The sequence below is a fragment of the Saccostrea cucullata genome, unplaced genomic scaffold (assembly GCF_032062105.1).
Source record: "Saccostrea cucullata isolate Sc308-1 unplaced genomic scaffold, CSIRO_AGI_Scuc_v1 ctg766, whole genome shotgun sequence".
Taxonomy (NCBI): Eukaryota; Metazoa; Mollusca; class Bivalvia; order Ostreida; family Ostreidae; genus Saccostrea; species Saccostrea cuccullata.
In genome coordinates, this window is record NW_026923526.1 from 75,323 (window position 1) to 147,411 (window position 72,089).

Sequence of the window (72,089 nt, forward strand, 5' to 3'; positions counted from 1 at the left end):
ACGTCGCTTCGTTTGATGTTGTATGCAGTGAGCATGTAAGTTATGTCTGATACTTTTTATCATTTTGAAATCGAGTATGTCTTTATATTTCTACACAAGGCCTACTTCGCATGCACATAAAAATGTTTTAATACTGTACCATCGTCTGCTTATTCCCGCGATCAGTCAAGACTGTTTTGGAGGCGACGTACTGTATTTTTTCAGTGTATATACCTAATACAAGTCAGCAACGATCAGTTTGTGGATACTACTGATATAAACTATGAATAATACAAGGACTGGAGGGCAGGACGTAGAGTCATTGAATTAGGAGTGCTGGCAGATGGACTGTCCGGGTGTAAAAAGTGTGGTCTACCCCTCCAATTGTCTCATTGCACAGGAATTATAACCTTTGGTCTTGCAGCTATGCTCAAGATACCATGCATGAATACCCAATGCCAATATATGTTAACAATGTGCCTACTGGAAAGAGGCACAATAGAGTCTGGGATGCTAACAGCAAGCTAGCTGCAGGTGATTTGTTATAACACTGACAAATATTCTAGGTTTGTGAATTCCTGTTGACCTATATCTATTTCTACGCATTTATTTGAAATTCCCCTGCAGCTGTCCAACATACTGGTATTGGTTATGAACAGATCAGTGGAATACTTGCTGAATTTAATGTCCCACCTGTCAGTCGAACATTACTGAGTCGCAGGCAGGAAGAGGTTGGATCTGCCACAGAGTCAGTTGCAACAGAAACAATTCAGGAAGCTCTGAAACAGGAAGTCCTGACAACATCTATATGTAAGTACATGTACTAATCAAGTAAATTTTGGTAAAAAATGCAGTGCAGTGAAAAACATTACATGTATTTGGATTAATTAAACATGTATTAAATGAATAGTGTTCTTCTAATGGATGTCAGATTGACATTTATTTATAGCCTATGTATTGACAAATATTCTAGTGAGTTTTTCTGATCATGAATTCATTCTTAAACCTTGCTTATTTTCAATTCCTTCTTAAGAACCACTAGCTAAGCCATGAAGTTTCAACAAAACTTGCCACAATTAAAGCATCCTTGGTGAAAGGGGTTTCAGTTTGCTCATATAAAGGCTGCTTTATGCATTGGATACTTTTTTTCAGTGGAAAAAATTAAACAATTATATGATACTGTAAATTAAATGGCATCTTTAAAAAAATCTTCTTTTCAGGACCCACATACCAGAAATGATGAAACTTGAGTAAAAATTTGACATAACATACATATTAAGTGAAGATTCATGATTTATTCAAATGTTGACCCTCAGGGTGGGGTCAGGGGCCACAACAGTGTATCAAAGCTTGTTAAAATCATGCACTGAGCTGGGGGTCAAATTGGGACTCATATACTGTAGATCACTTAATTTTGGCGACACCTTATTTTAGCAAGATCGTCATTGACTCTTTGTAAGCAAGACATAATTTTCACGAATCGTGGTTATTCCTCTATATAATCGTATGGAATACTTTTATACGCGAGAATTTAATTTTCGCGAACGAATTGTAATTACGCGGGAATAAAGTTCTCGCGAATAAAAAGTGATTTACAGTACTTTAAGTCATATGAATTCTTAATGGTGTTAAAATTTGAATCACAATATGTTAAAAAATACCAATCTCCAATGGTTTTAATTTCACGCTGCAAGAACTTCAATAATTTTAATTTTGTACATGTATATGCATTCAAATGTTTTTAAAAACCAATGATAGCATTCACTATGGTTTTAATTTCTGATTTTTTCTTGCTTGTAAGTACTCTTGTGAACCATAGCCTATGAGCCTACCTCTTGTCTAAAAGATATTCATTAATTAATAATTATTTAATTTTTAAGGAGCAATCAATCTTCCTCCATTACTGTGAGTGTAGATGGGGCATGGCAAAAGCGAGGAAGTGGAAGGTCATATGACAGCCTTACTGGTAAATTTATTTTTATACCTATAGATGTAGAGTGTAGAGAGAGTTACTGAGGGGGGGGGGGGCAAAAAGAGAGTAAGAAAAAGCACCATCTTTATAGCATAATAATTAATAGTATAGATGTATTTTTTTAAAGTGAAAAATATTTGATTTACATCATTAAACATAATTTTATTCTCAAGGTTGTGTCACAAAGATCTTTTATATGCTTGATTACTAGCTATATTCTCTCATGTTTTTTTTATGTTTTGTTACAGGACACTGCTCAGTGATAGTGTAACAGACTTGTGACTTGTAATGGTGTGTCAAATAACAACAAGGCTGTTGGTTCGATTGTTTGACAAGACGATAAACTCTTTATTCAATGGATCAATAATCATCAATCAAAACCCTATAATGCAATAACAAATTATAAATTCTAAGCATAAAAACTATAAAGCTATTAATCAATATACATGTACAAATCAATATATCATATAGCTTTATCCGAATCAAGGGAGATAATCCAATTACATGAAAATTACATAATAAAATCTCCCATTACTTTAATCAATGAATATTTATAATAAAATCTTTACAATAATTATCATTCCAATGTATTTACCCGGGTATACATTATCAATTATTGCTTAGCATAAAAACGATTAACATGATCATGCATACCATTCAATGGGAATGAGTCATATCTTGTACAACAGCACATAAGCTGCATACACAAGACAGCAAAGGATAATTACTCAATATCTACAAATCAACAATAAACAACTTTGTAGATATCTACACTAATCATTAAATAAAGTTTACTTTAAAAATATGAAAAAGTGAGACAGCAGTGTATTTACTATTTACATGTAACTCTATATCAAAGGTCTCACTCTCACTAAACATTTACTACAGAAAAAGTGATTCAAGAACTAAGTGCAAAAATTACAGATTTCACATTTAATAAAATTAGAATCTTATTACTCATTAGAATGAAAAAATTACTTACCATGCAAGAGGAAATGTATGTCTCAATGTCAAATGTCTGATAAGAAAACTGACCAAACTACACTTCCATCACCTTCCAAGACCAAGCAAAAAATTAACCAAAAACACAAAGAAAACTTTGAGGGAAACACAAAAACCAATAGAAAACCATAAGACAACACTAAAAAACCAATGAAACTAAAAGATACAAAATGACCATGGCCAGAATATAATTAGCACCCTAAGGCTAACTCTGGACCTCTCTGGAATAGAATACTTTAAAAATCAATACACTTAACTACAGGTTAAATGAATAATTATGTAATGCAGCTGTAGAAGTGTGCTGCAAGTAAAAACATATGTATAATAAAATTAATGAGTAGATGCACATGCAATGTTATGCACATGTGCATAATATATAAAAACATGAGTCTCTCACATAATCAATGGGGGTCTTCCTTAGGCCACAAGAAGTTGTTATGTAAAATTTCATTGCAAAAGCTCAACAGTTTCTCGAGGTATCGTGTGGAAACGAAAGCGTTACAGACAGACAGAAAGACGGACGGACGGACGGATGGACAGACGGACGAACGGACAAACCCAAATTAATATCCCTCACTTTTCAAGCGGGGGACAAAAAATGTACTGCTACAAAGATCGTAAAAGTTCAATGATATACGGATAATTGTTCACTTTTACGAAATCAATTGTGTTACTGTATACAGGGTTATTTTCGCCCCGTGTTATTTTCGCCCTTTTGTACTTGCAAACAATTTCGCCCCGTTTTAAATTCGCCCAGTCATAGTTCTGTTTAAGAAATGATACTGTGTGATTTGAATTTGCGCTGTTTTAAATTCGCCCAATCAACAAAAGGGTGAAAGGGGCGAAAATAAAACGGGGGCGAAAATTTCCCTACACATAGTATTCATGTTATTTAAGATTATTTAAGACTAATTCATTAACCCGATAAGGAGCAACTTCCCCATGCCCGGGAATTTTATAAAATTTAACTGTCTTTTGAGAAACTTCGTACATTTACATAATACGTATTGAAATTATCTAAAATTACGGAAAAAAGCAACGGCGCACAGTTTGCTACCAGCACTTTTCAAAATCGACAATAGCTATATGTGTACGTCTTGAAAATCATAATTTCAATTTAAGCGGATATCGTTGAACTTTTGAGATTTTCGATTGGGATTGAAGTAAGTTTAAGTATGTACTTTACTTCAGTTTTACATCCTAGATATCACTATTTTGGTCCAACTTTGGTTTTTGGTTGGATAGTTGGTAGAGTGTTGGCGTTGTAGAACAATTGTAGGCCCAACGTTGGTCCAACGTTAATCTACCTTGGCATGAAAGGTACATGTAATCCAACGGTGTTGGTTATGCGATGTTGGCCCATAATTGGCCAATTGTAGTAACGTTTTGACAAGGAAAATGGCGACTATGTGTTGGACATTAAAATGTTGGCCGAACATAATTATTCGTATGAGAGTTAGGGAACCGTATTTTGTTTAATTGACAAATTCTATTGCAGCTTTACTAATGATAAATGTTCACGTCTGTTCTGTTTTGTTCTCTACTATCCATGGACGTCATTTTTTCTTCGCGGGCAAGCTGCACGAACTATCATACTTATAGTAAATAAGAAGCTGACTACGCTTAAATTTATTTACATCTCTAGTGAAGCTACAAAGCAGGCTGCACATGCGTTCCTTGGAACACTCTAGTTTGTTATTGTTGTCACTTGGCACTATTTGTTTTTGCTCAAGAATATTTATTACCTAGTCAATAAGATATATTACTAGCTCTAAAACAAATGATAGTGCATTATTCTCCAGTACAGTGTGTTAGATTCTTGATTTAGTAAGTAAGTAATACATTAATCTTACAAAATTACTTAATTAATCTTACTAAAATTCGTAAATAAATACAGTAGTTATTAGGAATAAGAAATTGTTTAAATAATAATAATTTATGGCATGCCATGAATTGTCTGGAAAAGGCAACATTTTTGTTAGTTTCAAGCTGCTAAATCTAAGTACATGAGAGAGAGAGAGAGAGAGAGAGAGAGAGAGAGAGAGAGAGAGAGAGAGAGAGAGAGAGAGAGAGAGAGAGAGAGAGAGAGAGATCTGCATAATTCATTTTAGCGCACAACTTTAACAAAGAATAGCAAGGGTATAAATGTTCAATCTCCTGATAATACATATTCATGTACATTTTTCACAATTTGATTAATATTCAAAATTTACATATTTATGTTTTGTTCCGTCGGTTTTTCAGTTAAAAGGTACGCTACAACAGGACACTTATTAAGATTTTAGATCACTTGTGTTCAAATTTCCTGCTACATTTGTACAATCTAGATTTTACAAGGAAGTGAATATGTTTAGAAGAGATCAACTGAAATTTCGTTTTTTTTAATTGCTGTGACTGATTACAACATTGTTGGCAAGTATTTTTTTTTCAAAATTTTATTCATGATCGATTCAAGATTTTTTTTTACTGATAATAACGTATATTTGAGCGTTGAAAAGTGGTACTTTGGCATATAAAACGATGTTACAAACTGAACATTTTTCAATTAGTCCCCTACCGGTGAAATCCGTTCGGACTATAAGTTTGATTTTTATATATCAAGTATATCACAGGTATATAGATGCAGAATCCTGCTGATCGATACGTATCGATATCTCTAAGATCTTTTCTGATCTTTTACTTTAAAGCATTACCAAAGTTTTTGCTCTGTCAACACACACTACAATAGTTAAATCGGGGCACTTCTCAATATTTATTTTAACATTAAAATTACCTGCTGCAAAATCTTAACAAACTTTTTAGAATAAGGAAATAAGCATACCTAGCAGAAAAAATTGTAATTACAGAATTAAGGTAACTGATAGCCACATTACAAATTTATTGTTGAGTATTCCTATTCCCCAATTCTATTCACATAATATTGATATACTAATATTTAGGTATTTTTGTAGGATTACGTCCATATCAAATCAGTATTTCTCTGTTAACCCTCTATACTATTGATATGTATTGATAAATAATTCATTTCACGCCAAAATTAAACTTGACATCATAAATCATGAGATCAAGGAATATATATGCCTAGAAAAAAAGATGTCCCTATACTTCCATTGTCAAATCCTACTTATTATGTTTGTACAACACGCAAATGAAAAACAATTACATGTATTCATTATTTGATATTCAACTCATTTGCTGTTGTTGGAAATTTGCTGTCATATGCTTGGTATATCTTTGAATCTTGTTTAATCAAGCAATGTGACAATGAAAAAATATTGTAAAACCTTATGATGACTCTTAACATGATCAAATACAGGTAAAATAATATCTTTCAATTATATTACTTAATGTCAATTATTATTTTTTTGTGTGTACTACAAAAAGAACCTGCATAAGTTTAGTTTTTTAACAATTGTTTTTAACAATTTATGAGAAGGACTAAACGAACAAATGTACAAAATTATTTCTTAAATTCATAAAAGACTGTGGTTTTGTATAATAAAATTTATTTTCCTGGTCTTTATCTCTCATAAAATAGTTGTTAATACTCAATTTTTGAGTTGACCAATATGTTTCCGTGATTGACAATAGTAAAGAAATTAATAATACAATATACAGCATGCAATGTTTGAAAACATAACATCAGGCTTACTTGCGTACGGAAATCAGAGGCATTTTAAAGGTCTCGAATGTGACGTCACATGACCTCGTTCAAGTATATTAGTTACACTGCTACAACAGAGTCTCTCTTTTTGTATACAAACAGGGTGTTTCAACAAACAACAAACATGTCCGGACTATTAATGTCTATAAATTTGTACAGTAATAAAATGTTTTAAAATTATAATTATATCTGTACTTTAAAACCCATCTTCCTGCAATTCTACTGTGATTTTAACAATATAAGATAAAGTGATTTAATTTTTCTCATTGAAGTTTTGATAACATTTTCAAAAATTAATTTATGAGGGTTTTTCTTTATAAATGGATATATGGATGTCTAAAAATTTAACATTGCAAACAGAAATGCCGGTCTTAAAAAATAATTGATTTAAAATGTCTTCAACTTTCATATTGATAAAATTATTTGGTGATGTAGTTTTCATTTTTGCAAAAAATTCTTTCGTTAATACTGTTTAACTCTCTATTGAAACCACAAAATCGGGACATGTTTGCTGAGACACCCAGTCCATATTAGTGTGTGTGTCTATCCAGGTCCAAATTTACAGTCATCTATAAATTCTCAAGTTAGCATTTTTCTTCGTAGATCAATGTTATATTTTCAGGTCAATATATAAGCATTTTATCTTAATTAGAACGCATCTTTTTATAATAGCACCGATAGAAATCTAAGACAAAGATAACAATAAAAAAAGATACAGATCACAAAGCAAACTTTCTTTGACAATCCTAATTACTCTAAAAATTAAAGAGGGAGTTTTTCCAAAGTGTACCAAAATAATTTATTTGTATTTTCTAGCTTTAATAATACTTCAATAAGGATAAACAGTCCAGTCCAATACGAAAATTCGTAATATTACAAGTTATCGTAATATAAAACTTATATTACAATTTTTCGTAATGTAGTTAAATTACGAATACGCGTAATATTTATAGCAGTTTGTAAGAGACTATATTACGAGTTTTCGTAATCCAATACAATCCAAGCATTGCAAGAAATTGAGTGGAGGGTAGCAAAGTATGACGTCAGTAATATATCAGATTCCACGGCTACTGATAGCACGGGGTCAGTTTATTCAGTTACGCCTATCAGAAAGCATGGAAATTCAAGAAGAAAGTACCGCTAGCGATGGGTGCGTGAACAATTTCTTTCATTATTCTTTTATAGGAATTTTCCCAAGGATAAGACCAATTTTCCAGTAAATTTCAATATTCGCTTAAGCATGTCGCATTGGTCTATATCACCCGAACTCCCTACTTTTCTTCCGAAGTCTACCCTAAAAATCACACCCTCGTTTCATAATTCAACTGTTCGTGCAATTCTTATTTGAAATACACAGAATTCAAATCTCAGTAAGAGTCGTACAAGCTATCGCCCGTGACATCTCATATTAAACGTCATACTTTGCTACCCACCACTCAATTTCTTGCAATGCTTGAATTTGTCTTGGATAATACGAAAACTCGTAATATAGACTCTTACATCTGCTATTTTACGAGTATTCGTAATTAAACTACATTACGAAAAATTGTAATATAAGTTTTATATTACGATAACTTGTAATATTACGCTTTCTCGTAATCTTACGTTTTTTAGTAATATTACGAATTTTCGTATTGGACTGGACTGATAAAAGAAAAGAAAAACCTAACAAACCTCCTCTTATTTCAGGATGTTGCTCAATGACCATTTTTACACGGACAGAGCTACATTGGTAATTTTTAAAATGCGCAGGACTTCTGGTGGGTTTTAATTGACATCTGTAAAATCTAAGACAGTATTTACTCCATCATTGGCTTATTATACTTACGAATATGTAAATAAAAGTTATATATTTATCTTCTCTATATGAATCCTTTAACAGTATTGATACAAAAGTATAATGCTATCTTAATTTCACATGTTACATGACAGAATTTAACACTTTTATTAGCGTCTATAGATAAGCAATATTGTATAAAATTCAGATCATATTTGCTTAAAGATCACGTACTTAGATTCATACGTGTGCCTTTATCTTCAATGATGCCGAACCTACTATAAATATATCTTTTATTCAATCGTGAATCAACAAAACACTGTTGTGATTTTAAATTATTAGTTTTTGGAATGATTCTATAAGAGATGTAAGATATAATATATTATAGATTTATTCAAACCTATCTACTTTTTAAAACTATAAAGTTAATGTTTGAAAAAATGCTAGAAATAATATAAAAGGAAATATTTTCTTCCGCATATCACGGAAGTGGCTGAAAAGATACGTGGCTTCAGATTCATAGGCTTGTCTAAGGATATAATCTTGATTAAAATTGATCAAGAAGAATTGATATGAAATATTTTGGGGAGAAATCATTGAGGAAGGATCTACATATGATTTTGTTAAAACATTCTTATTCAAGTAAAAGTACTTCGAAGTTGATCTCAAAAGAATGTTTCTCATCTATGTAATCTTTGAAGATCTTCTGATAATCTGTTGGAATTCGCATTCGTTGATACAATTTGTGCATCATTATCATGATACATGTTTTTAAATTTTTACAAAGCAGATATTATTCAAATACGTCCTCATATCAAAAGAAATATTATGCTTTAGATATATGGAAGATGTTTGACCAGTTAACAATATTCATTTCCAGGCATACGTTGATTTAATATATCCTACTTTACTTAAAATTAAAGACGCTATAGAGTATGAACACCTTTTCCCTATTTGGTTATTTTCTGGAATAAACATTAATGACAAACTGACACCTTAACTTTGATTTCAACTTTCTATCGTCAAATTCCCTTATTTCTATAGCAATAAATGTTGGGTTTTATCTCACCCAAACGATTCGATCTGCATGAGGATGTTCTAAGTTTGATCAATTTCATAAACGAGGTATCATACTGTAACAAAAATATATCGTAAAGTCGAATGTTGACAAACGTCTTTCATGCAAATGGTAAGATGTGACAATCGACAGTGGATGTTCATTCTTCCATAGCACCTGAACCCTCCTCTGTTCTCAGAGATCAGTAATTGGTCTGCTCATAAAATATATCGATTAATTGGTCTTTGAGCATGTTTACTATTATTTCTCTTCATATTTCATATAATATTTAGAGAACAACCTTGTCATACATTTTCTTTTCAAGAATAGCAATACACGTCGACAGTAAATCACCTATAATTTAAGCAAACGTGTGTTAAAGCTAATCAAAACCGTGAAAACGGATATACATATATGTAATTTTTTGCAAGAAAAAAAAATAATAACTTGAAAGTATATTTAGTACCTTAGTTAATTGATCCTGTTTATGCTGTAGAATAAAACGGACATTACTTTGCAATATACCCATGGTCCCCTGTAAAATATTATGTATTTAATTGTCTCATGAAATACTTTTAATACTCACCTTCAATAGAAAGGCAACACCTTTAATTTAGGGTGAAAATTATGTACAGGATATAACTATGTACCAAAAAAGTTAAGACATCTTTAACTTTGCCTAATCAGTTTTTTGACAGGTGAATGATTATCATTCCATTACCCGAAGTTGATTTTTAGCCTTCTTAACAGAAATCAAACATTAGCAATTTTGATAAAATATTTGACAATATTTTGGTTTTTAAAGTTTGTACCTTTTTATCATAAGTATTGTACTAAAATGCCGGAAAAAATATTTCTTTCTTTTCCGGATGTGATTTCCTGTATTACCTCAAAATTACCGAAAGCACGGATTTCATTGCTAATGCTTGAAATTCTCAAAATAAAGAAAACGTAGAGCTACAGATACAAATATACGCTACATAACGTCTGTTTCAAAAGCATGAATGACAGTTCATTGACCGGAAGTCTAAGGGTTACTACACTGCGCCTAGTTAGAGAAAATTCGACTTCAGTTTCTGAACAACAGGCAATTCAAAATGTGCAAGAATATTTATTTTGCTCAGATAAAGACATTGATAAACCTAATGCAAGGTAAAAATAGGCATGCCTACACTGTATGTTGTACATGGCGGACCAGCATATTTTGATTAAATGGTCGGAAGGGGTTGTTTTTTTTTATATGTTATCTGTTAAGAGAGCTACAAAATCAACTTTTGGTAATGGAATGAAAACCATTCAACCATTAAATAACTGATTTGGCAAAGTAAAAGATGTCATAACTTGTTTGGTACATAGTTATATCCCGTATATACTTTTTTACCTTAAAATTAGAATGTTGCGTTTTCATTGACGGGGAGTATATATTCATTATTTTTACATTGATCATTGTTATCTTCTAGATGTATAAAGTTCATGTGACATTCAAAGGGTTGAACCATGGCATCTGCAAACAGTCCCTACAGTTCTGAAGGCACAACAAATGTTAACAGGGTTTGTCGTCTTCTTCTTGGACCCTGCACCGATCAATTGCGAGATGTTCTTCGCAATCAGGTTCCGCCACCAACATTTGCTACTGTAGCTATGAAACAGAGGCAAAATCTTACAAGATTAACTCCCCAACAAAGGGATCTTATTTTGCCTCACAATGCGTACTACACTGGAAATTATGACGACTTCGACATTTCCTTGTTGTATTCTCTTTTAAGGAACATATGTAATATTACACCGCACAAAAATGGTTGGGGTAATGACCCGGATTTATTTGATCGAAGTCTTTCTGCAAATATTGAAAGAATACGAATAGCCCGAAACTCGACTGCTCACTCTGCAAGATTATCTCTTACAAACCTTGAATTTATGGATATTTGGAATTCTGTTCGAGGTGCAGTAGTGGAAATGGATGCAATCCTTTCGAATGGAAATCATTTTCAGAAGGAAGTTGATGTTTTGAGATATATAACAATGGATCCTGTCCAAGACAAGTATTACAGACAACAACTAGCCAAACAATATGCCGAGGATCAAGATACCAAAAACTTCATTCGGATACTTGAGAGTATATTTCTTTACGTACATTACATTACATAATGTGTTTTATTAATTCATCAAGATAAAAGTGCAATATATTTTACAAAAAACCTTAGCAGGTATACATAAATTATATGTTTGGGAATCATGAACATAAAAAAAGATATCTGAAATCAAATTTTATACGTATATGTCCCATCTTTAATGTATTATGAGCCTCAAAGAATGTATCAAAAATTCCAAATTACGTATTTTGATTCGCTGTAATGATTCAATAAACAAAAAAATGAGGCAATTTCCCTTTGGGAGGTTATTATGTTCTTAGATTTTCATTTTTTTTTATTTATTTTCAAAAATAAGCTTTGCAACAAAAAGTTTTTTTTTTTATTTAGAAAACATGGAATGTAATCAAAGAGAGACAGCCAGCAAGATAAATCATCTCTCAGGTTAGTTTGTCTTTATAGAGCCATTCTCTGTAATGTCTTGGCATTTAATATAGGACCTGTAGAATGTATCGTCTCAGAAATTCTCCGAACTCTCTATGATGAAAGTTTTTATACCATAAAGTCAAATCAGGCACAAAATGTATTGCTATGTTTCGTGGTCTCCATGGCGATATGCCCTAAAGTTTGAAATAAATGACATTTTTAATATGTTCTTAGCTAACACTTTCAGCAAAGTAAACAAATGCCAACTGCTGTTTCTAAAAGTTGAAGGCCAGGATGTCCTAAATGCAAAAAATAATTTTGGGGATTCAGATATAAGATACCTTACTTTTGAACAAAGTAAAAAAAATATCTGAAATCAAATTTTATACATTATATGTCCCATCTTTAATGTATTATGAGCCTCAAAGAATGTATCAAAAATTCCAAATTACGTGTTTTGATTTCCTGTAATGATTCACTTAACAAAAAATGAGGCAATTTCCCTTTGGGAGGTTATTATGTTCTTAGATTTTCATTTTTTTTTATTTATTTACAAAATAAGCTTTGCAACAAAACGTTTTTTTTAATTTAGAAAACATGGAATGTAATCAAAGAGAGACAGCCAGCAAGATAAATCACCTCTCAGGTTAGTTTGTCTTTATAGAGCCATTCTTTGTAATGACTTGGCATTTTATATAGGAGCTATAGCATGCATCGTCTCAGAAATTCTCCGAACTCTCTATGATGAAATTTTTTTTATACCATAAAGTCAAATCAGGCACAAAATGTATTGCTATGTTTCGTGGTCTCCATGGCAACATGCCCAAAAGTTTGAAATAAATGACATTTTTAATATGTTCTTAGCTAACACTTGCAGCAAAGTAATCATATGCCAACTGCTGTTTCTAAAAGCTGAAGGCCAGGATCTCCTAAATGCAAAAAATATTTTTGGGGACTCAGATATAAGATACCTTACTTTTGAACAAAGTATTAGAAGCAGCAAGTTAATTCATTCAGTTTTTGTAAAGTTATACATAAACAATAAAAGCTGTTCAACCAAATACAGTATATAGAATACTTGTTACAGATACTTAGAAAGGAATGTGATATTTCTTATTGACTTGTAATGCTTGCCATGATTTAAGTACCTTAAATGTATTCCAAATTTACCTTCTGCATGATTTAATCTGATCCTTTCATTTTTTAAAAAATACATTTCTTAATAACTGGTGATCCAGTGATTAAAAGAATGACATGGGAAAATGTGCAAATTCCCTATTTTGTGAGGTTACTGTACTTTTAGATTTTCATTTTTCTCATCAATGACTACACATATAAGCTTTACAACTGAAAATCTATTATTTTATTTTATTTTAGAAAACATGGAATGTAATCAGAGAAACACAGCCAGCAAGATAAATCATCTCTCAGGTTAGTTGGGCGTTTTGAGAGCCATTCTCTGTAATGATTTCACATTTCATAAAAGAGCTATTGGAAAGCATAGTCTAAGATTTTCTCCGAACTCACCATGTTATAAGTCTTTTATACTGTTAATTTAAATCAGGCAAAAATTGGTTGCTATTTCTTATGGTCGCCATGGCAACATGCCCTTAAGTTTGAAAAAAAATCATTTGTTTACCATGTGTAGAGTCCCATAGTAAGCGTTTGCAGCAATGTAAATGAATAGCAATGGCTGTTTCTAAAAGTTGAAAGCCAGGATGTCCTAAATGCCAAATAGATATATTTGTGGATTCAGATATTAGATACGTTACTATGGTAACCATATATTCAAAGCAGCAATTTTAGTCATTCATTTTTGTAAAGTCATAAACCAAAAATAAAAGCTATGCAACCAAATATATAGAATACTTGTGACAGATACCAAGAACGAAATGTAATATGTCTCGATGGGACATTATGGTTGCCATGGTTGTAATTCCAAATATGAATTACAAATTTTCTCTCTGTATAATTTAATCTGATACTATCATTTAAAGAAAGATTTCTATATAACTGGTGATCCATTCTTAGAGAATTTGTCGTGGAAAAATGTGCTAATATCCTCTTTTGTGAGGTTACTATATTTTTAGATTTTCATTTTTCTGATCAATGAATACAAATAAAAGCTTGACAACAAAATGTCTTTTATTCTTATTCTAGAAAACATGGAATGTAATAAGAGAGACACAGCCAGCAAAATAAGCCACCTCTCAGGTTAGTTAGGCATTTTGAGAGCCATTCTCTGTTTAGACTTTTAATTTCATATAGGAGCTGTGAATTAATTTTATATATAATCTAGAAAAATAAGATAAGGACAAAGAGAAGTGTTAATTTTTTTTTAAAGTTCATAAATACTTTAATGGTTCAACATTTTAAAACAACTTCTCTTGTTAGGAATTCAAACAATTATTGTTAAACGAACACAAGCGCACCGGTTTCTTGGATCTGTGACAAACATTGATTACGATATGCCCCTAATTTGTTATCCATTAATTATGAGATACTCTATGTATGGAAAACGTATCCAAAGTTCTTCATTCCTTAATCTTCACCATGGTGCGGGAGTCGTTTTTATCCCTCACATAAAAAATATTAAAATCTTTTTTTCAATTTCAAAAGTTTTATTGAAATTGTATGCAATGATGCGATTTACCATTATAGGTCAAATCAGAGACTTTACCTAAAATCACATAGGAAAACCTATGTACTGAATTGTGTACAAGGTGACTTCGTATTTGTGTACGAGTTGACTTTTTGTGTTCGACTTGGTTCGTGTTCGACTCGGTTTGTGTACGACTTGACTGTAAATCTGGCACAAATCGTCTAAGAATTTCTCCGAACTCAACATGATGAAATTCTTATATAACGTTAATTTAAATCAGACAAAAATTGTTTTCTATGTTTCATGGTCTAAATAGCAACATGCCCTTAAGTTCGAAAAAAAGACATTTGTTTACCATGTTCAGAATCCCATAGTACGCGTTTGCAGCAATGTAAATGAATAGCAATGGCTGTTTCTAAAAGTTGAAAGTCAGGATATCCTAAATGTAAAATAAATATTTTTCGGGATTCAGCTATTAGATACGTTTCTATGGAAACCATATATTCAAAAGCAGCAATTTTAGTCATTCATTTTTGTAAAGTCATAAACCAAAAATAAAAGCTATGCAATCAAATTTATAGAATACTTGTTACAGATACCAAGATACCAGATACGAAATGTAATATGTCTTGATGGCTCATTATGGTTACAATGGTTGTAATACCAAAAATAAATTTCAAATTTTCTCTCTGTATAATTCAATCTAATCATATCATTCAAAAAAATCACTTCTATATAACTGGTGATCAATTTAAAGAGAAATTGAAGTGCTAAGTGAGATTACTATACTTTAAGATTTTCATTTTTCTTATTAATTAATAAAAATTAAAACTTGGCAATTAAATTTAATTTATTTTAGAAAACATGGAATGTAATCAGAAAGACACAGCCAGCAAGATAAATCACCTCTCAGGTTAGTTGGACCTTTTGAGAGCCATTCTCTGTTTAGACTTAAAATTTCATATAGGAGCTGTAGCACGCATCGTTTCAGAATTTCACCGAACTTAAGATGATGAAGTCTTTTATACCGTTAATTTAAAGCAGCAAAAATTTGGTCTATGTTTCATGGTCGCCATGGCAACATGCCCTAAATTTTGAAATTAAGACATTTTACCATGTTCAGATTACCATTGTTAATGTTTACAGGTAAGCAAACAAATGACAATAACTGTTTCTGAAAGTTGAAAGCCAGAATGTCGTAAATGCAAAATAGATATATTTGGGGACTCAGCTATTTGATAGGTTACTATAAAAACATAATATTCCAAAGCAACAATTTTAGTCGTTCATTTTTGTAAAGTGAAACATTAAAAATAAAAGCAATGCAACCAAATTTAAAGAATACTTGTTCCAGACACTTTCAACAAAATGAGAGATTGCTTATCGACTCGTAATCGTTGCCATGGTTTTATTACAGAAAAGGGATCTCAAATATTTTCTCAGCGTATGAATTAATCTGATCTTATCATTTAAACAAATCATTTCTAAAATATGTTTTACGGTGTGACCTTTGGGGCGAGCGCAGTTATGTACTATGATATACTTACACATGTACCGCCTATCATTCAAGAAAAAGAAAGAAAAAAGAAAACAAAATAATTAAAAAAAACACATCCCAAGCATCGGGATCGACATTCAGAACTTCTCGGAAGTTTCCGACAAAATCGGAAATACCCGAACCGTTAAAGTGACGAAAGTATGACATCAGATAAAAAGTCCTGTTGACTTAATTAGGAGGCAAACCATGCAAACGATAGTTTTATGGTATGGAGATTGCATTAGATCGTTGTTTGTAATTTATTTCAAGTAAGTTGTTGCTATGTTTTAGCCACCATGTTGCTATGCACCGCAAAGGATTATTGGAAGATTGGAATTTTTTCACGTGGACTCATAAAAATTTCTTGGAATAATGTGCAGATTTCAACCTGAATTTCCTCTGTTCGTACACGTTAGTCTATTGAGCTCGCTACGCGAGCGGCGCTTCGCGCCGCCTTGCAGCGCTCGCTATAACTGTTGATCAATTGTAAGAGACATTGATGTGGAAAACTGTGATAATACCCTCTTTTGTGAGGTTACTGTACTTTTAAATGTTTAATTTTCTTATCAATAAATACAAATAAAAGTTTGATAACCAAATGTCTTTTATTTCATTTTAGAAAACATGGAATGTATTCAGAGAGACACAGCCAGCAAGATAAGTCACCTCTCAGGTTAGTTGGGCATTTTGAGAGCCATTGTCTGTTTAGACTTGACATTTCATATAGGAGCTGTAGCACGCATCGTCTCAAAATGTCTCTGAACTCTCTATGATGAATGTCTTTTATACCGTTAATTTAAATCAGGCAAAAATTGGTTGCAATGTTTCATGGTCTCCATGGTAATATGCCCTAAAATTTGGGAAAAAAGGACATTTTTTTTATATGTTCAGATTAACATTGTAAACGATTGCAGCAAAGCAAAAATGACAATGGCTGTTTCTAAAAATTGAAAGCCAGGATGTCCTAAATGCAAAATAAACATATTTGGGGATTCAGCTATTAGATACGTTACTTTTGAAACAAAATATTCAAATAATATTTCTTATTGGTTCATAATGGTTACCATGGTTTTAATACCGAAAAGTGATCTCAGATTTACTCTCTGTAATATTAAATCTGATCATTTTAAAATGTTCATTTCTTTATACCTGGTGATCAAGTAAAAGATACATTGATTTGGTCCCAATTCTTACATCTTTAAAAATTCAAACTGAATTCTTTGAATAGAGCGTTGCTATGAATTTTAACGGTAAAAAATCATGCTAAAAAGATGACAATTATTTCGTTTTCTTTCTGTACGCAACCTGTATGATTTATAATTATTAACAACTACGCAGCATTGTTAAGGCTTACTATGAAGAAATCAACAGAACAAAAACCAATGTATGCCATTGCGAAAAGGCGATTTAACTATGCACTTCGATGTTAAATATGCCAAACCTGTATACAAAAGCACGGTAAAATTAATTAAATACATTCTCTTGATTATTTTTGAATAATCGCACTAAACAATGGTTTATTTGGTATTAACAGACTATCTTAAATTTGTAAGTAATATTCTGTTTATTAATAAAAGGCATTATTCACTGTAAAAAAAATATTTTAACTGCATCTCAATGCACATAAAATACGTCATTTTTACCAAAATTACTTTATGTCGACAAGCTCTTTGCGATCAGTTGTTTGTTTATAACCTGCCGTGCGGGATTTAATAAGCCACTTTTTTTAATGCATTGATAAGTTTTGTTGTTGTCTATTATGCTAATACGCTTTAACATGTTTAAGTACGCAAATTATTTCACTTTCTGGTATTATGGGAAAAACTATTATGTGTGATGTCACAGTAGAAGTTTCCCGTATAAATTAGGTCCCGCCCGCTTATTTCAAGTTTAACAGTGCTGTGTAACAAGAATTTCAATTTTGACCAACACACAATCTCTTGCATGATGTAAGAAGCTTCCACATAGGATTTGATATTGCTATTAAGTTAACAGAATCCAACATCTTCCATTCTTGGTAACCATCGCAGTAGTGTTATTTTTTAACAAACTTTATCAATATATGATATTCACCTTAACTTCTATGAGAAAAGTTCTATTCGAGGTAAATCAATTAATTTGTTTCTTGATTAAAAGATAACCAGATCCCTAAAGCAGCAAAACTGTTATTTTACACCACTGGAACGTTGTTTCCATAATTACACTGCAAAGAAGCAATTAATCCCATTTTGTCAAATTTATATGTGCTACAAGGTCCACACAATGTATAATTGGCAGTCTTGAATTTCTATGTTCTCTCAAGGTAGAAGTATTAACTAAAGCTTAGCAATTAATTTTATATAACTTCACTGTGTTTCTATGACATTCAATAACACTTATTTTAGAATAATGTTTACTAGTCTCTAATTAATTATGGTCAAACATTTAATTGTTTTTCTTAAAGTTGTTCATTGACTTTTATCATGTAAAACCTATCATTAGTGAAGATTAAACGTTTTTCGGCATTTTTTAGCATTTAAAATATATTCCAAATGTTCCTATGTTAACATTTACTTAGAGATATAATATACTGAAACGCAAAAGAAACGCAACAATCAATAATCAACAAATATTTTATTTTTTATCTTAAGATTTTCAAATTTTAATACAGTAAGGTGATACTCGATTTATAAACATCAGAGATTTGATTAAAATGTTAAATGAATATCTTTTAACTTTAGAATATATTGATTGATTGTATACTGTTTAACGTCCCTCTCCAGAATATTTCACTGATATGGAGACGTCACCATTGCCGGTGAAGGGCTGCAAATTTAGGCCTATGCTCGGCACTTACGGCCTTTGAGCAGGGAGGGATCTTTATCGTGCCACACCTGCTGTGACACGGGGCCTCGGTTTATACGGTTTCATCCGAAGGACCGCCCCATTTAGTCGCCTTTTACGACAAGCAAGGGGGTACTGAGGACTTATTCTAACCCGGATCCCCACGGGGCAACTTTAGAATATAACATAGCCGTTAAATATCCCCTCTTCCGGCAATTCAATTACAGCGTGGAAGACTGCCATGCACGATTAATGCAGTTTGATTTCTACATTACGGCATTACGTTCATCAATCCCGAGATCTTAGTAAATAAAATATTCTTTGACATTTTTCAATGCCTGTTTTTTCAGATGACGAGGTCGAATTTCCTCTAACCTAAAGCAGTGTATTAACTCCTGGACTTCCGGTCCACCGACTACATGTCATTTATAATAATAATACGTATCAGCCTGTTGATGTAATGTAGTGCACATTTGCATTTTGCAATTCTCGACCACCTTTATTATGAGATTTTCCAGCCAGAGCAATGGAAATGCTTAAGTCATTTTAAAGAAGCATTAACATCGTTTCAGGAAAAGAAATTAGAAGTAATTTTTCGGAATATTACTTCATTAGATACAAACCTTTAAAACCCCATACTAGTGCCAAATGTTTTGTTAGACATGAAATTTCTGGTTTCTGTAATGCGGACTCAAGCATAACTTGCGGTAATGGTGTGACAATCATTCAACCGTTAGATTACCGATATTAGCAGAGTTGAAGATATCCTTACTTTATAGATACAAGATTATATCCCTATATTTAACATTTCCCCCTACGATAGGATAATGCGTTTCTTTTTCGTTTCAGTATAGTTGACAAAAGATTTGTTTGTTTTTCTTAATCTTTCTTAAGGTAAGTCACTCCTGAAATTTGTTATATCAAGGATTTTTTTAGAAGTATATTTTGGATAAGTACTCATAAAGTGTAACTCAAAATCGCAAAGAAAATAGGGGGTCAGTGAGCATCCTACTGATCTACGGTACATTTAAGTTGACCTTTTTGCACTTAAATTTCATCTCTTTGGTTAATTACTTTAACCCTTATCATATTTGATTAGATGTAAGCATGGCAATAAATTTAATCTAATTTTACGTAAAATAGTTTGAATAATATTTATCATTACACAAATCTTGCAAATTAATGCGCGTAAATTATTGTGTGACCTTTTTGCACTAAAAAATAACATATTTAGGGTATTAAAAAACTTAATAGGCAATAAAAAAATTTCTTATATCAAACTTTTTACGACTTGAGTGCTGATCGGTCACAAGTATCGAGTAGTTTAAAATAATGAAAGAAAAAGGTGGGGTCAGTGATGTTAATTTTGAAATATTTGTCAAAATATGTGATTTTCAGGCAAAAAATGGTGTAAATTTGACCTTGACTTCTTTCATATATTTTCATTTTTTGGAAAAGTTTGTTGAGGGAAGGTGTAAAACTTAGCTTAAAAACATAAATTAAGACCTATATTAAATGTTTTTAGCAATATCAAAACGGAAAATATTCTCCGAGAAAAAGTATGTGAGGCTAAATTTCCATTACATTAAATTTTATAAATGTGCAGATTTGCAGAATTTTCTGCTAAATATCCTTCCACCAAAAGAAATAGTCCCTCATAAATCTTGCTTCTTTGTAGATTTTTGAGCAGTTTTTTTCATTGAATGTTAAAAAATTTACATTGTTGAATTTAAATATGTTATAAAAATTGAATTTTAAAAAGTAGTTTTGAAGTAAAAGCTTCTGCGTGAACTTTTCTAAAAAGCTGACGAGTGACTTACCTTAAGGCTCAATAAAGATTACAAAGAGCTGAAAATCTAAAATTTTCAAAGTTTTCCAGCTGTTACCATCTGATGGCAAATAAAACATTGCAAACAAACTATGTGTTTGGTGTAAAATTTACAAAGGTTACAGAGAAAAGCTCGTAAACATTTTGATTTTAAACGGACATTTTCAAAAGGTATAGGGGTCATAAAATGATTGAAAACAATAACACTTAAAAATCTCAATTTTGATAATTTTTACATAGAAAAGTCCCAAAACCCGTTTTAATAATATAACAGTAAGAATTGCTTTAGCAATATGTAAGTAATTGAATTATACCGAAAATTTAGACTGATATAACCAAAACTGTTTCGTTTTCCTTTTAAAATGAAAGTTTTAAAAATAACCTTAGATAAATATGCAAGTCCGACGCCAAAATCCGATGGTTGCACCAATGTATAATGGTCTGCGCCAATCTCCGATGGTCTGGTGTCGATACGGACGCCAAATGCAGATGGTCACACAAAAGTCCGATGGCTTGTTTACCATGAAACATGCTGCACAAAACTTCAATGGCCTGACACGCCAAATCCAGTCCGATGTCGTTGGAAAATAATCAACGAAAATGACGTCAAAATATTCTGAATTCAATCATTTTAGTCTTTGTCCGGAATTCGAAAGCTAGCAAATTAAGATAAGTCTTGGCCTTTAGCTTGGATGATTTTGCTGATGAAATATAAAGGTTAGGACTCATATTCCACTAGACTGATAAAGGTTGGTATTTGCACACTCTTGTGCTGATTGTGGCAGAACTTTACACCCACCTGAGAGATAATATAAGCATAAGTTTTCGCTGTGCAAGTTTTCCACTCTATTCGACGGAATAGGGTTAAACTTGCACCCACCAAAGAGATTTATGGTACATCCTGAAACAATTTTCGACTGATAAGAACAAGCCTCTCTCCACCGAGGATGTTACACATTTGTCGGCAATTAGGGGTACTGTAGCAGTCTCGTATCCACTTGAATATTGAGAGCTAATGATTTAATTATATTTTTGAGCCTTATTTTGGTGAACGATGTAATTTTGGCGATCAAATATTTTAAATATTCGTTTGCATAAATATTAAACGATCGGACCTTTAAAATTGCGATTTTTTACAATTTGGTGCACTAGCACTTTATGATATCATGGGGATAAATTGTTTTCCTGAATCAGCGTGACAAAACCTTTGTGGTTTGAAAGATAAATACAATGCTTAGAAAACATGAACGGTATAAAGCCTTCTATTTGTTTGAAAAGTATACGGTTAAAAGTTAAATTGATGTTACTTACTTTGAATCATGATGGATGTATATTAATTGTTTAATTCGCAGATACATTAAAAGAAAAAATGAGCATATATTCTCTAAGACAGAAGAAATTTCAGGATGAGCTAAAAGGAGATTTTCAGAGGCAGAAATCAATTAGCATACCAGAAAACATAAGAGGTATTTTGATATTTTTAATTAAAATTGCTGAATTACAAACAAATGTCAACTTCTCTCTTCTGCCCCCCTTCCTAATGCCTATCGGTACTTACATTTGTTGTGATATAGCTTTACCAAGAAAAAAGATAAAACCCTTAATTTTTAATAAGTTAACAATAATAAAAACCAATATACAATATACTAATTATAAATAAGTGTCTACTCCTACAGGTTTCCGCATCACTGGTAAGACAAAAATGGAAACAACTGAACGCTAAATACTTTAAAATCCAGTTTATTAAAGAATTGTTTTGTGTGAAATATAATCTGGAAATTTTTTAAAGTACTACATTTCACCCTCCCTCGCCTGTCACAAAAAAGACAGTAGCTTCACAGAATCTTTCCTATCTGTTCGTGATCGTCTTTCAAACACTTTTTTGTCAATTGTCTCATAATTTTATCGATATTTTTTTTCTATTTGTAGGTTAAAAAAACATACAAGGGTAACTCAGTAATGATAATAAAGCAGTCTTGTTTAATATATTTCATCAAGGAAACATTTGGAGATAACGAACAGTATTCGAGCTGAAAAGTCCTTCAAACATTACAAAATAGGAGCAGAGCAAACACGGACCTCAAAAATACAGAGGTGGGATCAGGTGCCATGGAGGAGTGAGCATCCTCTGTCGACCGGTCTCACCTGTCGTGTGCTCCTTATTTTGTTCGGGAAGACACGGGAAAATCCGTCCACAATTCAGTGTGTAAACAATCAGTATGAAAAAAGTTAGGGTTTGACTTAATGATAGATTGTATTTGCTAACAAGGTCATTATATCGACTATAGAACTATAGAAAGATAATTGTGGAAGAAACCAAAATAATTACTAAATGCAACAACAATATTTACGTTGTAAGAATTCATGTGATATATAACATAATATTCGAACAGTCGATAAATATATCAAGTATTAAAGTATTATATTTACATTTGCAAATGTTTTCCTTTATATAACACTACTGAAAGCAAGCTTTTTATAACTGTATAAATACAGGTACGGGGTCAAGAGGTCATAGATGTGCGTTTGGATAAACGTTCGACGTAATCTCTGTGTGACGTCATAAAGGTTCGACGCGCGTTTAGGGGATTACATTCATGCCGTTGGGTTTGAAAAATAATGCTTTTCGGACGTTAAAAGTAATAATCAGGCAAATTTAAAGTATGAATAAGTCACATATGTAAATATAAGTAAGGTATCATTTTTTGAGTTTTATTGAGATGTAAAACGGGTTGGCACATGATCAAATCTTCCATAAAGCACTTCGTGCTTTATGGGATTTGATCACGTGACCAACCCGTTTTACATCTCAATAAAACTCAAAAAATGATGCCTTATTTCTTAATTAATTGACTTTTAATATCTTTTAATATATAGTTAAATTTTATATAAAGGACAATGATCTGATTCCACGTCATTGCTCTCAAACTCAAACTGTGAAGTTCAGTAAATATTAAAAATTCCTCAACATTTTCAATTCTATATTGTCAAAAAAAGTTTTTGAATAAGAGCAAAAAGAACAGCAATAACTTTATACACTAGACAAAATTGCCAACGCACCACCTGAGAGAATTAATATTTTCGTTTTGAAAATTTGTTTATGATGTATTAGATATATAATCATGTTACTTTAATAAAAAATAAGGTATATAAATGTCAAACCTTATAAATACTCAGTAACTACGATGGTTGATCTAAAAGTAATGTCGCAACTTTGATAAAATTGCTAAAAATCGACGTAAAGCAACAAAATTATACAAGATGAAAGCTTTATTTATTTTAAATCAGACCTGAAAACTTCAAAGGAATATGATGTATACTTATAAAAATATCGGATTTTAAACAATGTCCATTTATGGTAGTCGCCGCACCTAAATATAACGTCATATGACGGATAAACACCGTAATAGTTTTGAGCGTTTCCCCTTCGTTTCATTAAAAATATTTGTAATTCGCAAACACTTTTACCAATTCCACTTTCTTTAAGAATTCTTGGTACCATTATACAATGACCTTTTTCATAATTAAGCCCTCTGTCAAAATGTTTTGAGCAGTAGCATAAGGCAAACTTAAAAATTCACATGTCACTCTATACGTTTGTCTTTTTTGACAACGTCAGACACCATTGAACGTTTCCGTCCGATCTCCTATCTTTCGTTCTTCTTGTCCTCTGCTAATCATTCAGTGATCAATCACCAGCCCAAAATTGCTGAAATCATCCATTAAGATGTCTCTTATATACATTTTTTATTCTGTAAGTCTGATTAATTAACAAAATTGTCGCTAGTGATTATTCCCATGTTTTGAAGCAAAAATGCATTACAACTCGTCGAGCCTTTTTTCCCCATTTCGACAATCCCTTTGTTAAATTCAACAGAGTAAAACAACGATGTTTATGATCACATATATCAATGCCGTCATTTATTTACAATCAAAGTGGATTTGGTATGGACACTAAGGCAGTGAATGATTACTATGCGATATGATAGTCAATGGCTGTTTGTTATTTGATTTATAACTGGGGGAATACCTCTGTGGTAACCTCACAGACCACCTTTAGTGATCAAGAATTTCATATCTAGGCAAAAACGGCGCACAGTGCACATCGGGATATTGGTTTTCGGACAAGAAGTTCATTCAAATTTTCATGATACCAAGACATTTGTCAACCTCACTGTTTTGGAAATAATGGCATATTATATATACTAGTACTTGCACCGATCCGGTGTAAAGACGAATAATGACCCCCATCGAATAATGACCGGGGGGTCATTTTTCAACGACAAAAAATGACCCCCACCGGTAGAAAAAAATCATTTTTGTATAAAAAGAGTCCTAAGGGGTCATTATTTTATATGTTTGTCCTATAAAATAATGACCCCCATTGAAAAATGACCCCCTTTAAAGTGATACAAAATAAACACTCTTTGATATCTTTTTTTACAACGAAACTAATTTTTTTACATTTTCTGTAACCAGAAAAATACAAAAAGTCGTATAAAATAATTAAGAGATTCACATCGTCTTTCAATGCTAAAATTGTGTTTGAAAAGAGATTCTTTAATTGTCAAGTAAATAAAATTTCTTTTTAATATTCCTCCTTATAATGTTTGCTTAAAGAATGATATTCCACTTGTTTTTAGAAATCAAACCATGCAAAAATCAGGTTTAAATACTCTTTAATAGGAAAAATTAATTTTTTTGTCATTTCAACTTTTAGCTTGTTTAAGTTTGGCAAATCCTATTTGACAATGAAAGAGGAGGAAATTTTTATCCTCCTCCCAAAAAGAACATTACGTTAAATCAAAAAAAAAAAAATTAATAATAATAAATGAAAAGCAAAAATATAAATAAAACTCTATACCTTTCAATAATTCTGAAAGAGGCTCTAAATAAAATATTGAAATGAAGTTAAGCCTTCACACAAGTACTGTCATATCATAATTTACTTCGCCATGATTAAAGCATACTTTAAATGTTGTTGGAGGTATACTTGAAAGTATTGTGGCAAAGTAACAGTTAAAAATTAGTAGAATAGTAGATTATTTTAAGCTTATTTTTAATTCCTTCTTATAGAAATGTAAAGGTAGGGTGTTTTTTTTGCTTTTATTCAATATCGACTTCCTCCTAAATAAGAAGGGGGGGGGGGGTTAAGTATAAGACCTAAAAATATGCTCTGTAAAGCTATGGGCTAGTGTAAAATACACAGTCATTCTTATGCAAAAACTATACATGTAGACATAAACTTTTGATTTAGCACACAGTATTCATTACATTTTTTTTAACGTAGAACCCACTTCGTATGACATCATAACTGGTAAATGTGTTTAACCTGTGCTAACCCATTAAGACGTCATAATTAATTCAATGCCACTTTTTCCCGTACTTGACAGCTTCAATAGAAATGGTAGAAAATACTGCATTTTGAAATTCACAGAATTCAATCATGCCAACATAATCTTAATTCAATTCATATATTTTTGGTTTAAAATGCTTAATGGCAATATATTTCTGGAATAAGAGAAAATATGTAGGCACCTTTTATCTACTAGATCTAGACCTGAAGTTGACAAACCCACTATTTAGTGTAATGAAATTACAATGTACATATACAACTTTCGTAATAATTTGAATGGTATGTAACCATTTTGAAGGAATGAATAAATCGTAATAAATCTATAATGAAATGATGTGCATTCCTTTTAACAATTATTATTATCTATTCATATTACCTATTCATATTTTTGGTGTTTGATTTTTCGATTAAATATGATCTTTTTAAAGTAAAGGTATAATTTCCGATAAATATTTGATCTGAAAGTAACCCCAAACAGTCATTTAATCATTAAATCCCATGTACGTGCAAAAAGGTCAAGAATATGAGTATCGGTAAAAAGCCTATCTTTCGTTAGTTAGAGGGGAAAGGTATATATTTTAATCACTTTTTTATAATCATTTGGCTATGTTCTTCATCATATTAAAGATTGAAAATATTGTGACAAAGACTTTTAAAGAATATTGACAAATGTAGGGTGCATAATTGACTAAAAATAATAGAGTTCATTTGATTATTTTATTTAATGGTGGACTTATCTTTTATGTTCATTGAATAAAAGAGAAATTATTCTTGATGAAATATTGTTTAATATTATTTAGTTAATAAAGTTTATAAACGACGATGTTTAAAGAAGTATTTTTTGTGATTTTTCATATTCCCTTTATGACAAGTACCCCTAAAAATATTTTAAAATGTGAAGTCGCAGTATGTAAATAACATACCAAGTTTCACAGCCTGTTCTGTTTTACTCAGTTCTGAGTATATTTTTCAGAGAATTTAATATGAAAATCAGAACAAATATTTTCATTGTTGTAACGTCTTCTTTATAATGTATCATAATATGAAAAGTTTATTGAAGACCATTTCTTTTTATGTCACCGTAATCGAAGATTCGGGGGTATATAGTTTTATCGTGTTTGTCTGTATGTCCGTCTGTCTATCTGGCGGTTTGTTTGTCAGCAAAAACCTTAACCTTGACCATAACTTTTCATTTATTGGAGCTATGACTTTCATATTTAATATGTGTATTCCTTGTGACAAGACCTTACTTTGGGTACCACCAAATTTGACCTTTTGACCTTTACCTTGGAGTTTGTCCCATTTTTCACAAAAATGCCAAATTTTTACTTTGGCCATAACTTTTAAACGGTAGATACTAGTACTCTCATACTTCAAATATGTAGTTTTTTGGTATTACCTTTCATTGGATACTAAAAACTTTGACCTTTTGACCTTGACCTTGCAGATTGCCGTACTTATGCTCTTTTTTTACCTTGGCCATAACTTTTGAACGGTAAGGGCTAGGGTATTCATACTTCACATATGTAATCCTTGTTACATTAAACATTTTCTTAAGAAATCATCAACTTTGACCTTTGAGTTTGACCTACCTTTCAAAAACTTATCCTTAGCCATTACTTTTGAACAAGTGGTGCTAGGGTTTTCCTATTTTGGAGTTGTATTTCTTGTGAGAAGACCCTACTTTGGGTAATAATATATTTAAATTGTATTTAAGAAAAGTTTAATCTTCGCTATGTTGCCATACAGGGGCATAGCTGTTTCACAAACACATCTTTTTTTTTTATATGAGGATTTGCGGATAAGAGAGGATACCTCAAAGAGTAACAGACGGTCGGACGGACATCCCGATCACTATGTACCCTCCCGCTTTTCAAGCGGAGGATATAATAATATATAATACTTCTGATATTTTTCTGTCAGTTCGATGATTTCCACAATCAAAAAACAATGTTTACCCAACCTTAAGGCTTGATAAATCTTTTACTCCTTTAGATTCTGAATCATTGCATTGACCTTAAATATAGCTATAATTGTATAATGTTATGAGATCAATATATTATCAATTTATTTCCAATTAGCTCAGATGAGCATTTTGGCCAATATGCTTCTTTATCTAATTTTTTTTGCCCCCTAAGAATTTTAGCTTTAATCTACAGGAGGTCATTTTTCTACGGGGATCATTTTTCTTCACGTGGGTTCTGCAAATTTTTAGGGTGATGACACTTTTTCTATGGGCAAAAGGGTCATTTTTCGCTGTCGAATAATGACCGGGGGTCATTTTTCGCTGTCGAAAAATGACCTCTGGTCATTATTCGATGGGGATCATTATTCGTCTTTACACCGGCAAATGTTCAATTCACAAATAAAAATTAACAAGTGGTGCGTTAGCAATTTTGTCTAGTGTAAAATCTTTAAATGGTAAAATTGCAGTAAGCGTATATCTAAATAAGTTAAGTTATAAGAAGGTTAAACAGTGCTTTTATAAAATGAAGAACATTTTAAACATTATTTTTAAAACAAGGATTCTTTAATCACCAGATCTACATAGAAAAATATTGGATTCATGGAAGAAAGGAGTCTTTTTTGAAACCTCCTCATATGGAAACATGAAAGAATTTTTTTTATCCAATCAAATTGTGGTTGTGGTTGGGCCTCCTGGGTCTGGAAAAACCGCTTTGATCCGCCACATCGCTTTACAGCTTGAGTCCGAGTATCAGATTGTTCCAGTCTCCAAACCTGAGGAAATTATCAACTACGGCGATCTAAACAGACCACAAATATTTGTCATAGACGATGTATTAGGTGTTTTTACTTTAGAAAGAAATTTGTTGTCAGATTTAGAAAGACATAGTAAACAAATCGAAGATGTTCTTAATAGAAGATCAAAATTTCTCATGTCCTGTAGATTGGCAGTATACAATGAGGCAAAGTTATTAGATGTAGTGTTTCTTGAAATTGATAAAATCCTTAATTTGAATGAAAAGAATATTCTTACTTCTGAAGATCAAAAAGGTATATTTGAATCTCATATGAACAATGCAGGGATTTCATGTGAAATAGATTTAAAACTTTTGCACAGAAAGGACGTCTTCATGTTTCCACTTCTCTGTCAAATGTTTAGCAGTGACAAAAGCGTCAGACAACACGGAGAAGAGTTTTTTACCCGTCCATCCAAGTGCTTACAATCAGAAATAAATAAGATTCAGAAGAGAAATAAAATACAATATTTATCAATTGTTCTCTGCATGCTTAACAATAATTGCCTATCTGAAGAAATGCTTAGTAAATGCAAAATGTTCCAAGAAGTATGCAGATCTTGCAAAGTTAAGGAAAACACTGAAAATTGGGAAATATTTAAGGAATTGTCACACTTAATAGACACCTACATTACAAAAGATGATGAAAGATATACATTTATCCATGATTCAATATTTGAAGTTGTTGCATATCAATATGGACAGCAATTTCCTGATCAAATTTTGGACTATATGAACAGTAATTTTATTGCAAACAAAGTTGTTTTGGACACCAAAGAAAATACATGTAATGACGCAAAATGCATAAGATTAAACAAGTTCCAATATGAAAAACTTGCAAAAAGATTGTATGCTGATGTTAAGTCTGGAAAACTACACGATGTCTTCTTAAATAAAGCATTGAGGGACTGTGTCTTCAAACAAAAGTTCATAGACAGTTTGAAAAGAATGCCATATGAAGATGTCAAAAAAGAATTTTTATTACCTAGAAAAGAAAGTTTCGATAATGTAGTTTTTGACTCACAGAAAGAAAGTGAAAAACAAATCGACGAAACAAAAGGACAGAGAGAGTCTGAAAGACAAAATCTTCTGCTTGGTCTAAAATGCATTGACCAAAAGAAAATCTATGAAATACGTGCTCTTAGTTTCATAATCTATTACGGGCACCTCGATTTGCTTAATTATTTTATAAAATTGGTGAAAAGATATCAGGCATTAGATATCATTTTTGGATCTTCACCCGAAGAACAAGTAAGACTTCTTGTATTGGCGTGTTTCAATGGAAATTTAGATATGGTGAAAATTCTGGTGGAATATATTAGAAAGGAAAATATCAGTTCAATGCCTGTAGGAGATATCAAACCATCGCACAATAAACATCGATACATTACTCCAGTGATTGCTGCTTGCTTGAGAGAGAAATATGACGTTGTAAAATACTTAGTTGATAATGAAGCAGATTTAAATCCTCAAAAAAGTTATTATCCTGCTTTATGGACACCAGCTAGAACCGGGGATCTCAGAAAAGTAATGGAGTTACTCAAATTTGGTGCTGATTGTAACAAATGTAGTGGAAGGGAAATTTCTCCTTTGTATATGGCATCAAGATTCGGTCATTTGGAAGTCGTTAAAAAACTCATTGAGCATGGTGCCGACATTAACAAGTGTGATATTAAAGGTTGGTCATCTTTGCATATAGCATCACTACATGGCCATTCATTTGTTTTAGAAACATTAATCCATAAGGGTGCTGAGTGCGATCGATGCGATAAAAATAAAGTAACTCCTTTACATAGAGCGTCTTTAGAAGGTCATGTTCCTGTTGTAGAAATTTTATTGAAAAATGGTTCAAACATCAACAAGTGTGAAATTCATGGTTCATCGTCTTTGCATCTAGCTTCATTAAATGGTCATTTGTCTGTTGTAGAGACATTACTACTGCACGGTGCTGAGTGTGATAGATGCGATGAAGAAAATCTAACACCCCTACATTTTGCTTCATTTAGAGGATTTGTTCTTGTTGTAGAAAAATTAATAGAACATGGTGCTGACGTCAACAAGTGTAACAATAATGGTCGGTCTTCTCTGCATTTAGCTTCACAAAATGGTCAATTGTCAGTCGTAGAAAAATTAATTTCCCACGGTGCTAAATGTGACCAATGCGATATAAATAAATCAACTCCTTTGCATTTTGCATCCGAGGAAGGCCATCTTCCTGTTGTAGAAAAACTGATTGAACATTGTGCTGATGTCAAAGTATGTAACATTCAGGGTCAGTCGCCTCTGCATTTAGCATCAAAACGTGGTCATTTGCATGTAGTAGAAACATTAATTCGACACGGTGCTAAATGTGACCAAAGCGATATAAATAAATCAACTCCTTTGCATTTTGCATCCGAGGAAGGCCATCTTCCTGTTGTAGAAAAACTGATTGAACATTGTGCTGATGTCAAAGTATGTAACATTCAGGGTCAGTCGCCTCTGCATTTAGCATCAAAACGTGGTCATTTGCATGTAGTAGAAACATTAATTCGACACGGTGCTAAATGTGATCAATGCGATAACAATAAATTAACCCCTCTACATAAAGCGTCTTTTGGGGGTCATTCTCTCGTGGTAGAAAAAATTATTGAAAGTGGAGTCGATATCAACAAGTGTGATAATAAAGGTTCATCACCTCTTCTTTTAGCCATATGGGAGGGCCATCTTCCAGTTGTCGAAAAGCTCATTGAACACGGTGCAGACACAAACACCTGTTATATAAATCGTTGGACACCTCTCCTTTTAGCGTCATGGGAAGGCCAAGTTTTAATTGTAGAAAAATTACTCGGAAGCGGTGCCGATGTCAACAAGTGTAATAATTATGGTTGGTCACCCCTACTTTTATCGTCATGGAAAGGTCATTTATCAGTTGTAGAAATACTTATTATGCACGGTGCCGATATCAACAACGTATATATTAATGGTTGGTCACCTCTATCTTTAGCATCTTGGGAAGGCCATCTTTCAGTTGCAGAAAAACTCATTGAGCAGGGAGCTGACATCAACAAATGTGATGTCAATAGTCAGTCATCAAAGAATCCAAAGAATAATCAGACAGTTGAAACAAACATTAAAGAACATTTAATGGGTCATTCTCCAATTGTAGAAATAACGAGTGAAAACGTTACCGACATCAACCAGTGTGATAATAATGGTTCATCACCTTTGCTTTTAGCGATATGGAAAGGGCATCTGTCAGTTGTAGAAAAGCTTGTTGAACAGGGTGCAGACATAAATAGGTGTTATAAAAATGGTTGGTCACCTTTACTTTTGTCGTCATGGAAAGGCCAATTTCAAATTGTAGAAAAACTTTTGATGCATGGTGCTGACATCAATAACTTGTATATTAATGGCTGGTCACCTTTATCTTTAGCATCATGGGAGGGTCATCTTTCGGTTGTAGAAAAACTGATTGAGTACGGTGCTGATGTGAACAAATATGATGCTAATGGTCAGTTACCTCTGCATTTAGCGTCAAAGAATGGCCATTTGTCTGTGGTGAAAACATTGATTCTGCATAGTGTTTAATGAACTTAACATTATAAAATTGTAAATAAATGGCTTGCTGCAAAACGTTTTTTAGGAATATTAGGTGAGGACAACATGGTACGTTGTAATTAAGAGAAAGAAATTGTCATAAACTCACTAGCATATGATTAACCTTCAGAAATTTAACAACTTCAAAGGACGAGATGGGAATTAATGTTCATTTATTTTGTTTTGTTGTTTTGAAGTCACAATGTACAAGGACTTTTCCAAAACATTCGCGAACAATGACATGTCTGTCATTCTGAATATTCTTATGTAAATATATTATATACCAAAATGTTTGTTGTAATACGGCGCAAACTTATTAAATTTTTATTGCTTGAAGTTAAATTTATGACAAAGGTGCCTAAATGGTCGCAGAATGTGTACATGGCCCAGGGTTTTCATATTGTTTACTTTGTTAATAAGTTTTTAGATTTAAATGATTATAATTTTAACAGAATATTGAAACTAAATAATATTCATGAGGTTGTAAGTACGATTAAAAGATGAATAAGGGAAATATTAAGAAAAAAAAATCCATCAAAAAATAATCTTCATAACGTATGAAAATCCATTAGAATCTTTGAAAGTTCGCTATAAAAGATGTAAATTTCTTTATTTTTAACCTCTAGGAGACACAGAATAAGTTTTCTGTAACCGTAAATTCGCGAGTTCGATGCATCTATAAAATTTAACAAGTAATTTTTGAGAACTTTGCCGAGATTTGCAAAAACCTTCTGAGTCATGCCGTCCTCTATATATAAAAATATTCAAATAACATCCATCAAATATTGGTAAGAAAATATAGATCTTTTTTGTATATGAACTAATATATTTCAATATGTTTGCAAACTTTAAAAGTTTGTAGTGTTATTAATGTTTAAAAAAGTATAGCCTATGTCCAAAAACTTTGGTCAGCCCTTAAATATGTATTGAATTTGCAAAACTCTGTCATGTACACATCAAAATATTGGAATGTTAAGAAAAACTTTAAAAATTAGATGATGCATATCATTTAGAAAAGCGTTCCATATTGTTGTTTTCTTCAATATCACAGTAAAATTTTATTTAACAGTATTTTTTTTTAAATATACCTTATAAGACTCGATGCGTATCTGTACTGTATTTTTGCAAGATGTATTTCTTCAATAGCTTGTAGTCTGACAGTTTTTGCTATAGTATTCTTCTCCTTTAATGATATTCATTGTCGATGCTTTTCAAAAGGTATCGTGAAATTTGTTAAAAAGGATGAACTCTTAAGACAACATTCTATATTATGCAATGCTAGTATGTTTTTATTTTTAAGAAAAATCTCAAATGTTTGTTTTTTTTTTTTCAATTTAATGAGAGTCTCGTTTAATCTTTTTTTCTTCTTTGATGCTCTTAATACCTGAGTAAATTTTTTTTCGTAACTTCTATGATAAAATATTTGGTTTTACCATTTTTATTTAACTTTGCTTTTTCTTGTATGTGTCCGTATTGCTATTTTCTTTTTATTATTGTTTTTTTCGCTGTAATTACTATCTTGTACATTAATTTTAGTATAAGTTTATTGTTGAGCGCCTTTTTTTCATTATATTATAGGGAGCTCTACAAATGTTTTATTTATCATTATTATTATTTACATAGTCAATTTCATACAACAACTGGATAATATAAGTGTCTTGATACAAAGACTGAATATATATACTATCGCGATTCAATGGTCTTGATTCTATTGATGTCATAATACAGTGGCTGAGATAATATAGGTGTCTTAAGGTCAAACGACACGTTGCTCTAATATATATTTTGTATCTCTTGGCATTAAATAAAATATTATTCATATTTGTCATTCTCTTCTGATATCTACATTGTTTTCAAAGCATTTTTAAATATAAAAACACCAAAATTGGTGATATAAATTATTCAGAAGAATACCCATAAGGGTTATATATAAGAAATATCTCCCTGTGGTATCTAGTCCAAATGCCTTGTAAGGTACCCTAATTTTTTGTGAGGAATCTTGTTTAAGTACCTATTCTTCAATTTAAGATTCTTAGGAAAAATTATATGTTTTTGAGGAACGTGTCGTCTGTCCTTAATTAAACAATTTCAACTATTGATGTCTTGATGTAGCGGTTAAGAAAAACATATGTAACGACACTTTTCCTAGGAATATTAGAAGTATATGCCATGAAGCATGCATTTTTTAATACTTGATGGATTTCAACAGTAATATAATATCGATTGTTTTTTATTTGCTTTTTAATATTTGACATATAATTGTATCTAGATTTTTGTACTGTTGAAAGGAAATTGCTTTTTATATTAATATACTTGAATTTGTTTAATTTTTATGTAAAGTTATATAACAACAAAGATAATCTTTATGCTAAAAATAATATGCTTATCTATTTCTTATATCTGAATGTAAATTGAAATGTTTTACAGTTATAATACTTATATTTCCTGTGTATGAACATATTCAGTTTATGGTTAAAACAATTGAGATAAATAATGTTTTCTGCTGCATTCTTTTTGATTAATAACAGAGATGTAGCAATTGATTTTATTTTGTTTTGTGTTCATCTTTAAAAAATTACAATAATGTTTTATCAACAGGACTTGAACCAACCTGCATTTTACTTCTTACGAGGGTTGATCCAAAAGTAATGCAACAACTTTAATAAAATTGCTATAAATCGACGTAAAGAAACGAAATAATACAGGATGGAAGCTTTATTTCAAATTAAATCTGATAAATTCAAAGGATTATGATGAATACTTTTCAAAATATCGGATTTTAAACGATGTGCGTTTATGGTAGTCGCCGCACCTAAATATAGCGTTATACGAGGGTTGTCCGTAAAGTTCGTGGACAACATTGATAATTACTGAAAAACATTGATAAAATATATGAAACTATTATTTTCTTTAAATTCACGATTCATTTCATCAACATGCAGGTATACAACAAAAAACAAAGCACAAATTTTTATCAGATTAAATGAAGACACATACTTATAACCAGAGTACTAAAATGAAAATTCTTGACGTTACCGGACGTCAAAATCATAATACGAGTTCATGTAACTTTTCTCAACATAGTCACCGTTTAACTCAAATCATTTTTTATGTCGCTTTTACCAGTCATAAACATGTGCACAAAATGCTTAGGTTTCATCCGTAAAATAATATTTAACAATATTTGTCAAATCCTGCAATCATCCAACCTCTGTCCGCGTTAAAAGATTTTATTTACGGAAATACGGTAGAGGCATGTTACGAAATTCATTTTTTAAAGCACTGCTATCTCGGAATGATGGTTTTCCTTCACGCAGGTCATCCTGTAAACTGTTCCTTCCGTCCGAAAATATTACATGATACTTGAATTCTACTGTAAAGCTTCTTTTACTATGTTTTCCCGTTTGCTTACAAAATGTACTGGTCTATAAATGTTTATCCGATGTCTACGCAGAATTTTATCACTGCTCACTGCTCCGCCTATTCCGAAAACATCCCTTTTTTGGACAATTCTGATCCGTCTTAAAAAGTTCTAACTTTGATTGCTCGGCCATTTTACACGTTCAAATTTTGCAGGTTTGACTTGATAACCTCTGTCAACCTCATAATATGAAAGTCATCAAGATTTCCACAGAATTTTATAAAATATAAATGAAATTTATATAGTGATAAGTTTATATAGTGATAAATGATTTTTTATTAAAATTTTGCGGTGCTCCGTGTCTCCATTCCAAATCTAATTATGAAGTCATAATTGTATTTAAACATTTGAAATTGAATGAAATTTTTACATTTTTCAATTCACATTTAGTAGAGGATTAGAAATATGCTAATAATAAATATCAATGACACAACTTTTATTTAATTTTTAGCTTGTCCACGAACTTTACAAACAACCCTCGTATGACAGATACGCACAGTTATTCTTTAAAGCGTATCCCCTTTGTTTCATTCAAAGATATTTGTAACTTGCTAACACTTTCACAAATTCCACTTTCTTTAAGAATTCTTGGTACACTTCTGTACACTTACTCTTTTCATAATTAAGCCCTCTGTCAAAATTTTGTGAACAGTAGCATAAGACAAACTTAAAAATTCACAGGACACTCTATACGGCTGTCTTTTTTTTTTGTCAACGTCAGACACCATTGAAAGTTTCCATCCGATCTCCTTTCATTCGGTCTTCCTGTCCACTGCTGATCATTCAGTGACCAATCACCCGCCCAAAATTGCTGAAACCATCTATCAAAGATGTCTCTTATTTACATTCTTTATTCTGTAAGTCGGATTAAATAAAGTAACTGTCCCTTGTGATGATTCAATTTTTTAAAGCAAAAATGCATCACAACTCGTCGAGCCGTTTTCCCCCATTCTTTTTTTTTAAAAAAATGGAACTCGTTCATTCACTTACCTTGTCATTGATCATTTGCAGAAATATTCTGTTAAAAACAATCTGATTGTACACCCGAGTAGTATAAAGTAAAAATTTAAAAGATACTGAAATATCTGATTGACAATATCTATGTGGTTTTTAGAGACCAGATCTTCATCCAATTTATTGAATTTCCCATGAATACTAATTATGTACCATTATTAGTAGACCTATGTCTTAAAATTCATATGAAACAGAATTTGTCCAAAATGTTAAACATGAAAAGAAGAAAACACTTCCTATAGCTTGAACTCGATATTACATAAATCAACGATGTATTGTCAATTACGATGGGTTTTCCCATATTTTTGTCGATAGGATAAACCCTGGTGAGTTTAAGAGGGACAACTGCACTTTACCGGTACGTCCAAATAACATGGAAATAGCACGTGCTCTTTCTCTATAAGAGAGTCACGCGTCAGCGTGACGATTTCCGTAAAGAGGCAATAAAATGCAAAAATAACCTATTTTTTGAATTCCTCGTCATTTTTCATGTTAATAAACTTCGTTTAATTAACGAAGTTATTAATTAAACTAAAAGCACTTTCAAAACAAACCTTTGGATTTCATTTTGTCGGCCACATTCCAAAGTCGTGACGTTGTTAAGCACGTGACTTATTTCAGTGCTGTGAATGGTCATGATTGGTGACGTGAAATAGAAAGTTTGACTTCCACTCTATATGATTGTAAACAGTGATTCAACATGTACCTTATTTACGTGATTTGTATTGTGTTTTCTGTGAATGGATATTTTTAATTGACTAACTGCAGCATTCTAGAATTTTTGGAAATTTTAGCGATAAATGTGATCCTTAGTTTATGGAAATGTTGAATAAGTGGAGGGACAAATTAAACTTGTAAACATGCAGTGAGGACGGTCTTGTTTCGAGAAACAGCAATCGGCAGTATAAGAAAAATGAAACGTAAAAGACGCATCTTAGATTTCTGCAGTTAATCTAACATACTCCTGGATTTACGAACTAAAACCTCGAGAGATTTCAATTTGCAAAACACTGGATACTTTACAATCATTGAGACCACATGGAATGCAGTTATATAGGAAATCTTTACTAAAACAAGAATGCACTAGGGTAGTAGCTATAATTAAAAATTGCCGTTTATCTCCTTCATCACCCATAAAAACGAATTTACAACTCGGCAAAAAAAGACACAATATATTGTTCTACATGTATGTATAGTGACACGTACGTATGGGTCCGAGTCTTAGCGCAAATTTATCTAACGACTAAGGTAAGTTTGTTTTATTCATTTTTTACGTATTGGGGGCTGCCGCCCCCACACCCCCACTTAAAAAAGCGAAAACCCATTTAGATATCTTTTTTTTCTCGCTTCGAGAGTTTCATACACAACAAAATGGCGTCGCCCATCATAGTTGATACGTTGCTAAGTTTTTACGCCGCGCACTCTCACGCGCGGATCTAGAATCAAAATGGCGGCCGTACCGGAAAAGTGCATTCTATCCCAATATACTTCATCACCTGCATACGGGGTTGATATTTCTAAAGGATGCTCACTCCTCCATGGCACCTGATCCTACATCTGATATTTCAGCGGTCCGTGTTTGCTCTGCTTCTTTTTTGTATTGTTTAATGAACTTTGATATTGAATACTTTTTGTTATCTTAATATCCTTCCTGGTTGATTCGAAACGCAATGACATGCTCTACGTATGTACAATTTCCAAAACGAGATAAATTATTGACAAACAAGTTGATGAAAGAAGAATATCAGCAGATTTGCTTTAAATCATCATTTTGTATGTTCTGTGGTTGATACAATGACCTTGTCAGCAAATACAATTTGTCATTCAGTCAAATACTGGCTGACTTTTTTCATACTTATTTTTAGGCCATTATTTACACACTGAAATTTCGACAGATTTTCCCGATTTTCTCCAATCATAACAAGGAGCACACGGCGGTTGTGACCGGTCGGCAAGCGATGCTCACTCCTACATGGTACCTAATCCCCCTTTGATATGTAAAAGTCCGTGTTCTGCTCTATTTTTTTTTGGTATTGTTAAAAGGACTTTACAGGCTTGGATATATCTCCGTATTTTCTATCCTGAAGTGCTAGTAAATTGAAAGTACTAGTCTGTCTGGGAAGGAGCTGTATTCTCAGTAAGTCTCTGTAAAATATGAATTAATGTATAGTTAAATAAGAAGTGCGACCATTTTTTCAGCAATACAAAATATAATTGATGGCAATCAGAACAACTGAAATATGTTTTATACATTTATCATTTATAAGTATCTACAAGATAGAATGCATGCAATTAGATGCTCAGGTTCTTTTCCAATAATTATAAACTAACGGTCACAGGTCTTGTGCGTCTACAGGTGTTCCCCTCTAAAAGATTTAAAGGATTTCCCCTAAGAAACTGGTGCTTGAGTAGGATTATCTCCACGTCAAACTGACTTTAGAGTTGAAAACATTAACAGGGAAAAATTTCCGAAAGATATCCTACTCTGTGTAATAGTGCGATTGCTATCAGAGCCAATGCTCTCATCCCCCCTCGTAAAAGATCTTGGCTGCACTTATGTCTGAGGGTGGAGGAGGTGACCATTTTTACACAGTTTACCTTCTTCAAAATGACGACTAGTTCCATTGAAACAACAAGGTTAGGGGAATGAAAATAATTTCTGATTTTTACAGTATCCGTCCAACCAATTCTTTCAAAGCATAACTTTTTTCTAATCTGGTTAGTTTGGTTTTTGAAAACAAATGATACAATGTAGTCTGATGAACACAGTCTTCTCTGAATAAATGGAAACAAGAAGAGAATGTATTTGAATGTTTTTTTTATCCACTTGCTTTCAAACATTCTTTTGATGAGTATGTGTCTCTCCGGGATAATTGTTTTTAAATGTAAAGAATAGCATCCGTTGCCATACAGCTGAAAATGGGTCATTTAATTCAAAATTTGAAATTTTATTGGATTGTTTTGTTTTGGCGTTTTTTTGAAAATATTTTCTCGCTGAAGAACTGCTTAAGTCAAATACTCTTGAGGTGACATGCGGATCCTTTCAATAACATATATTTCAGAATTTGCGCACACATTTTTGTAAGTAGGATCGATCTATTTCATAAATAAAATACTGGGCATTTAGAGGACAAAGAAATAACAAAATCACTGACGGCGACCAAATTTACGTTTCAAAAGTCTTTTACAAAAGGTACCGTCGCGTCTAGAGAGGGTATTGAGACATTGAGTCTCAAAATTTTTTCAGTGACTAGTTTTACAATTTCCTTAAGTTAAAAAAAAATGGTTTGAGACGAGAGGAGCTCAACTTAACGAAGCTAGGGGTGCTCATGTGATACCCTTGGGGTCGGTGTTGGCGTCGGCACCTCGATTTTTGAAGCAGTTTTCCTTTTAGGTACGTCTATGCCCTTCATTGATCAGATATGTATACAAGATGCTTCCAATGTGTTTCATTGTAACAGTCAAGATTTCAGATGCGCAACTTCAGCTAAGGAATGACCAGATTATTTATTTGCTGCAGGTTAAAGTTTTTTTGTTGCAGGTTAAAAGTTTTTGGTGAAGGTTGCATGGCTTGCCTCAGAAGCTGGGCTTGACTTACATTATCCATATGATTGAATAGATGAATTTTTTTTTTAGCAGATCTGTTATTAAGTATGGATGATACATCTAAGGATGTATATTATTAGGCTTGCATCTATATGAGTGATTTTGGGATGTACACTTCTAGATTATTAGGTTATTACTTCAATTTTGTACTTTGTTTTACTTAAAGACAAACATGCATCGAGATGAACTCTTTAATCTCTGATTACATATGATTATTATTCTTTTAATAAAAAATATTTATTTAAAAAACCATCCATGTATGAATAATTGCAATTGTGCAATAAAAATTACTATAAGGATGTGTGTAACCTCAATAATATACATTTAATGCATGATAGTGGGGAAAATATGAAGAATTATTCAGCCAAGAATAATTCGTTCGAGGGGAATATGATATTTCTTGGCTGAATAAGTCTTCATGTTTCCCGAACATTCATGCAATGAATTGTTTATTATACCGAAACGAGCAATACCTTTGAAATAAACATAAACTTTCAAATTCGGCATCTCTCTCAAATTCAATTTCATTTATTACGTAAAGTAACATCAATTTTGTGACGTAAACCAGGTCATTGTGACGTCTACTTCTCTCGGGAGTTTTCTTTCAACGAACAGGAACTATATTGCGGGAAAATACACTAGGTGTTCTCGAAGAGGTGGAATATGATTAAAAGCGTGCCGACGACCGGGAAATATGAGGTTTTACGGCCCGCTCACGTGATAATCTAGAACCAATCAGATAACGCTTTGTGTAGAATATTTATAATGAGGTATACTAAATATATTTATAGCATGAGGCAAAGTAATAATATTATAAACCAATTATAATTGTAATTTTTTTCTTCTTTTTGGTTCACCATACAATATAAAGTACCAATATTTAATAGGTAAATGAAGATTTGTAAGATGTTTTGCATGCTCTTAGTAAATTTGAAAGCTAGGTAAGCATTCGCTCAGACCTATCGAAAGTTAATCATGTCTCCGTAAACAAATAGTCGGTGGTACATAGTTTTTGTTCTCTCCATCCCTCTGTTTGTCCAAAAAAATTTAACCTTGTCCATAATTTTTTATTTTTTTTTTGGCTTTCTTTTCTTCACATGTGTATTCCTTGAGACAAGATCTTTACCTCAGTGCCAAGATTTATAACCCCTTGACCTCCCAGTTAGACTCACTTTTGCCAAAAAAATATGCCAAACTTTAACATTGGCTATTTTCAAAAGTGCAAAGGCTTTCAAACATAATATGTATATTAATTGCGACAAGACATTTCCTTTTGTGATCTTTTGACCTTGACCATCGAGTTTGACCCATTTTAACAAAAAATGACTAAGAAATATCTTTTGAAAATTAAGACTAGCGCTTTCATATTTAACATGTGTATTTTCTGAGACAAGACCTTCTCTTGGATTCCATTGAATATGAACCTTTGAGCTTGGAGTTTGCCCTACTTTTGATAAATCTTTAACGTCCGCCATTACTATAGAACAGTTAGTCCTAAGGCTTTTATATTTTATTTCAGATTCTTGTTACATGAGCTTCAAATAGGAACCATTAATTCACCTTTTGATTGTGACATTAGACATTGACCCACTTTCAAAACTTTAACACGGTCATATCTTTTAAAAGGTTGATTTTTGGGGATTTCATATGGTATATTCATTGGAACTAGTAAATTCTTTGGATAACAAAATTTTTTGTCTCTTGATTTTCGAGTTTGGCTTGCAAATAAGAAACTTTAACCTTCGCCATAAGCAGTCAGGCGGAGCATCTGCTTTCACAAAGACATCCTGTTTATGATGTAATACAATGTAGGTTTTTCGTTGATAACATTTCAAATTGCTGAAGTCACGAAAGCTGGACAAAAAAGAAGTAATTAAACATGTATTTTCATAAGAGATTATTTATTGACAAAAAGGATTTTCCGAACAAAACAAAAATGGACATTGCAGATTCAAAAATTAAAGCCTGAAATCCCTTATTATTACTTTTAAATAGCATTTAAATAATAAGTTGATGTTTTCTAACATAACTGGCCATCGAAATTTTTCTGTCTTTGTTAAAATATGATTCTTTTTTTTTAAATAAGTAGTGAGTGTTAAATACTTAAACATCAACCGACATAACCCAAAATAAATTTACCTTAAATTATACGTCTTTTAAGTTTGAGAGAATGAAATTTAAGATACCGTGAAATAGATTACCTGTTTAAAATTCTAAACGTACCTTCTTTTTAAAGCTATTCTTATTCTAACTTTCACGAGATGCAAGTAACAGGAAACTACCATCATCTTAGGAAAATCCTTTTCAAAGTCATTCTGTGTAAAGACATTCATAGATTCGTGAGCTACGTAGTGAAACGGTAAGTCTTTCATAAATATTTTCCTTATGAAATCGTTCTTTTCAAAGTTTAATCGGAGTATTTAAATGTTTATTTAGAAAAGTATGTATTCGCAGTTCTTGAGAAAAAGCAGCAGCTGTTTCTTAACTTAAGAAATGAAGTGTACATTTAAACTACTGTCACAGTGATAAATGTATTCTATGGCTATACACCGTATTAGCCCAGAAAATTAGAAATTACATATGTAGATAAAAGGCACATGAATATATACTCAATTTATCATATTGAAAAGGTTAATCTTAAGGGTACTTAACACAAACAAAAAATGAATGCATGGATTGATATATATTTTTTGACTGATTTTTTTTCTTGTTTCATCAACTTGATTGTCTCCTTTTTTTCTCATCATTTATTTCCCAGACCTATAACAGTCAACAGCTGATAAGTAGGGCAGCTGCCAGGGATGAGACCCTGACTAAGCTCCCTCTATAACAATAAATGATAATAATCCCTACAGCACCACGCAGGGTGTTTTATTATTTAAATACAAAGTCACACATAATTTTACATCTAATACATATTATAAAACAAATAATGTAAGTATACATAAATATGGAATCAATTTTGGTGAATGTGACAATAAAATGTAAATATATAACTATGAAAACATAATTGTAGTATCATATAAATCTGTACTTAGGAAAACAGGTAACACTTAATCAAAGTCTGTAAGCATATCTAATGTTAATTCTAAATTTCTGTTGAAGTTACTTTTATTATTTCTTAAGAGTTGAAAGATTGCTTTAATTTCTTTCTTGAAATCACTCAAGAGTGCTGAATTTGTAATATTTTTATTTTCATACTTAATGCTGTTTCGTGTTTTCCATATTGACCACCTATATATGTAAATCAAGGTGTTAATACATATTCGAACAATTTTGGGTTCTCCAGCGAACCCCAATAAAACAATACATACATCAACTTTGACTGGATTTACTACAGAGATTTTTAACATTATATTTTGTACCAATTCTAAAAGTGGTTTGACATGTTTACATTCATAAAATAGATGTTTCTGACTCTCAATATTTGATTTACAGAAAAAACAATTACCAATTAAAAAACCCATTTTGCTAAATTTTTCTTCAGTGTATTAGATTTATGCTAACATTTCCATTGAAATTCTTGAAACTTTTGTTTTAACCTAACTTCATAAATTGAGCCCCAAATCTTTTTCCATGTAATTTCAACTTGTTTGTTTTTCTTACAAATAAAAAATTATCATACATCACAAAAAAATTATTTATTTCATTATCTTTTATCATTTATTTTTGATTGATTTTGATTTAAAATGACATAAATAATAAAACCCTGAAATATAAAGAAGTCGTAGGATTTCCTTGGTGCTTAGATATGAGACTTTGTTTTACTTTCTATATAATTCCATACAAAATTTTGGACAAATTTTTAACCTTATGACAAAATCTTCAACACATTTCTCCCACTATACTTGCTAAACATTATTCAGGTTACCAATTAAATGTAAATCTTTTAGAAGTATTGCTGATTTCTGGAAAAAAGTTTGTTTGTGTTATTTATCTTTAATATCTTTAATATCAGTTTCACAACACCTATTGTTTTCGCGATGAATTGCACAAGCCTGCAAATATTTCCACGCCTTGTATTATTCATAAATGAGATCGATCTCTGCTAGTTATCTTGAGTTCATCTTCTATATAAACATCATTACTTGGGCACAGCTGTTATCTAGGTTGAAAAATATAATAAGATGTTCTTTATATCTGACTTACTGGATGGATAACCAAACTGAAAAGTACCGTGCGGCTAAAAAAGGAGCTCGTCATATAACGAAACTAATATATTTGTCCAAGATTTTATCGATGGGTTACATGTTTGTTGTAATAACTTGATATTTTCTTTTTCGGATTAACGTATGTTTCAAAACATATAGTTGTCATTTGTAAAGCCCAGGTCTTAAACTAGAATAAGCAAATTTAAGCGATAGTTCTCTTTTAGATTTAAAGATGTTCTTCTTCTAGGCGGCATCGTTTAGAAATGCTTTAATTAAATTTAATGGGTAAAAGGCATCCGTTACATAACACTCGCAAATTCAGTTGAACAAAGTGGCAGAGGACGGCTTTCATCAAGACATTTATAAAAATGTACAGCAATGCATTATCGGTCTCCATCATGCAAACTTCTTTTTTATATCAAGCAGAAACAAATATCAAAACCATATCTAATGTGTGAATAGAATCATTTCTATATCTATGCCTAAAATACTTGAGAAGTTTTAATAAAAGGCAGGATTATTACAGGCATTCCTTTGCGGGAGTGGGGGTATTTCTGCCTTTTTACAAATTTATTTCCTTTTATTTTAAAGCGGTGAAACTCCCACGTACACCTGCTACATGTATCTTTTTGTTTTTCTATTGCCTGCTCTCATATCACATGACGGGAAAATCTGTGAGAAAAATACTTAATTTCACAAAATATATTTGTACTATATTTAACTCTTTACAACTTACTGAACTGTTATGCAACATACGTTTAATATATACGTTATAGAAGTAGGAATTTACCATTTCCCCGAAAGCACCTTTTAGCATGGTACACGTTTCTCTAAAGTTTAGCGTAAATAATATTCTGACGTTATATCTTAATACAAAAATAACTTTTCTTATTTTATGAGATTTTTACAAGTATGAAATAGAAGGAAATTGGCATTGAATTCATGATTAAATGAACATTTTAAAGTGCGTGAAAATGCGTGATTGCGGGGAAACGGTATATACGTGATTTTGCGTTAAAAATAGGAAATGGTATATGCGTTACAATACGTGACAGCGGGGAAGGGGGTTAAAATAGTGGAAAAGTTTTAAATATTGAGTGAAACATGTCATTTACAAGAAAAACAATTTTCCACAGTGACTTTAGTTGTAGTAGTTTTAAATGAAACATTCTTAACTGCTCATGGGAAATGTCGTATAAGGAAAATATTTTTTCTTTCCTTTTTTCAGATATTATTATTATTTTTTTTTTTATATTATTTTGTTGAGATGATATCGCCGAGATTCTAGAGGCTACTGGATTTGCGAAACAAGGAATTGATCATAACGTCATGGGTTCGAATCCCACTATTGGACGTCGAGACCGGTCCTTCGGATAAGACCGTATAAACCTAGGTGCCGTGTTGCAGTAGGTGCTGGCACAAAAAAGATCCCTCACTGCTCAATGGCTTTCAGTAACAGGTATAGGGCAAAATTTGTAGTTCTCCATCGACATCCGTGGAGTCTCGCTCTATATGAGTGAAAAATTCTCGAGAGGGATGTAAAACAACATACAATCAATCAATATTTTTTAAGATGATCTGTTATTAGAAAGTTCCTTAAGTCTAAATATTTCAAGGAATAATCAAGTAATTTCTTAGCTGTCGAAACCTTTCGTCTGTTTCAATGAAATACGTTTATATTTGAATTTGTCAGACATTAAGAGGATCACATATAACGGCATGACTCACTTGTAATATCATCACTTCTTTCAAAATGTGGTTGTTTGAAAAAAGAGAAATTAAGAGAAAAAAAACAATATTCAACATATCCCAATCTAATTCCAAGGAAAAATTGTGCGTATTTTCCAGGTGTGTTTATTTACATGATGGGTGTTGTTTTTTTAATATTTTTAATCATAATTTCTAGAAGTGATAATGTACCAAAATCAATATTTAACAATATCATTTTTATTTTTTTTAAAGAATGAAAGACATGGGGTAATTACATGTAAATGTATTGAGATCTTGAAATTTTTCATTTACTTAGTAAATTTGACAGCCGTTCACATTATCTTGGTAAGCTCAGATCTAGCTAAAATAAATCATCATGTCTCAGTAAACCAAGTTTCGCTGTATATTATTTTTGGTTATAATATAATTCTCTGTCCATCTGTTTGTCCACCAGAACTTTAACCTTGTCCCTCATTTTTTTATTGTTTAGATTTCATTTTTCACAGGTAAAATCCTTTTTTAGCATGATCCCGATTAAATTTTTTTCAAGTCATAAAAGTGTTAGGTTTCAGAAAATTGCAGGTTTCAGAACCTACAAAAATAAAAGTAAAAGAACATCTAAGTGTGCTCCATATCAAAAATTTACTTCTTCCTCCCTATTGTTTGCGTGCGCAGAAAAGTTTAAATAAGTTACCAATGTTACCATGGTCTCAAGTACCCAGGAATGAATGTGAGAAAACCAAAAATTTTTTTAAAAAGTTGTAAGAACATATTTCTCACGTTTGCAAGCTCCAGTTAATTGTTGATTACAAGTTTGAGTTAACAATAAATGGCCTGACCTTGACATACACGAAACGGTGGATACAATCTTTGTTTTACCTGCACTTTAAAGTGCAGTTTAATTATCATATCTTTGCTATATACTCACATATACTCTATATGCTATATACTTTTTCATAAGTTTTTCTCACTATGTTACACAATGTTACAGATATCTTAAAAGAAGCACATGAGTTTTACTTATTGTGTTAATTTAACATTGACTACTTCTTTTCAGAAGAATGTCTATTAATTGTGACAAGACATTTTCTTTTTTGATCTTTTGACCTTGACTTTCAAGTTTGACTTATTCTTATGAATTTTAACTAAGCAATATCATATGAAAAGTAAAAGCTTTCATATTTTCGCAGGTATATACATTGAGACTAGTCATTTCTTTGGATAAAAACATTTTCGTCTCTTGACTTTGTACTTTGATTTTCACATAAGAAACTTAATCCTTCGCTATAAGCTGCTATACCGGGCATCTGTTTTCACAAACACATTCTGTTTACGATGTTACACAATGTAGGTTCTTCGTTAATTTTATTTAAATTGATGACAGTCCCAAAACCTGGACAGAAAATAAGTAAGTTAAACATTCTTTTTATCAGAAAATACTTCCTGTTGATAAAATGAATTCTTCAAACAAGACAAAACCGACATTGCAGATCTAATGTATTAAAAGAAATTTGAAATATCTCGTTTTCGTTTTTAGATAACATTTCAATTATTAGTCATTGTTTTTTTAAATATAATTTAACATTGAAAATCTTTCTTTCTTTCTTGAATATGGTTCGTTTGTAAAGCATTTAAAAATAAGTAGTACGTGTTAAATACCAAAACATCAGCCGACGTAACCCAAAATAAATTTAACTTAAATTATACGTCTTTCCATCTCGAGAGACGTGTTGAAATTTAAGATACTGGAAAAAAGATCACCTGTTTAAAATTCTAAAACGTACCTTCTTTCACGAGATACATACTAGTATTACAAGATACAAATGAAATGTATATATAAAATTTCAATTCTACCTTAATTTAGCTTTAATATAAGGTATTTCAAGACATGCGCAACATTATTTTAGGGAAGTCATTCTGTGTAAACACGTTCATAGATTCATGGCGTTCGCAGTCACACGGTAAGTCTTTCATAAACATTTTTCTGATGAAAATGTTCTTTTGAATTTAATTGCATATTTTTTTTTAAAAGTATGTTTTGGTAGTGCTTAAGAAATTAAGAACATGTTTTCCAATGTGAACTTATTTTATTTAAACAATAGGAAAGAGCAAGAGCCATCTTATGCATAAAATTGCCCTGTACTTATATGAATTAATTAACTAATACCCTCTTTCCCATTTCATATATCAGAAAAAAGTAGACACTTGGTGCTTTCATTTTCTATAATAAAATTTCATTTTGAGAATCCAGATATTGGAAGAAGGCTTTGAGAAATTGCAATGTTCTTGAAATTTGCAGAAAACATGCGGATTTGTCTACCTTCAGCAAAGAATTAATATATGAGCACAGCCCACGATCCAAAAAAACCCCATGTATTTTGATCTTCAGAACTAGAGCTTTCATTATGTATTTGCATATTTTGGATCAGAGGTTGTGCTCTATTTAAAATATTGAAAAAATGATTCAATTTTAGGTCATTTTCAAAGGAATTTACAGGATATGAGGTAACTGACGCATTTTATGACGTCATAATGCATTGACTAGATGGGAAATTACGTCATGATTAATAGATACGTGGTCACCAACACTCCAAGTGATAAATACTGCATTTGCAACCTAAACTGAGCCATTTTGATTTTTTGAGAAATTCTCAGGGCCAAAAAAGGCCCAAAGTGGCTCTTGCTCTTTTTCCAATGTACAAAATATACATTTTCAACCCTTGCCATATGTAGAATAAGATTCTGTTTTAATAATGGATCAATATGTCAAAGAAAATAGCCTATGTAAAAATTACTGTGGCACCAAATTTATCTCTGATCTCGATGGCATAATTTCAACAAAGAAGGATATGGAGTGTTACGGATTTTCCCATGTCAAAAATAAACCACAGTATTGTACCACCCCAAATTATGCCCTGAATGTTTAATCTATGTATCATAATTTTATTTACAGATATCATGGGAATATCACCCATCTTCATATGTTAAAATGTGTTTTATATGTCCTTATATATGTTTACTTGTTGATTATCGTTTGATTGCATTGTACAAACCACTCATATTGAGTAAAACGATCTATGGTTCACCCAATCTGTTGATTATCGAATGCCCTGACCAAATATCATTTCTTGGGTGACCCATTCAACAGATTATTGCTTGCCCTTACCCAATATTAGTTAGTGGGTAACCCAATCTGAATCAGCTATTTATTGAATGTACTGACCCATTACCAATATTGGGTGACCCAATCAGCTGACTCCTTGACCCAATCTCCATAATTCTACTTTAATTGTATTTAATTAATCATAAATTATTAATTATTTCTATTGTTTTAATAAAGTCATTATTAAAGATAAAAAAAATGGTGATTAAATAAGGTAAATCTCAGGAATAAGAGGACCCACAGAATAATCGTAACACCCAAGATCAGGTCAAGTTACAGGAGATAAAGAACAGTATTCAATCTCAAAGTCCAAAATACAATACAAAATAGGAGTAAAATATGAATAAACGTATATTGTGGCAATATCGTTTCATAGATTATATGTTAACAAGATTTTTATACACTGGAAGTATTATGGGCAAATTATGGACACATGGATTAAAAAAAAATGTTTGAAGGAAACTCGGGAATGCGCTAAACAGTCCCTTGTCATCAATCAAAAATCATGACAGGTAGTATATGTGTATTAAAACACCAGATTTAAAAGATTCAACACTATGACCAAAATAAAAACATATTTCTGAACTAGTCATACGTAGTTTTCCAGAGATTGTATTTTTAAATATTGTTTGGAAACTAACACCAGAGATTGTTTTGGGTTTTAGGTTTTATGGAGGTCAATTTTGATTATATTAAAAACAGTAGTTTTACTTTTAGTAACAATACCGAAATTAAATAACAAAGCTTGGAAACAGTTCTCTGGATAAGGGGACACTGATTTTAAGCTCACAAAATTTTATCAGTTATTTTGTTTTTAATTTTCACGACTGATATTTATATCCTTTCTTTAATGTAAAAGACATATTGTTATATAGCATATATACTTCATATTTCTTTATATAATATATGTTTCCCGTCTAATATCGATGTCACTTATTTAAAAAGCGTTGTCTTGGAATGTAAAGAATGAATTTTCTTGTTAAGTAAAACAGTACTACTCGGAAATTTTTGGTAGTATAACAAGTTCATACAGTCTATATATAACAAGAGGCCAATGGATCACATCGCTCACCTGAGCAGCGTTAGTAATGCCGTTCTTTACCAGATTTCCCCCGTGTAATACATGTACCTATTGTGGACTCGTTCTATATATTTCTATGTACATGTAAAACTTGGATTCCCTATTGTGGCCCCGCCCAACCCCCGTGGGTCTTGATTTGAGAATTTAGAATCTGAACTACCCAAATGCTTTCACATACATGTAAGTTTCAGATTTTCTGGCCCAGTGATTCTTGAGAAAAAGATTTTTGAAGTTTTTTCCCTATATATTTCTGTGTAAAACTTGGATTCCCTATTGTGGCCCCGCCAAATCCTTAGGGGTCATAATTTGAACAATTGAGGATCTACACTACCCTAGGATACTTCAACATAAGTTTCAGCTTTTCTGGCCCAGTGGCTTTCGAAGAGATTTTTAAAGTTTTTTTTCCCGATATATTTCTATGTTAAACTTGGTTTCGCTATTGTGGCGCCGCGACCAACCCCCGGTTAAAATTGGCCCAGTGGTTCTTTAGAAGAAGTCGAAAATGTGAAAAGTTAACAGACGGACGGACGACAACGAAATACTAGTAGATTATAAGCATATGATATATTTCAATACACACATTTGTTTTTCAATTCACACAACTACTGGATAATTAAAAGTTTAAACCATTTTAATCTTCTGAATTAACATACATACTAGTATTAAACTCCTCTCTCTATCTTTGATGTCTGTATAAGGTGATGGTCAAAAAAATATGCAAACACAGAATTTATTATCCATATAATATTATTAAGTGTTGAGCTTTATTTGCAAGGACGTATCAGATATATAAGATCTGATATTTTTGAACAACTTTGAAATTTTGCATGTAATATCTAACTTTAGACAGAAATACAAAGGTGGTCCCAAGAAAAACGCGATCTTTCTTAATATTCAAATACAATTCATCCAAAACTAATACTTTAATTTAAACATGCTGTTGGAAAATCATAACACAATTGTCAAATGCCTTTAAAAAAATATTTAAAGGATTTTAAATATCGGTGGTCATTGCATGGCATTTTTTTCTTTCAAATAGTATTGTGAATGACGGTTTCTTTGTTATCAGGTTATACTGCAGTATAATGTCAATTTTACCTACAACTGTACATAAAAATAGTGAAACCTGTCTAATCCGACATTATGTGTCGGAATTGTCAATGTGCCGGGTTGAAAAGTGTAAAATAACATTAAAATAAGTAAAATGGGAAAGAACTTTCAAGTCGAATTTTACAGTGTGTCGGATTAGACAGTTTCCACTTAACTCTATAATTTGGTGTACCTGTGTTTAAATATCGAATACATTAATGACAAATATATGTCGATATGTACCGACGCACTTTGAATTAGACATTGTCAAAATCTTATGTTAAGGTGGCTCATTACATCGACAGTTTATTTTAGATTTCAATACAGCACCACTTATAATGTAGATGTCAAATATTCAGATGGGGGTATTGATATCATAAATATTTTTTATATAATTTTTTAGTTTTTGTCTAATTTTAGTTAAATGTTTTAGTTCAGGTTTATTATTAACAGAATTTCAGAACTTTCAGTGTCAAATGATGGGCATCTTCTTAGGACAAGTAAACACAGTGAAAATACCTCATAATACATAATCATTTTATTAGAAAAAATTATTTTCTCCTAAAAAATAATTAATGTCATTTTCTTTTTAATCTATGCATAAAACATTAGGAAAATGAGTTCTGAAGAGACAAGGAATGTATAACAATGAATTAAATGTGTCAAATTGAAAGAAGAATGTTTAAACGAAATGAAAAATCCAATTAAAAAAATATTTGGTATAAAAAGTCCACTTTCAAGAGTTATCTTTCCTAATTACCCAAGGCTCAAAACACTAAGGAACGTTTGACATTGCATCTAAAATTCATATCAAAGCTTTGAATTGCCAGAGTATTCATTTAATTAAATAAAACAAATATATAAATTAACACCAACACAATAAATAGTGCAAGTAAATAACTTTTTAATTTCAACAAGGTTGAAGATTTTAACTCCGAATTTCCTCCATTCAAACATGTCATTAATAGATAGAGCTCACTGCATGCATCGCTATGAAATTGACATTACTTGTTTGACGAAGATTTGACTGTTGTTTTCTTTGGTTTCTGCGAAAAAGCAATTCTTCTTGGTTCACGTAAAATGAATCCGTTACTTTGTTTTCACTGTTTATAACACCGCATGTTTCATCTACTTAAAGCGTTTTAAAGGTCAGGGTCATATTATAGAGATACCTGTACATTTCGTCCCCAGAGGGATTTGGTCGACACAAAGGAGGTTTATTTTTTTGTGTAGTACGTCATCAAAAAGTGGTGTAATAAGCCTCCTTAAGCCGAAACGCAACACTGTTAAGGCTGGAAAAATGGGTCGGGGCCTAATTTATACGGGAAAAGTTTACTGTGACATCACATAAAAATAGTTTTCCTCATAATACCAGGTAATAAACAGAATATTGCTTACATGTTTTATGCTATTTAAAACCAAATGAGTATAAAGTGTTTATTCAGTGTAATTACTCAATAATTATCGAAAGAGTGTATAACAACTAGGGTATAACCTTGCGATATTGAAATTTGTTACTGACCTACATTCAGTACACATATGTGACATTTATCACCTGACTATCAATCTATGGGACCGAACTTTATTCAGTACAGAGTAGGTTACACTATGTTATTTGAAGAAGTATTTTAAGTTTTTTGATAATAAAACAGTTTTATAAAAATAAATTCTTTTGAAAAAAAATTCACGTTTTTCGCACGTCAATTGATTTCTTATAGTAAGCCTTATTAGTGCTGCGAATGAACACCAATTCAGCAAGCAACACTATGTCCTTTGTCCAAAGGGAAAAGAGATGTTAACGTTGAATAAACACAAACATTGCACCGACAGCTGATTTGTTAGATTTATTTTCATGTGAGAGTCTTTTATTCGGATATTTCATTGAAATCTTTCATTATTCATCATTCAAAAGCTGTTGATGATGATATGTGCCAATCTTTAACTTTATAGTCCTAGTGAAACAAAAGATATTTAGAGGCAGTCCACCGAAAAATCAGGCAGTATTGTATTAATAGGCGGCACATCGAATGTGATGAATATTTGATATTTTATTGAAAACAATATCAATGTAGTCTAAATGGAATAATGTAATGGAAGATTTGTTTGAAAATTGATTATTTAGTAAAATATCCTTTTGTTTCGTGTTCTTGAATTCCCCTATATAAACCATTGAATTTAGGTCAGAAACAAAGAACTGTAATTTCCAATACATTTTTAACAGGACTATAATTCATACTAAACTAAACCTAGAAATATTTCGTCTTTCAGTTTCAAAAATAAAATCGGTGGGTAAAATACTTTTGATAGCAGTTTTCTGGCAAAATATATAGACGTTTTTATGAAATTTTGCGATGTAAGAGTTATCCCCCGTGGCATCGGTAAATCCGCTATACACCTTACCATCAGAATCCCAGTGAAATATTTAGAATATATACACAAAAGAAAACTATTAAACAAAAAATTACTACTTTTTTTCAAAATAGTATTTATTTTCGCCTCCAAACGTAATATTTAGAATAAAATTGGCAGTATTATTCAGGCTGAATCCACGTTTCCATTGATGTATAAGTGACGTCATATATCTGACTAATATTGCGTCACAATGAAATAGTTACAAGTTTTCCACAGAAGTTTGTAAATTCTTTGCATAAAAGCGCAAAGAGAAAGATTAAAAATAAATAATTTCTCTTTTTCTGTTCAATTAATCCTCAGAGTGCATTATACTAAATGTTAAATAATCATATATTTTTATATAAAATGTATTTTATTCACGGGCGGCGTCTCAGCTAGAAGTACGTTTTGATAAGTAATTTTGTACATGTCTGAGAACTAATTTTTTTTTTCTTTCCTTAATAATCAGAAGAAAATAAAATCTCTTCACATTCCAATTTTACAAGAAACGTTTAATATAAACAATTCCATGTAGTTATTTTTACGAATAGCCTAGTAAATAAGTTTTACTTAATAAACACTTTGTACCCAGATAGTGTAATAAACATTTGATCGTTTGTGTAAGTAAATGTAGAGCGGCATTGTGACGCACAAAGGGGAAAATTGACAAATGTAAAATAAATTTTTGCATGACCCTTTTTAGTTTTTCTAAAAGTATTAGGTTTCAGAAAATTACACGTTTCAGAGCCTAAAAATTCTATTTTTAGGAGAAAATAAAAGTAAAAATAATTTTAGTATGCCCCAGACCGAAAATATTGATCAATACTTTTTCAACCTCATTGCACGCGTGAGCAGAAATGTTGAATAAGTTTCCATAGTTACCATGGTCTCAAGTACGCTGGAATGAATGTAAGAAGACCAAAAAACCAAAAAAAAAATCTTTTTAAATCGTAGTTAGAACATATTTCTCACCTTTGTATGCTCCAGCTGAATTTTATTTAAAAGTCTGGGCAAAAAATAAAAGTGCCGTGACCTTGACAAAGACGAAAACAATGAAACGATAGATACATTTTGTTTTTCCCGCACTTCATGTAGTTTTTTCTTGCAGTTTAATTGCCATATCTTTGCTATATACTCATAATTTTCATTAGTCTTTCTCTGTATGCTACAGATATCCTAAAAGAAAGACACAATTTTGACTCATTTTGTCCTTTTAAGTAACGTTTATTTTGAAGATACGTGTACAGTGTTTGTTAATCCATGGATCTAGCATCAATATAAACTGTTTTTTTTAAAGAAATATAAACATAGATCCTGGAGTTCAAGCTTGCTTCTGATGTACGAGGATTCCATCCTCCTGTGGTATCTTTTTGGCGAGTCTTGGTAGCATTGTACGCTGCGAAGGCCGTTTTTGAATATTTGTTCGAACTACTCTTGGCAGGTATCATATCATCCCACCTTATTGTTTCACTCTTATCTTTAGCTGATGGGCACACTTGATTAAAGTGCTTCTTATTCGTTGATCATGAAGTCATTTACTTGAACAATATATATCCTGCAAAATTAAGATAAGAAAAACAGCCATGCTTTCTTTATGAATAGATTTAAAACACTATCAAAATTTACTGGGGAAAAATCAATCCGATTAAAATCAGATTTTTGTTACGCTCCGAAATTTTGAAGGTCGCTGAACATAGCAGAATCAGATTGGGGGAAAATAAAGTTCTTTTTTTAAGAAAAAAATATATACGTTCTAAGTGAGAAAGGAATTTCTTCTTGAATTCTTTTTATTATGATGGGAAGTATTTGGTATTGTTTTTTAACAAGAGGCCCATGGGCCATATCGCTTACCTGAATAGCTTTGACCATGATGTTCTTTACCAGATTCACCCCTCCCTACCCCAAGAGTCATAATTTGGACAATTTGGAATCTACACTATCCCACGATGCTTTCGCATGAATTTCAGCTTTTCTGGCCCGGTGGTTCCCAGGAATATTTTTAAGTTTTGTCCTAAATAATTCAGTGTAAAACATTGATTCCCTTTTGTCGCCGGTTATCCCTCGTCCAAGAATGCTCTACACCAAGTTTGGCTAAAATGGCCCAGTCCTTCTTTAGAAGTCCAAAATATAAAAAGGTTTACGGACGGACAAAATGTGATCAGAAAAGCTCACTTGAGCCGAAGTGAGCTAAAACGGTGAAGAAAAAATGCGATCGAGATTAAAACAATCTTTATACATCTCAAATGTAAAGCGGGAATGATAATTAGTCCCTGGAAATTCTACTGGTGAGATAAAGTGCCTAAGAATAGTAACAATACTCTGTTGATCAGTTGCATCTATAGTTATCTCTTTTTATTTATCCGGTAGACTGAACATTCTTTTACTAAAACAAGGCATATCAAATCTTTTATAAGTGCAATTTGATTAATAATGTTTTTCATTTTTAACAATAGGGACCAGACAGGAGAAATATTCTTGCACAAACTTCTGATTCACTAAAAGCAGTGGTTAAATTCATAATATTAAATATGAGTTAAAGTTTCCTACTAATTGTGCAATAATTGAAGCAAATTCAAGGTCAAAATAACGTTTTCTCTTCTTTGAATACCTGGCCTCAAGACCATGAATTAAAATTAGATTTAAAAATCGATATTACATTTGATAACAACTCAGTTTTTTTACCATATGTCAACATACAGTTATGGAATGGACACGAGGGAAATAGCAAATTGATGGTTCCCCGAGGGTTCGCTGCCTCGGGAAATAGTTTCCTGCCGAGGGGAATCATAAATTTGCTTTTTCTCGAGTTCACATTCCATAACTATTTTATTATACCGAAACAATAATAGGCGACTTATTTTTTTTTTACCAGTTATTCCGACATTTAAAAAAAACACCGTAGAGACATAATAACAAATGCATGCCATTATACAGATTGTTTGATAAGTAATGCATCGTGTCCTAAAACAATTAAATTATTTTTAAAAAGTATTTTCACTGACATTTTGAAGAATTAACGTTGTCTTCATCTTGCTAGAATTTAAGTATGATTTTGACATCGCTTGTCGAAATGTTTTGAAGTCATAGTTACATTGCTAATAACATGACGTCACAGACTCGAGATTCCTTGAACGCTCCGCCCAATGAACACTTTGATTGGTCAAAATTACTAATAAATATTTATGAGGGAGTAGTCCCAGGGAGTAGTTCTGATTTTCCAGGGAGTAATATTCAGATGAGGGAAATTGTCTCTTTTCGGGGAAATAGACAGTTTTATGGTATTAATTTTATATAGAGTAATTACAGTAGGGGTATTATAAATTGAAATATTATACATTAGTGTAGCGGCTTAGATCAAAATTTCAGCAAAATAGTTCACTTGTGGATACAAGCATGAGATTTGGTACAAATGTCTATCTTATACTACTTAATCTAAAAACATCGTTGGCCACAGGGATTTCCACCATTTTCAAAATGGCCGCCACTAAAACAAAATGGCGACATTTTCAGGCAGTTTGGCCTCACATACACTCTCTTACAGCCAAATCAATTATACTTTGGCCGCTTAAATATATCTAAAAAGTTTAAAAAGACTATAAAACTCATATTCTAACTTAAATGCTATAAATATAAAGACAAAACGATTTTCTTGCTACGCAAAATATTGTTCCCTATTGTAGAAATTAACGACATTATCACAGTAGCAAGAAGCCATTTTTTAAAAACGTGTAACAGATGTTTTACAAAAAGCCTTGCATGCGTTCTCTTACTATCGTGGGCCAGAATACCAAGAAACATTTTGTATTTCAAAGCCCTCAATAAGTAAAATGATTCCTCAAGAAACATCATGGAGTGAAACACTCCTCCAACGCACGTAAAATCTCAATAAATGAAATACTCCTTCATAGAAAACAAAATAGCACTGAGTGAAATATTCTTTCAAACAACCTTTAATTTTAATGAGTGAAATAATCATTTAAGAAATGTTAAAAAAAGGAAATGAATCAATGTTGCATTTATGACATAAACAACAGGTAAACATTTGCTATGGGCAATGAAGAATGCCATGGACTGTGAAGTCAGCACCATCCTTTTAAAATCCAAGACAAACGCCTGTGAAGGCTACAAAAAAGCCGCTTGTAATCAACAGATACGATGAGAATGACTAGAAAATTATGGTGAAGATAGACATGTTGTCAATGTGTTCAATGGGTTGCATATTGAAATGGCAGCTTAAAAACTGCTTGGTGATTTGTTGAAAGGAAGCGGCTGGATGACAGCATTGATTCAAGCAGAAGTTGCATATTCTGGAACTGCTGAGTCTTTCATAACATTTTTTTAAATCTTGCTAAAACAAGACAAGATAGTCAAATTACTGCCTGCTGTCTGTATAACTTGATAAAAAGGCAGACCTAAATGCAAAGGAACTCAATAATTGTGATGAAATTGAAATAGATGATTTATTTTTCTTGGAGTTCAAAACAAAAAAAAAAAGATTTCACAATTTAAATTTTGGTAAAGAATTCTGTTGGAACTCGTTGTCTTTCTTTTGTAAGGTCTTGCAGACAATCAGATTTTAGGCTTTACAAAGAACACTAGCAATTGCCGTTGGTCATATCAAGTATGTTCGATGGGTACCATTTCACCTTTGGGTGCAATGTCAAAGCACCAGGACATATGTTTAGTGATAAATGAAAAAGGAATTTACTTAGAAAAAATAATAGTTTTCAAACTTTGCCATTGGTCAAGCCCATGAGCTAAACGATGCTATTGTAAAAAAAGATGGTTACATGTAACAGAAGATCCAGCTGCATTAAAGGTGGTAGCTGGTCCAGAAATCAGCAAACTTACTAAAGAGTTCACATGAATATGTTGAAATGTTCAAGAGAAGAAGAAGAACATCACGAAGAAAGTCATGCTACTCAAGAAAGATTTTTTCACAAGTAAATCGGGCTATGCCTACATGTATAATTTTAGAAATAGGAAATCCATTTGAGGAAGAGTTGCTTGATCTTTATAGTATAGTTGTTGTTGAAACTGAATGTACAGGATTTTTATAGTTGTTGTCGAAACTGATCTATAAAACTGCAGGATGAAAAATTTAAAAAGGGATACATTGGAAAAGAACAATATTGGGTATTCCTTTTAAGAGTATGTGAAGGTGATAGTCAGGGTTTTATGAACTTGTTCAGAAGGATAAATTTCGCATATTCAATCCCAAACAAAATTCTGATTCTTCAAAGTCAATGTTGGCAAATTTTGGAGATGACTATAGCAGTTTTTCTATGTTATTTATTTTCTGTCACAGTAGGCAATGGGATGTACAAGAACTGTCTGATCATGAAAACCAGGACACCTCTCTCCCTCTCTCTCTCTCTCAAAATGTTTTTTTAAATAATGTTTTAAATCTCAATTGATGCTTATTTTTGAAGCAGGAACAGAGTTGCCAAATAATGTACTGACAGAAGATTAAGTCAGTTATATAATTGAAACAGCTTTTGTAATTGACAGTGCGTCATTAGTCAATTCTAAACAACCTGAAATTTTAACAAATATGCCAATGTCATTATCCTTCTGCACATTAATTCTCTTGCAAAAGGTAATTTCAGGTTAGACACTATCTTCCGTGTTCAAAAAGAGGATAGTTTTAAGGCAGAAACCGACAAGAAATGTGGCATGGGTCTAGACGAAAAGTAACTGGGTACTCTAGACCACCAAAATCATAGAACACTTTCCTTTAGTGTGACAAGAACATCACGAAGAAAGTCATGCTACTCAAGAAAGATTTTTTCACAAGTAAATCGGGCTATGCCTACATGTATAATTTTAAAAATAGGAAATCCATTTGAGGTAGAGTTGCTTGATCTTTATAGTATAGTTGTTGTTGAAACTGAATGTACAGGATTTTTATAGTTGTTGTCGAAACTGATCTATAAAACTGCAGGATGAAAAATTTAAAAAGGGATACATTGGAAAAGAACAATATTGGGTATTCCTTTTAAGAGTATGTGAAGGTGATAGTCAAGGTTTTATGAACTTGTTCAGAAGGATAAATTTCGCATATTCAATCCCAAACAAAATTCTGATTCTTCAAAGTCAATGTTGGCAAATTTTGAAGATGACTATAGCAGTTTTTCTGAGTTATTTATTTTCTGTCACAGTAGGCAATGGGATGTACAAGAACTGTCTGATCATGAAAACCAGGACACCTCTCTCCCTCTCTTTCTCAAAACGTTTTTTTAAATAATGTTTTAAATCTCAATTGATGCTTATTTTTGAAGCAGAAAAAAAGTTGCCAAATAATGTACTGACAGAAGATTAAGTCAGTTATATCATTGAAACAGCTTTTGTAATAGACAGTGCGTCATTAGTCAATTCTAAACAACCTGAAATTTTAACAAATATGCCAATGTCATTATCCTTCTGCACATTAATTCTCTTGTAAAAGGTTATTTGAGGTTAGACACTATCTACCGTGTTCAAAAAGAGGATAGTTTTAAGGCAGAAACTGAAAAGAAATGTGGCATGGGTCTAGACGAAAAGTAACTGGTTACTCTAGACCACCAAAATCATAGAACACTTTCCTTTAGTGTGACAAGAACATCACGAAGAAAGTCATGCTACTCAAGAAAGATTTTTTCACAAGTAAATCGGGCTATGCATACATGTATAATTCTAAAAATAGGAAATCCATTTGAGGTAGAGTTGCTTGATCTTTATAGTATAGTTGTTGTTGAAACTGAATGTACATGGTTTTTATAGTTGTTGTCGAAACTGATTGCTAACATGAAGTAGCTGATACCCATATGTTCCTTAAGTTCATGCAAAACATGCAGCAGCGGGTGGTAGCAGCGCAGATCAATCTACATGGTTAGTTCGGATACAGACGTTGTTGTGTAACTCTTTTTGATGAATTAAATGTGGATCAGTAATGGATGACATTTTGAAAGGGCAAGGCTTAGGATTTGAGATGAACAACAATTTATGATTTTGTTAGATCACTGGAACAATATCAAATGCATTACCATATCAAATACATTACATGAATTTCATGAATTCACGGGTTGTGATACAGTGTCGGCCTTTGTTGGGAAAAGTAAAAAGACAGCATGACAGGTCATGAATATGTTTGAGAACGCCAAAGAAATATTCAAATCCAATTCTGAAGCACCCCTTGTGATTTGTGAAACCTCTAATCAATGCACTGGAAGAATTTTTTGTTATCATGTACAATCAGCAATGCGAATAGCATTAATGACGCTTTTCTTGATCCCCTCCCTAAAGAGCTGCTCTTGAAGATCAGATTTGGAGAACTGGATTGCATGTTGGTCATTTATGGGGTCAGTCACTACTAGTATGCAAGTGGCTAAATTTACCCCCCCCCCTCTTCCAGTTAGGGTTGAGTAAAAATAAAACGTGGATTTTGTGCCCCACACTGTACATTCTTGCCAACAATTGCTGCATCATCTCAAGAACTACTAAAATGTTGGTGTAATATAACTTCAACTGCTTCAGGTCCGGATTACCTTGCATTGCTTTATGCAGCTATACACGGGTCAGAAGATTAATTCAGTTATGTCATTAAAACAGCTTTTTTGTATTTAAGCGCATGCGCAATGTATGTATGTATAAAATGGAACTCAAATTATATTATGTACCGAGTTCCCTTTTATCATTAAAAAAAGAATAAAGTATTACCGAGGAAGGATTAAAATATTAGGAAAAATTATGAAAAAGGCGCCATTTTGAAATAAGTGGCGGCCATGTTGAAAATGGCCGAAACTTGAATGGCCAACGATATTTCTTATTTCAGTAATAGTCAAGGAACCTTCATGCAAAATGTGGTGCTTGTATCCGCAAGTGAAATATTTCCCCCACTATCCGCTCCGCTACATGTACAGACAGTGAAAACAATCTTGATAACGTTTTTTGTAATACATGAAAAGCTATTCAAAATCAACAGTTTGACTTAAGTCTGTTCTCAGTTTATGGTATTCAGCAGAAAATTCATCTCTTGGGAAATGATCGGTTGTATCCTAATTTTCAAATTACTCGCATAGGCAATGTTTACAAGTTGGAGTAGACAATCACAATACATGAATAGAGGAGCACTTTACCTTCGGTTATCTAATATGCTAAGAGCTATGTTTTTTCTTGCATTAATAATAATGTGAACAGTGACCAGTCTGATGAGTTGATCAGTAATTCGAAGACAAGTAAATGTTTTAAACATTAGCAATCTTAAAAGAAGATCATATCGTCATGCAGCAAACAATGTATCTGGACATGATACATCAGAGATAATGCTAATAAATTACACAAATATTGTTTACAACTTCTGAAGTTTTTTTACATGACTTTACATCATCTTGGAAGCAGAAACAGCCATCCTCGCTTCGTCCAGGCTTACAGACCCTTACCATTTACATCTATTAATTCCGTATTTTAGTTTCAGTTTTCTTTATTTGTGTATTACAACCACTGATGAGTAATGAATAGGATAAATGATAGATATTTAAACTGAAAAAAATATCATCCTAGTAACCGGCTTCTCGATCGAAAGATGAGTAACCGGTTGCTAAAAATCGACCAATTTGACAACAGCAATTCAATAGTAAAAATATATTGAAAATATTTCCAATGTAAACTCGTCTACAAATAAAAGTCAGTAAAACATTTGAAATATCATACTAAAATGTTGATATAAAGAGGGTCAAATCGGCTCTTAACATATATAGTAGTTAATAACAAAAAGTCACAGAATCAACCTGGTCACGTAATATTGCAACAAAAGTTTTGTTCATTGCGTAATTGAGAGATCCTTTTGTGCGAATTATCAGGCTCAGTATTACTATTTACGTTCGTAGTGACCTACATGTACATACTGAAATCAAAACCGAACTGAAATTATTATATGTTTGGAATAAAATTTAAAGATTCGGCGCCTTTACATAGCTGCGTGTCAAATGAACGAATAGGTAGAAAACAGGTTTTACAGATCTTAAAATATTAGATTACAAAAGGGGTTTTACAACACCTAGATATTTGTCTCAAAGGGATGGTATTATCAAATACGCTGGATGTAATGATTATATTAATAAATATTATTATGTATTATATTAATTTACAGTAATTGTTCCAATTTAAAAGCCAAGATTTCTTACATATTTGTTTGTTTGTATTTATATAAAATGCATACATGTCCTTCAGGGCTTTTAAGAGATGAAATAATCGAGAAAAATCTACATTGTAAAATACTTAAGACTGTAACAGTCCATTAATGAATTCAAACCATGAATACGACTATTACTGTTTTTATTATTATAATAATGCAGTGTATATATATAATTATTTATCTATTACAGTTTTACTACTTATTACTGATTTTCTTACATGTTTTTATTTTATGAGTTGATGCTATATTCTGTCTAGGTAGCTGATAAAATATTGAAAAAATCAAATTGAGTTCTCAAAAGTTTCAATGTATATAGTACATGTACATTGCAACTTGACACGGGAGAAATCAATTTGATATCAAAATAAAATATTTACATTTGCAAATATTTTTCTTTGATGAACCTATTGAAGAGAACATAAGTTCAATTCTGTATGAAATTATTAGGGGGTCACAGGTCATAGTGTTACAGAATCACAGAGCGAGATGATAATTTTTATATTTCTATCTGGTTTCGGAACTTGTCTACTTATTTAAATGCGATGAAAACAATAAGATAATTGAAAGATATTTTTCATTTATATGTAATTGATGTTCAATAGATCTTCCTTCGGGCTGCACATGATCAAGTGACCAACTAAGTTCATTTCCCAAAGAACTTTTTAACATTAGTTTTTCTAAAAACTTCTTTGAATTCAATTTGAAGTTATTTTCCAATATTTTATGCTTCTTACTTTGGGTACTGGGGAATGGAAGCATTTTATCATTAAAAACTTATTGACAAACTAATAAAAAAAAAAACAGGTTCTAAAGTGTTTTTAAAGAGCGTGGATGAAAAGTGTAACATTACCTATTTTTCTAATTTAAATTACTTAGTACCAATTTTTTATATGAAGGGAGGGGTGTCACTCATATAATTTATTTACACAGTACATATTGATCGATTTTGGGGTGTGGATAGAGTTTACACAACAACACACCACCCTTCCGAGTTTCTATGGTCTTCTGAAGAAAAAATACAAAATAATTAATCATCATGTGTAAAGATCTTTAAAGTGACTGCTCTCTTTCATACTTTGAAAAACATATATTTACCTTTACATCCAATTTAAAATTCTGGAAGGTAAACATATAATCTTTCCAACCTGCGCAAGGATCACGTGTTCCAAATTCCAAGTGTCTTTTTCTTTATTTCACATGGGAAATACGACAAAAAGATATGAATGAGGAAACTTTTTAAAATATGTTTTGAAAAACGTAGCATTTTATATTGAATTGTGGAATATTTGTGAATTTCAGCGTAGGCCATTTAAAAATCTGCGCCTAATATCCTTCATTTTTCTTTGATCGATGTGATTCTGCTTTAAATTTATGTAACGAAAAATATTAAATATGCATTGTCACAGTAAGTTTTCAAGCAGTGTATTTCTTTACTAAATGAATTTATTATTGCAGCCCGGAGGACCGGGCTGCTCTATACATATAAGTTTAAGTGTTGGTGTATGGGGATTGGGGTGGGAGTAGTTATTTTGAATTAAAGGTTTTCTAAACATTGAAAAGATTTTAAATCAGAATGTTCTTTCCATTTCTAAAATACGAGATACATAATATATTTATTTCCATAAAGTGAAACTGTAAAAATATATATGTCTTTCATATTTAATATAAAGTTGATTATCATTTACTATCGAAAAAACGACAGGCCCCTTTTTTTTCGAACATCGAATTTTACTTCTCGGATAAAAACGTACTCTGAACAGTTCGTGTTTTATATTCTAAAATTGAAAATTAATACATTTTTAAATATAGGTGATGCGTGTGTCTAACTTCAATTTATATTTTATGTAGCCAACATTTACCTGAGGAATTGATCAAGTTTAAAATGGTATCGTTTTTGATTGATTTTCATCCGACTATAAGTTTTCAAAACATTCGCGACTATCATCTCCATCAATTAGACGCATGCCTTTTCAAACATATCAAAGCGATTTGAAGATCAAGGATCATTTTTATTCAATCTCCCATGCAGAGTTGCCGTTCGTTCCTTTCTCAGATGATTGTAGAATGTATGAGCCGATGGTAGAGAGTGATTTTCATTGTTTACTTTATGTATTTCCCGGGCGACAATTGATGGTTACATCAATGTTTTCTTGTCCATGTTTGTTTTAATCTAGGTGTTTGCTGAATGATGATGAGCATGTGTATTTTACACTCAGTACTTGAACCAAATTGCCTTTAAAGAATCTGCACTAGCTGTATGTGTGTTTCTATCAGAAATTTTTTAAAACATATAACCGAAATGTGTCGCAAAATATATTGAATTATGTTATATTTAATATTGTAAATCTTTCGGAATAATTTCTAAGTCATATAGCTAGAGCCGAAATAAAAACAATGCAGGTACAATCATTGAACTATAAACCATATATATCATTGATCTTACATTATTATGATTTAAAAAAGAACAATACTTGTTTCCTTTGTTATAATAAATATGTGTTGACCGAATCAGTTTATGTCATTTACATTTTTTGTACTAAAGCACGAAGAATACGATTAATTTTTGTTCAAAAGTACTGTAAATGACATTTGAACCTTCATTTGAACCTTCTTTATTAAGATCAAATGGGGTTTATTCGCCCAGATAAATCATAATGTCAAATCCTGAAATAAGGTCTTAAATTGCAGGTTTCTCAGATTTTTTCCCAACAATTTAGATTGTACCTGAAGTGCTGCATTCTCCCTACTTTGATATTTACATTTTTGTTGGAAAATGATATGTTAATTTAGGTTTAAAAATATAAGCTATAGTAAAAACAAAAACCCCCACTACGCAGTTATGATAAGGCTGTCCGAAGGTTTAAAATGTCTTAAAAATATACATTTTAATTTGAGCTAGATTTTATTTCAATATGTTATCCTTGTTTAAAATTGCAGTCAAATTGAGATAACTGTTTATTCAGGTATTATAATAAAGCATTTCTGTGATGTCAGAAGACTGTGTTGATCACGTGACGGACATTTTTGATATGCTGAAATGTTGCACAAAAATTGCATCGGCACAAGTGCATAACACAAATATTGTGCAAAGTTTGTTACACAGATCAATTCATCGTGATCCACGGTACTTAAAAAGTAAAAAGGGGTCAGGTTTAATTTTTCCTTCTGAAGAAAATACTTTACGATAAATTAAAATTACCAACGTAAGAAGGGGTATTTTCCACTCTTTATCGCGATTTATACATAAACGGATAAACTACATAGGATCCCCCAGCAAAATTCAGTTAGAAGACTTACTTCTTTTTTAGATTCACGCAAAATATCTTCAATTTATCCTTGTCTTTCACTTGTGCCAGTCCAATATAAACACGATTCATAAATTCTATTTCTGTCTACGGAAGTGTAAGGGGAGCGTTTCAAACATAATTGTTTGCTATTGCTTGAATCTATGCATATCGGACGAGCAAAAGGAATAGAGATATCTAATTATCAAATGTTAAACATTATTATAGCACACACAAGGTTATAAAAACAAACCTTACTCTTGAATTAAACACAAATCCCCATAATAAATCTACATGCCTTGTAATAATTCTGCCACTTTCCCCGTCATGTCAGCTCAAGTATGCAGTGGCTTGACGTCATATTCTATTATGACGTCATATCTAGGTAGTTCAGAGAAGTTAGTACAGTTTGAACAGTTTAATATTTTACGGGCAGCCTTATCCTAGCTGCGTAAATTGCCATATTTCAAAATTAAGAAATTCACTAGGACAAGGTCACATTGTGTGCCAAAAGTTGATATTAATACAAAGGGGAGAGTGTGCCTCCCAAACAATAATTTTCATTGCAATGCAGACAACACTTAGTCTTTTAAGTACAGCTATTTATAAGAACCAGGCAGAAATGAAAATAAGTGATTCATGATAGTGATAGATTTTTCAAAAACTATCATTTTTACATTAAGATACATCAAACTAAATACTTGATCACAGTTATAAATGGATTTCATGCATAGTTGATTAAAAAATGAATTCAATATATACTGAAACAGTCAACAGTATCCATTGAAAGGTGTCTGTACGTGCAGGTGATTTTTTAAGAAGGCCCGCACTCTCCTTGAATGTGAATTATAAAATATTGAACATCTAGTATCAAAGAGTAAAAAACAATTAAAAAACCCATGGGTTATTTTAATTACGAATAGATATTGTGATTTTAAATTATGTAAAAACATGAAATTTTAGTTATCTCCCTTGGCGCTCTTTAGTAAAAGGAGTTGGAAAGAGTGTATTTAACTCTTCAGTTTAGAAGGGGAGGATTAAGAAATGTGTGTGATTTCATCTTCATTTTGGAAGTTTTGCCAGTTTTCATACATCCAAGGGGCATGCAAGTCTAAAATTTTTATTAGAAAAATATATTCCTAGGATAAAAAAAAATAACTGCCTGCAATTTGCTTAATTTTATCTGACAAAAACAAAATTTCATTTCCTAAACATGCTAAGAGTTTGAGTGTTTTGAAAAAGGCTAACTTGTTCAACAATATCATCAAAACTACTTAAATTCAGTTAATTTTGGGGAAAACGTTTAATTTTGTACTGGAATTTGAACAGTAGCTCGCTGCTGGGGATTAGATCTCAGTATGATGAGTATCTCTCCTTTCCGTCGATACTCCCTTAATCTCAGCGAGATGAGTAGAGACTGAATATTTGGTCTGACGTCTACTACGTCAGACCAAATATTCAGTCTCTACCCATCTCGCTGAGATTAGATACTCCCTTAGTACTGCAATATACACAGTCGACTGGAAGAAATCCTCGACCTCAGCATACATGAAGCCATAGCAAGAAGCAGGAAAAGCCACAGCAGAGATTGGATGGAGCATAATTTTTTGTATGTCTCGGCGCCTCTATGGATGTCATATTTAGATCAGGTATTTAATACATAACACAGACAAATGTCTAAACAAAGACAATATTGACAATTTTTTTTCAAATTGAAAAAGGGGAAAGTCAAGAAAAAATGATAGCAAACATACAGGCTGACTGCTAGTAAAAGTTATCAGTCCTGCTAAAAAACTACCAGCCTAGCTGAGAAAATAATTGTCTTTTGTAAAATTTATTTTTGAAACTTAGAGGTACTGTGAGCAATGAGCAAATGATACCCCCCTCCCTCCCATATGAATATAATAGTGTCCATGTTTTGCTGTAGGAAAATATTATATTAATAATGTTATACTTTCATACAATACCACTATTTTTTTGCCTAATTTTACTCTTAAACACATGAAATCTCAGGAGCTTCTGGGGCTTTGCCCCCTGGACCCCCTTCATTCAAACTATGGTATGACTAAACGTATGACTGTACTATGAAAATCACTATCAAGACCCCTTGTCTGAACAAAGTTATCCACGCCCCCCACCCCCCCTCCCTTTTAATCACAAATCCTGTACTGCTCATGAAACCATTAGTTGATTGGGAAGCGATTAATCAAATTATTAAATTTTAATTAATGAAAACTTTAAACAAGTCCAGTTGGGAATCATTATGTGCAAATTGGTAAGCCCACAGCAAAATTTGTGTGTCTCGGGCAGTCAGGCGCACTGTTATTTCAAACACTGTTTACGGAATGGCCAATGGGTCCTTCTTAAAATAGTTAATATTTAACTAAGCCCTGAAAAAACTCAGATGTTATGGCAAAACCATAATTACTATTTCTCTTATTCATTTAATCAAAATGTAAAATTGTGCCCTTTCAAACTGTATATTTCCAAATTTATATGTATATGATATTCTTCAAATGCATTTCCTTTTATTTGAATTATATAGAAGGGTAGGGAGCCCTACAAAATTTAATTGACAAGCAAAACAACCAATAAAATACTGTTATGGTTTTATCAGTTGAAACGGGGGGGGGGGGGTGTGTTAAAGCCATAAAACCCTATCCGAATGGGGGAGGGGGGCTTCCCAAATATTCCTACAAGCAAATATATACACACATAGAAAGAGAGAGATTTATAAATATGAGAGCACATACAATATGCATGGGTTTCTGCCAATTTTTATACCCCACGCAACTAGTTGCGGGAGGTATAATGTTTTTGACCCGTCCGTCAGTCAGTCAGTCAGTCAGTCAGTCAGTCAGTCAGTCAGTCCGTCAGTCAGTCCTCTTTTTTTGTCAGCGCAACTCCTCATAAACCGCTGCACAGAATTTCGTCAAACTTTGCAGGTATTTAGGACACAATGTGTAGATGTGCATATTACCAGGAAATTCCGATTCCGTTATTTTTTCCGGGAATTTCCGCACTTTTTAACTTAGGCATTTGGCCATACCTTGAATATAGAGATGAACAGTTTGTCAGCGCAACTCCTCATAAACCGCTGCACAGAATTTCGTCAAACTTTGCAGGTATTTAGGACACAATGTGTAGATGTGCATATTACCAGGAAATTCCGATTCCATTATTTTTCCGGGAATTTCCTCACTTTTTAACTTAGGCATTTGGCCATACCTTGAATATAGAGATGAACAGTTTGTCAGCGCAACTCCTCATAAACTGCTGCACAGAATTTCGGCAAACTTTGCAGGTACTTAGGACACAATGTGTAAATGTGCATATCACCAGGAAATTCCGATTCCATTATTTTTCTGGGAAATTCCACACTTTTAACTTAGGCATTTGGCCATACCTTGAATATAGAGATGAACAGTTTGTCAGCACAACTCCTCATAAACCGCTGCACAGAATTTCGTCAAACTTTGCAGGTATTTAGGACACAATGTGTAGATGTGCATATTACCAGGAAATTCTGATTCCCTTATTTTTCCGGGAATTTCCGCACTTTTTAACTTAGGCATTTGGCCATACCTTGAACATAGAGATGAACAGTTTGTCAGCGCAACTCCTCATAAACCGCTGCACAGAATTTCGTCAAACTTTGCAGGTATTTAGGACACAATGTGTAGATGTGCATATTACCAGGAAATTCCGATTCCATTATTTTTCCAGGAATTTCCGCACTTTTTAACTTAGGCATTTGGCCATACCTTGAACATAGAGTTGAACAGTTTGTCAGCGCAACTCCTCATAAACCGCTGCACAGAATTTCATCAAACTTTGTAGATATTTAGGACACAATGTGTAGATGTGCATATTACCAGGAAATTTCGATTCCTAAATTTTTCCAGGAATTTCCACACTTTCCAACTTAGACTTTTCTGCCACATTTTTTGAATATAGAGATGAACAGTTTGTTAGCACCACTCCTCTTAAACTGTTGTACATAGTTTCTTTTATCCCAAAGAGTTTTGCCTATTATTCAAGAAAATTTCTCTCCCCCCCCCCAACCACTTCAAATTAATGTTTGGATTTGTATAATGCCAAGAAATTTTGATTCCATTACTTATCTAGAAACTTCATTCCACATTTAAATGTCCTCATATGTAAGACATTTTGATGTGAAGATTTTTTTGCAATTATTGCCCTTTTTGATCTATACTATGTATTTAAAGTGCACTGTGCCTTTCATTATGTGTTTCACCGTCAAGTTTTGGGGGAGCGTGGGGTATGTGAGCTAGCTCACTTTTTCTTTCATTTCATCTAATTTAGGATTAAAACTTAAAAAATCAAATTTACAAAACTAGAACTCTTTTTCAATTTATAACTACATGTAATAGTATGAATTCATGATGATATCACTAGTACATGGGGGAGGGGGGAAGGTAAATAAATATTTTTTATCAATAATTCAAAAGCTAAATTGTTATATAAATGTATGCATTCTCTTGTCATATGATGAATGTCATGATTTGTTATCATTTCAGATGCAATCTGAGCCTTGTTCTGAATTTCAAAATCCCCTTTGACAACACCTGCACAGCTGAGGTAGTGTAAACTTAAAAATTGAGGACAACCAAAGAATCACCAAGAAAAGATTATCAATTCAACTAACGTTAGTGTTACATATACTTTATATTATTTATGTATCATTAGATAATTCGTTATTTTGTGTTGACAACTTGCAGTTTTTTGCTCACTTGAGCTGAAAAGCTCAAGTGAGCTTTTCTGATCACATTTTGTCCGGCGTCCATCTGTTTAGCTGTCCGTCTGTCTGTAAACTTTTCACATTTTCGACTTCTTCTCAAGAACCGCTGGGCCAATTTCAACCAAACTTGCCACAGAGTATCCTTGGGTGAAGGGGATTCAAGTTTGTTCAAATGAAGGGCCACGCCCGCATTCAAGGGGAGATAATTGGGAATTAATGAAAATTTGGTGGCATATTTTAAAAATCTTCTTCTCAAGAACCACTGTGCCAGGAAAGATAATTTATTGAAACTTATGGGGAAACATCCTCAGGTAGTGTAGATTCAAGTTTGTTCAAATCATTACCCCCGGGGGTAGGGCGGGGCCAAAATGGCTGACCAAAGTTTTACATAGAAATATATAGGAAAATTCTTTAAAAATCTTCTTCCTAAGAATGACAAAGCCATAATTCATCATATTTATATGGAAACATTCTCACATAGTGAGATTCAAGTTTGTTCAAATCATGACCCCCGGGGGTAGGGCGGAGCCAAAATGGCCGACCAAAGTTTTTCATAGAAACATATAGGAAAATTCTTGAAAAATTTTTTTTTCTAAAAAATAGCAAATCCATGATTGGTCATGGAACTACTTTTGGATTTAAACTGTACAATAAAAAGCCATTTTCTACTTTTTCCTACCCTTAGTGCTCAGGTGAGCGATGTGGCCCATGGGCCTCTTTTTTTTAATTATCATTAAGAACATTCCTTTTCGTTTAGCAATCAAGGGCCTAGGGATCCGGGTTAGAATAGG

The 72,089-nt window shown here is 32.1% G+C and overlaps 1 protein-coding gene and 1 long non-coding RNA gene across 2 annotated transcripts in view; both read left to right on the top strand.

Moving 5' to 3' along the window:
- The first annotated feature begins 8,305 nt into the window (after positions 1-8,305).
- LOC134264245 (uncharacterized) lies at positions 8,306-32,446 on the top strand. The gene is made up of 10 exons (XM_062746541.1): positions 8,306-8,377; positions 10,912-11,567; positions 11,932-11,985; positions 12,560-12,613; positions 13,345-13,398; positions 14,128-14,181; positions 15,429-15,482; positions 16,726-16,779; positions 22,110-22,223; positions 28,655-32,446. Exons 2-10 carry the CDS (start codon positions 10,949-10,951, stop codon positions 32,440-32,442), a joined length of 4,845 nt encoding a protein of 1,614 aa, XP_062602525.1. The 5' UTR covers positions 8,306-8,377; positions 10,912-10,948; the 3' UTR covers positions 32,443-32,446.
- Positions 32,447-68,036: 35,590 nt separating this feature from the next.
- LOC134264243 (uncharacterized) overlaps positions 68,037-72,089 on the top strand; it is a 7,640-nt gene continuing 3,587 nt past the window's right edge. Inside the window, exons 1-2 of the long non-coding RNA XR_009991480.1 lie at positions 68,037-68,185; positions 71,078-71,205. This is a non-coding gene — a long non-coding RNA (uncharacterized LOC134264243). The remainder of the gene's footprint in view (positions 68,186-71,077; positions 71,206-72,089) is intronic.

What these genes read in the sequence shown, in the direction of transcription:
- LOC134264245 (XM_062746541.1), top strand. Translation starts at nt 10,949, where the DNA reads ATGGCATCTGCAAACAGTCCCTACAGTTCTGAAGGCACAACAAATGTT. An exon ending in CAAGATAAATCATCTCTCAG is followed by an intron (nt 11,986 to 12,559) that starts GTTAGTTTGTCT and finishes TTTTTAATTTAG; the next exon opens with AAAACATGGAATGTAATCAA. An exon ending in CAAAATAAGCCACCTCTCAG is followed by an intron (nt 14,182 to 15,428) that starts GTTAGTTAGGCA and finishes AATTTATTTTAG; the next exon opens with AAAACATGGAATGTAATCAG.